General features: G+C 42.1%; 1 protein-coding gene across 1 annotated transcript; it reads left to right on the top strand.

Moving 5' to 3' along the window:
- The first annotated feature begins 39,475 nt into the window (after positions 1-39,475).
- Positions 39,476-69,654, top strand: TEKT3 (tektin 3). The gene is made up of 7 exons (XM_036269506.1): positions 39,476-40,087; positions 42,713-42,796; positions 50,229-50,299; positions 55,537-55,680; positions 57,881-58,103; positions 61,030-61,184; positions 69,341-69,654. Exons 1-7 carry the CDS (start codon positions 39,509-39,511, stop codon positions 69,555-69,557), a joined length of 1,473 nt encoding a protein of 490 aa, XP_036125399.1. The 5' UTR covers positions 39,476-39,508; the 3' UTR covers positions 69,558-69,654.
- The last annotated feature ends 2,435 nt before the right edge of the window (positions 69,655-72,089 follow it).

The following is a 72,089-nucleotide window of genomic DNA, read 5'->3' as shown; positions in this document are numbered from 1 at the left end:
TTAGGGTGGTATCGGCTGTGAATTTAATATAGTGACTCAACAATATATACTAAGTAAAGCAGCTTTAAACAGAAACACACATTAAGTAAGGTTATGTGTCAATTGGTTGATGAAAAGGCTGTGTCCAAAGGCTCACAGGGACCGAATTCTATTTCCCCATGAGCAATGGTTCAGCCTTCACTAATTCAGTGTTTTCAGTGACTTTATGGATCATAACTACCGAGATAACAAGAATACTGTACTTATGTTATCTGTTAAGATAGACTTCAGCAAAGTTAAAATGTATCCTTACATGAAGACTCTACAGCAGGATGGGAAAGTGATCCCTCAGTCAGAACTGACTCAGAGCCGCTCCCTTGCTGAGCTGCCTGTCATATAGGACATTGTATGCTCCTGGGACACTGACCAACTGGGGACAACGGTTATGATGATGATGATGAATCATTGCAGGTGGTTTGAGATGGATCAGCCAGATGATTTATAAAGTAGGCATTAAACTCACACCTTGTTCCCTCCCTTCCACGAAGAAAAGGTTCAAACTTCATAAATGATATGATATGCCAAAATGCAGCGGAAATAAATTATTAAAGGTGAAATTCTCAAAGAAATTCCATATGAGGCAAGAAAGTGAGTTTATCACTTAATAAGGAGGGCTAAGTATGTCTTAATTTACTTTTCTTTTTCTTCTTCTTCTTCTTATTATTATTTTGCAAAGATTTTCTCTTATTATTTGAAACTTGACAGCCCTGAGTTGGTTCAATTCAACTGAAATCATCATGCATCATCCAAAGATTTGGATTTGTTAATTTTTATGGTGGTTGGCTGGTGTTTGGCCTTGAGACAGACCATGGTTAATTTCCACAAAGAAATAAAGATGAACAATTATATGTTTTTACAGTTATAAGAAAAATTAGATGTAAATTCATTTCCTCTTATTTTATTGTGTATGCAGATGAAGAAAAGAAGCCCCCCCCCCCCCATTAGTGAATGAGGCAGTCTCAGGTCTAGACCCCTGACTTCCATTCATGGTCTGGTTAGCATACTCTCTCCTTAGGGTCAATGGAACACATCCTATCTTCTTGGAAAATATATCAAAAAGTGCACCATCAATCTGTCCAGCCACTTCCTGAATGTATGTGATTAGCCCCAAAGGAGATAAAAAATGTGTGCCTTGGTGTGAAACCCTCCAATCTGGGGAAAAAACCTTTCCAAGCTTATCCTACTGATTCTGGACAGGCTTCACCCCCTATAGTTCTTGGGATAAAAGAAATAGGCCCCATTCACTGCTCACTAACTGCCAGATACTATTCTACGTACTCCACGTTTTCCATGCTCCCGGAATTCTGTTGTAGAGGCACTGCCGTCAGGTCCACGGTAAAGCTGAGGAAGACACAGCACAGAGCTGCCCTGGTCTTGTAGCGCAAGGTGGGTGAGGCAGACGGAGACGCGGGCACTCTTACCACCGAGCCAGGGTTTCCTCTCAGGAGCAGGGCTCCTGTGTGGTAGATCAGATATCCCGATAATGCAGGCTGACGGATCTGCATTAAAATTTCGGCTCTGCCAGTCGGCCTTCTTCCAGCTACTTAACTTCTTGGATCTTCAGTTTACCCGGTTCTAAAATGGGGATAATAACATCTACCCACCTAATGAGCAAGTATTACTATGTCGATCTACAATGAGAAAGATGTAGTTTTAAGATGATTTAACTATGAATCAAAATGATTAAACACATCTTTCTGTGTGTGCATGAGGGAATTGGGGCTGGGGGGGGGATGGGGGTGCGTGAAGAGGGAAAGATGTCTTTTTATGGCTGGATCTATATGCTATTAACAAAATAACCCACCCGCTTTCTAGACACCAAGTCCTTAGTAAGCAAAAGTCCTCCACCCTAAAATCAACTCTTTAGAAACTGGCACTTTTTCTTGAGGAGGTATTTGCTTTCCTCCTCCTTCCAGAGACCACGGTCCATGAATTCCTCAAATAGTTTCGCTGTAAAAGCCAATATCGGGACATCTACAATCAACTCTCTGCACTATATGTCTGTGTTCACTCCCACTGGCTGGAATTTTTTATGGGAGTTCAGACAAAGGCCATTTTGTGGCTACTCCCTCTGCTCCTGCCCAGAACTGGCTCTGCTGGAATGCACTAATTGCCTCTGAACAAAAGGACGCCTTATGTCCCTCTCTGTCCCAAGGCTTTGCATTGGTTCTTTATGGTGTTGGTATTAAAACTGCCAGTGTTTCCGCTCGAGGTCTTCTCGCAGCAGCAGAACGTGGCACCTCGGTCTCCCTGCCCTCCCTGCTTGTGGGGCTGTGGTATGTGTGAGATGACAGGCTCCTCGTACCCAGCACCCTGTGCAGGAAAGCACCTTCCACTGCTCACAGGGGCCCCTGTCTGTTCGCGCATGAGTAGCTGGGGCTGACTCTGTGGATCCAGCCCGAGCCTGGACAGCCACTCAGCACCACGCAGAAGTATTCAGTCCCCCAGCTGAGTGTTGAGCTGAGAAGAAACATGGCCCCACCCGGAGAGGCTTTTAAGGAGAGGAGAAAGAAAGGGCATGGCAGGGGGGTGGACTGAACACCTACATGAAAGTCTCTTGAAACATTAAGACTAGGGGGCAGCTTTTTGAAGATGGGGGCAAGCCGGGACAGCAGAAGGGGTGAAGCCGAGGATGGCTCAGTGAAAGGCTGCCACACAGGTGCAGGGTGCGAGGAGGCCCACACCAGAGTCTTCAGATGAAACACAGGCACAGGTAGGACTCCCGGGCTTTCTTCGGGGGTGTTCCTTGGAGAGCTGCACTTGGAGGGCCAGCTGGGCGAGGCCCCCCTTTCCTGACTTCTACTGCAAGCAGCAAGGGCTGTACCGACCTCAGGAAGGATGGGACACCCACACCCAGAAAACCCCTCCTCGCTGCCGCCGAGAGCAGGCACAGTGAGAATGAGCCACATCCACCAACAGACAGAGGGTCCCCCATGCAGAGGAAGCACAGGAACCCCAGAAAAGCAAGCATCGTGAAAGGGAACCACCAAGCTTAGAGAGGGCGAAAAATCATCCTCCAAATAAATAGTGAAAACAGAAAATACTTTAAAATATATATAATCAATATCTTATGATGAGTTAATTGGGATCATAATAAAATAAGAATAGTTGATGTAAAAAAAAAAAAGAACCAGGGTAAGATAAAAAAAAAAAAAACTTCAATGTATAGAATGACTAGCTCAGTGTGGGAAAAAACAAAAAATCAATATGCCAAATGGTCAAATAAAGAACTTCTCCTTGATTTTAAAAGAACTTATAGATTGAAAATACTTTAAATTGAGTTAAAATACATAAACATAAAATCTGTCATCTTGATCATGTTCACACGCACGGCTCAGTGGCATCGAGCACATCACACTCAGCTCCAGACCTCTTCGTCTCGCAGACTGCAAATCTGTGCTCACTAAACACTAACTCTCGTTCCCCCGTCTTCCAGCCCCTGGTAATCACCGTTCTGCTTTCCGTCTGTAGGAACTGGATTCCTCCAGGTGCATCATGTAAGTGTGATCATGCAGTATTTGTCATTTTATGTCTGGCTTATTTCATCAGGTAATGTCCACAAGGTTCATCCATGCCCCAGGATGTATCAGAGTTTCCTTCTTCTCTAAGGCTGAACATATCCCATGGTATGTTGAAAAAGTGGTCAAAATCTAACTCTTAAAAGGATACAAGGCCCAGTTCTTTTGCTTGGACAAATTCTACCAAGAAATATATTAACTCTTCCAGAACTTAGAAAGATGTTTAAACCTTTCCAATTCATGTTCTGAACTTAATGAACTTAACTGGACAAGAATAGAAGCAACAGAAAGGACCTGATAAAAGGTGGCAGATTAGCCCTGGCCGGTTTGGTTCAGGGGTTAGAGCATTGGTCTGCAGTCCAGAGAGACCGGGGTTCAGTTCCCGCTAAGGGCACATACCTTGGTTGCAGTTTGTCTCCACCCCTGGTTGGTCGTGTGGGCTCTCAATGTGTCCCTTTCACGATGATGTTTCTCTCTCTCTCTCCCTCCCTCTATATGAACAAAAAATGGAAAAATGTCCTTGGGTAAGGATAAAAAAAAAAAAGGTGACAGATTAAATATAGGGGTGTGTCTTTTCTCTCTCCCCATCTTTCTACCCAAAACCACTCTAAAAAAATTATAAAAGGAGCCCTGGCTGGTTTTGCTCAGTGGCTAGAGCATCTGCCCACAGATCAAAGAGTCGCGGGTTTGATTCTGGTCAAGGGAACGCACCTTGTTTGCGGTTCGTCCCTGGCCCTGGTTGGGGTGGTGCGGGAGGCAACCGATCGCTGGGTCTCTCTCATCGATGTTTCTATTTCTCTCTCCCTCTCCTTTTCCCTCTCTCTAAAAATCAATAAAAGAAAAAAAATTATGAAAGGACAAAAAGTATAAGTTCACCAGGACTAAGAAGGCAGGACAGTGGACAAGAGATTTAAACACATTTCTGGGAGATGAAAAACATGGAAGAGAGCAAATGACTCAGTGAAGAGAAAGAAACTGCAGATGCTATTTAAGCAGGGAATACCGAAGGCAAACAAGCTAATTAATTCCATAAAACCACCGGAAGACCCTGGACTCCAGAGTATCAGGCACCACAGAAAGTTGCAGGTTTAGGTTCTGGACAGATCAAATAGCGCTGGTCTGGGCACTGCAGGCACAGTGAGGTTAAGGGGGTGTGATACAAGAATACAAATGGGTATGAAATGAAAGTCTGCATCTTCTGCTCCCATGCTGGCTCCCTTCTCTTGCTCTGCTCCCAGAGTGCCGGCAGTTGTGCACAGGGGTGAGCATTTAGGGTGTATTTCCAGAGAAAAGAGCTCCACACGCTGAAATCTGGAGGCACCCAGATGCAACTGACAAGCCTCGTTCCCGCGCTTAGAACGTCCGTCAACGTCTCGGGGCTTCACACTGAAAGATAAATAGGATGTCAGGGATCCGCAGACATGTGAGGCAAATGTCCAACACAAACATGAGGGAAAAGAAAAGAAATTATGCAGGGCCAAGAAGAAAACGTAAAATACTGTATCACTGATGCTTCTCAGGAGGTAAGCGATGACTTTGCACCCACACAAGAATACTGTTCTCTGGGGAAAATCATAAGACAATAAAGACTCTTGGAAATTAAAAATACATGTAGCAGAAAGGCTGGAAAATATAATTGAGGAAATCTTCCACTGTGTGAAATTCAAGGGGCAAAGTAATGGAAAATAGGAGGGAAACGAAACATTAGAGAATTGATTCAAGAGGGAAAAAAAATCCATCCAATATCCATTCCCAAGGAAACCGAGATGACATTATTAAGGAAACAGTATGAGAAGGTTTTCTAGAACTGAAGGACATAATCCACAAAGTAGGGACCCACCCCAAGTGTCCAGCACCAGGACAAGTAAATAAAATAAACAGCAATTGTATTACTCGTCTATTTTCATAGGGATTAAGAAATGACCCTGAAAGTTCAAAGAGAGAAGCCAGGTCACATTGGATTGGGAATCAAATCACACAACTTTGGAAGGTAAATGACAAAATGCTAAGGACAAATTATTTTCAATCTAGAATTTAATACAGAGACAAACTGCCAATCAAGTGTGAGGGAAGAATAATGCCATTTCCAAATATATAGGGAATCACACATTTTACTGTCCATGAATCTTTGCATAGGAAGCTACAAAGACTTATTCCACTAAAGTGAAAGAAGACAATCATAGATGAAAAAGGCCAATGAGCCAGAAACAGAATATTTAATAGAGAAAAAGAAGTAAGTGGAAGTGTTGGGAGGTCACCTCTGTGGAGCGGTGCTCACGCATGCTCTAGGAAGCCATGTGGGCGGGGTTGGGGATGCTGCACCCTGAGTCAGGGCACCCAGATTCCGGTCCAGGTTCTCACAATGGGCATTTCATTGACCCTCCTTGGCCTTTACTTTGATCTCCTTCTTTGTAAATAAATGTGATTGAACTGAGTCACTTTTAGTTCCCTTAGATTTCTAATAGTCTTTGCTTTGCAGAATAAGAGGAAGAAGTCAGTGAATAACTTTCTCCAGAAAAAAAAAAAGAGCAAGCCTATGTATTTTTCACTTCCTGTGGAATGAAACCTTGATACCAGAATAAGACAGAAATGAAGACAAAGCCAGTTGACATCATTTCTACTTCTAAACATCTATTATTAGTCCCTTTGTGTGAGTGACCATTGCAGTTAAATTTGGCCTACGTATGTGTGGCTGTTGTGAAAAGGAACTGAGCCAGGTGAGAATGCAGTAGTCATCATCTTTCTTGAGGGCTTGGAATGGCTGTCATGCTGGCCCGGGTTTCTTCTGGTAGCGCCAGAGGTTGAGGCATCTCTACCAAACACACTGCCCATTAAATTTAGCTGATATTTACATTCAAAAGCATGTTCTTGAATCTTAAGGTTCTTTTTAGGCAAACAAACCTCTGAGTGAAAAATAAGTGAAGCCTTTTTTGACCCAATACACTCTTTCCTAATACATGCCAGTCCCGTTGCCTGGTGTTGCCACTTGGACCCATGTAAGAACGAGTCCCACAGCTACTCAGGGCTGTCTGCTCTGAGCTCTACATCGGGGATGGCGGATGGCATTCCTCCTCTTGCTGTGCCTGATGGTTTGCCCAAGATCTGAGAGCCGAGCATCCCAGACAGTTTAAATAAAAATCAAGTTTCTTATGAAGAAACAAACAGTGTAAGAGTCAGGGAGATATAGATTCAAATTCTAGTACCATCACATAGTACCTGGGCAAACTAATTTAGCTCTCTAAATTTCAGTTTTCTTATCTGTAAAATAGGATGAACAATATAACCCCTTTGTACAGGGTTGTTGAGTTTCCATGATGATGCATGGGAAGCACAGTGTCCTACCTAGGACACAATGAGCACTCAACCCACACTTATGGCACTGTCTTAAGCAAATGCAAGTTTTTTAAGGCATTCTAGAACTTAATAGATGTGAAACAGTTTGTAATATGGATACAAAGTAATTTGGTGCATAGATAAAAATAATGAATCAGCAAATACTTCAGGAAAAAGAACTTTTGTTTTCTAGCTTCTGTTATTTGTGATAGTGTGTGGACTTCTGATATATACTCTAATGTTATTTCAGAGCACTGTATAAAAATCATATAATCATATAAATGTTTTTTTGTTTTTATTTTAAATCCTCACCCGAAGCAACTACCCCCGCCCCATTCATTTTCAGATAGAATGGGAGGGAGAGAGAAAAAAAAACAGCGTCGTGAGAGAGACACATCGATTGGCTGCCTCCTGCAGGACCCCGACCAGGGCCAGGGACAAACCGCAACCGAGGAACATGCCCTTGACTGGAATTGAACCCGCGACTCTTTGGTCCATGGGCCAACATTCTAACTGCTGAGCCAAACTGGCCAGGGCTCATATAAATGTTTTATAATACTTTTCTTATTCTCTATATATGCACACATATATTTAAAAGGTTTCATTAAGCCTTGGCTGGATAGTGGAAATGCTGATGGATATATAGCTGCTCAGCTCTGATTGGATGGGGAAAGTCTAAGTTTTATTAGTTGAAATAGGACTTCAGAAACTCATTTAGAAGCGTCGGCTCAGATGGCAGGAACACAGTGCAGGTGGGCAGCTCAGCACAGAGGCGGGCAATTCACTGAGGCTTCTCCCTGAACTGTGCTTTGTGCGGGAGGCCTGTGCAGAAACTACTGCTGGGCTTTATTTTTTTCAGTTAGAGCCCAGTTAGCCACCAGGAGCCTTTCTTGGTAGATATCTTTTCTCGGGTCCACAACATCTTCACCAACACTTGCTATTATTATTATTTTTTAAATTGTAGTCATGCTAGCAGGTGTGAAGTGGTATCTCATTGTGGTTTTCATTTGCATTTCCCTTGAAGGCTAACGGGCATCTTCTCATGTGCTCATTGGTCATTTGTTTGCTTACTTTAGAGAGCTGTCTACGTTCCTTGCCCATTTTTTTTTTTTAATCCTCATCTGAGGACATTTTTCCATTTTTTGTACAGACAGTGTGGGAGGGAGAGAGAGGAAGAGAGAGAGAGGGAAACATCGATGTGAAAGGGACACATCGAGTGGCTGCCACCCGCACGACCAACCAGGGCCGGGGACAAACTGCAACCGAGGTACATGTCCTTAGTGGGAACCGAACCCGGGTCTCTCCGGACCGCAGGTGGACGCTCTAACCGCTGAGCCAAACCGGCCAGGGCTCCTTGCCCATTTTTAAATTGGGTTGTCTTTTTGTTCTTGAGTTGTAAGACTTCTTTATATTATCTGGACAGTTATCAGATATATGATTTGCAAATATTTTCTCCCATTTTTAAATTTTTCTCACTTTCTCAATAAAGTTGTTGATGCACAGATGTTTTATATTTTGATAAAGTCCACTTTTTTCTTTTGTTGCTGTGCTTTGGGTGTCATATCTAAGACTCCATTGCCATATCCAAGATAATGATTTGTTACTATGTTTTATTCTAAGAGTTTTATGAAATGAGCTTTATATTTAGGTCATTAGGGCATTTTAATTAATTTGAATATATGGTATGAGGTGGGGATCCAGCTTCATTTTTTTCTATGTTAACACCTAGTTGTCCAGGACAATTTGTTGGAGAGACTATTCTCTTTCCATTGAATGGTCTTGACACCTTGTTGAAAATCAATTGACCATACATATAGGGGTTTATTTCTGGACTTTCATTCTATTCCATTGATCCTATCTCTGTCTTTAAGCCTATACCACACTGTTTTGATTACTGTTGCTTTGTAGTAAGTTTTGAAGTTGAGAAGTATGAATCTTTTAACTTTCTTCTCCATATTCAGGGCTTCTTGCAATTTCATATGAACTTCAGGATTGACTTTTTCATTTCCGCAAAAAAAGAAAGTCACTGAAATTTTGAAAGGGATTGTGTAGATTACTTTGGATAGTATTGTCATCTTAGCAATATTTAGTTTTCCAATTCATGAACATGGTTGCTTTTCATTTGTTTAGGTCTTGTTTAATTTCTTTCAGCAATATTTTGTAGTTCTCAGTGTACAAATCTTTCACCTCTTTGTTAACTGTATTCCTAGGTATTTTATTTTTTGTATGCTCTTGTGTGTCCACACACATTTTATTTATTTTATTTTTTAAAAAATCCTCACCTGAGGATATTTTTTTCATTTATCTTCAGGTAGAGTAAGAGGGAGGGAGAGAGAGAGAGAAAAACATTGATGTGAGAGAGACATATCAATTGGTGTCTCCCTCACGACCCTGACCAGGGCCAGGGACCAAACTACAACCGAGGTACATGCCCTTGACCGGAATTGAACCCAAGACTCTATGGTCCGTAGGCCAACATTCTAACCACTGAGCAAACCGGCAAGGGTTGTCCACACATACTTACGGACATTTAAGATTTACCAAAAATCTAAGCTGCTCCGGATACTTGAAACAGAATGCTGTCCAAATAAGTACATTATTTTAAGACACTCCAGGAAAGATGGCAACCAAGAATGTGATCTAGCTTCTTTTGCCACTGTTGTTTCTTGGTTAAGATTCTCAAGAAAGATTCTGGTCAGTGCAAATCGCTCCAAGTATCTATCCTTCATCTGATGAGACAAGTGCTAAGTTGTCAAGTGCTTCTCAAACTTGAGTGTGCATACAGCTCACCTAGATATGTAATTACACTTCTGATTCTACAGACCCGTCATAAAGGCAGGACCTCAGATTTGCATTTCTTATAAGTTCCCGGGTGATGCTGCTGCTGCTAGTCTATGGACAGCACTTTGAGCAGCAAGTCTGTGCCCATGGGTTAGGTAGAGGTGGGCCCATTCTTGATCTGATTACTGAATTACCTGTGAACAAAGCTCTCCAATCATGAAGGCAGTCATGTTACAACAACACATTTTCAGAAGCTGCACGAGGAATGTGAATGTGCCCATGTGAGACAAGCAGAGGTTTGTAACGAGGTGTGCTCGTGACATTGCTCATGATCTAAGCCATCGGTCTGTGCAGTTCTATGTGCTTTCTGCCCAACTGAAAGCAAATGGGGCGGGGCCTTTGCAACGCCATGCAGCTGGTGAAGTTTTCCTCCGGAATGTACAGCTTCTGCTTTTGGTGGCCTGTTCTGGAAAATGAAGGCCCCTCCTTGTCCTCATGGAGCTTGGTGCCTCCTGACTGCCACTTCCTTCTCCTTCCTCAACATTGAGATGGGCCTGTTACCAGTCGGTCGCATTAGCTACAACACCCACATTTTGGTAGGGTTATCCAACTTGGTGGCACACCCCAGCCAAGTTTCATCCCAGGCTCATCTTTCTGTCTCCTTATCATGTTGGAGAAGGATGTTACAACAAAAGCCACACATTTATCCTCACAGAGAAGGAGGTTGACTCCTAGTGACACTGGGTAGATGGCTGGTTCTTTTGTAGGTGCTGATAACCTTGAGCATGGGTGTGGGGAGGATACATTGGCTTTAGGATTAGGATCGTCCCTGGCATGTTCCCTCCACATCCTTTCTTTGCTTCATCCCCTTTCATTCCTGTCCAAGCTCAGGGGAGGGCCACCCTGTCACCCCTGCAACCTTTTCTTCCACCCCAGATGTAGTTAATGTTCTCCAAGGACTGCTCTTATTTTAGCTAGTATTGAATCACATGTTTGTCACCTTTCTTATCTCAAGGTTATGAACTGAAAAGAGTCCCACAATCTTTCATGTTATTTCTACCTTTGTGGAAAGGTATTGAGTAAAAAGTGTAATACTAGAAAGTGTCTTCTTCCTGAATAAGTCATTTGGGAGCCACCCCTGAGTGACAGCGCTGTGATCAGCAGTCCTGAGGCAGAAAACTGGAAAGTGGGCAGAAGTTTCTTGGAAGTTGGGGGCAGGAGTTGCCAAATCGCCACCACCTGGGCACACTAGAACCACAGTATTCAAAATTGAGGGCTCATGTAACCTTAAAAGAATTTTGCAAAATTGTGTAGTTTCTTGCACTTTTTTAAAAGTGATGAGTTAAAAAAATTATTACAAGTTTAAATAGTTGTAAGGTAGCAATTTTCCATGTAATGCAAATATTGATATTTATATCTTTTCCACTATTTTAAAAATCTATTTAGTTAATTATCATAGTGCATAATGCATCATCCATTTCGAAATAAATTGACAAGTTATTCTTAGCTGTCAGAAATTTCATATCATTTTTTGAACTCATTTCCCCGTTCCACTTCCCCGCAGAATTTTATTTTAATATAATACACATTTAGGCTTGAAAGTCTCCCATGGATCACTCAATCATATTTCTCTGCTGCAAAACTATGTATATAGTTGAGGTATTAATAATGCTACAAGTATAAAAACTTTTAACCTTTCAATGATTAGTGTACTAGTGATCTAAATAACATTCATTTTATTATTGAACTCCCAAAGCAAAATTTTATTAGAAATGTAGCTGTCCCTGAGGTGGGCGGGACATTGTCTACATATTTTACCATTGGCACATATGTCATCTCTGGCCCCAGGGTCCGTTCGGTTCACCACCTCATTTCTATAGATGTTGGTGTTGAGAAACCTTCTTCATGCTGATTAGATAAAACAGCAAATCTCTTTATCAGTGTCACTTAATTTAAAATGTGACTCCTTCTGCGTTAGATGCCCAAAATAACAAGATCATTAATTATCAAAACTTATTTGATGAATGGACAACTGTTTAGATCTCCCTTTCATTTAATAGGCAACAACCTGAAAACCACTTGATTGGCCAAGTAACTGCCCAATTATTAGCATGGTACACTTTCTGACCCAAGTGCCAGGTCTTTGAATTTTCCCTTTGTTTGGCACCCCAGGATGTTTTATACCCGAGGGCAACCCACTTCTGAAAGCAAGAAGAATCTCCAGCAGGTCGGCTGTAGAAACGCATATACTGCATATTGAAATGCAAGACTGGAACTTGATGCCCTCAAACCACTGAGGGCCTACATACTCCTTGGAAAGTGCTCCAGTATCTCCCGTCGGCAGCAGTCTCCTCTGGGCTGAGAAGTGGAGGGGTGCTGCATCTCGGACCTTGCCCCAGACCCAGCTGAGACTTCCTGTTCGCCTCATGGTCCCAATTCAGAAGCATAGGCTCCCCATGCCTCTGTCCTTTCCGTCTCTTTCTGGCTCTCTTAGAGACTCCAAAGAAAGAGTGCAACACCAGATAAATTATCTCCGTTTCCTGTGTGTGTGTCAGGCAATAGAAATCAAGTAAAAATAAATAGAAATCAAGTAATATGTTTCCATTATTATTTCTAAGCTGTGCGCTTGGACATGCATATGAACTCCAGAGCTAGAGAAGCAGGAACAGAAAGATCAGCTACAGGATTCATAATAAACCTGATCTAAAGGAGGCCTTGGGCCAATCTATCTTATGCTGAGAGAAAAGAGAAGAAAACAATTTTTTTTAAGAGTCTAGTCATTTAAAAATAGTTGTCACCTTTCAAGAAGCCCTCCGTCATTTTCTGTAAGAACTGATGAGCTCATCCAATGTTGTGGCTCATTGGCAGCCACCTATAATTAAGCTCTGTCTTGCAGTGGTTCTATTGCGAGATAATGCGATGCTTCTGTCTTCCCGCTGCCTTGCCATGGGAGGGGAGGGTGAGGAGGCTGGGGGAAAATAGCAGCCCTGTGTGGCCGTGGAGGTTCACAAACCTACTCTCTCTCATTCCACGGGGACAACAATATGCTCCACAGTGTGGAAGGGAGCTATTATTTCACCTGTGGTCTTACTTAATGTACATAACAACTTGTGGAATTGGTATCCATTTTCCCAACTTTACAAATCAGAAAACTGAGTGTCAGAGAGGTCAACGACTTGGTCATTGTCTTCGATCAGTAGGAAGCGATATCAAGACCACCGGTGCAGGTCGGCCTCCTTACTGAGCCCATGTCCTTTCCAACATGCCAGGGACCACCTTAGTCAGAGGAATGTCTCCCATTGCTCTTTTGGTGGGGACACCAGTTCCGACCATGGCCAGTACCGGGCGGGGCGTGGGAGTCTTCTACTGCAGATGGCCGTGGTCTCTCCAAATGTGGACAGACACGTGTCTGAAGCAGTGCTTCTCAGCCCTTTCCAGGGCACAACATACAGAGAAGAAAAGGATGTAGTTTGGTTATATAGAAGAAACTGTCTAAGCCTGGAGGTTAAGGGCCCAGCCTTGACCTGGCTTCCGTAGGCAGCACACTTGTAATCTAGTCACAGCATGGGTGCTGGGCGCTCCGATGCACAGTGCACAGTGCAAATCCAACGTAGTCTAAAGGAACAGCCACTGTTGCAGCTGGACCCCTGCATCCCTTCATGGGATAAGCAATAGATGATTGATTCTACTTTGAATTCATAGTGATGACACACTTGGTGTCCTGGGAGGATTGGTGACTTTGGATGATGAGGTGAAAGAAAGTGAAAGGACACTGTGTTTGTGGGGAGCTATGAGTGATGGCTTGTCTGGGGAGCAGAGAGATGGCATGAAATTGCCTACAGATCATAACATGACTGACTCACTGTGTTTTCTCCTTCTTGTGATTCGGTGACAGTCCAAAGGTTGTGGTGAGTGAGTTAAGAAATGATGCAGTGTGAACTTTATAACTCTCACTTTGGACACAGCTACTTTCAGGGAAGTAGAGAATATATAAATGTACATATATACATAGCAGCCCTGTGTGGCTGTGGAGGTTCACAAACCTACCCTCTCCTGTTCCATGGGAACAACAATACGCTCCACAGTGTGGAAGGGAGCTATTATTTCACCTGTGGTCTTACTTAATGTACATAACAACTTGTGAAATTGGTATGCATTTTTCCAACTTTACAAACCAGAAAACTGAGTGTCAGAGAGGTAAATGACTTGGTCAGTGTCTTAGATCAGTAGGAAATGATATCAAGTGCAGACGTATGTATGCGTGCATGTGTGTATATGATGTGTGTGCGTGTAGAGAGAGAGAGAATATATAAGTGTAACTATATGTGTATATATATTTATTTATATATATGTGTGTGTGTGTGTGTATTTTTGGCTCTTAGGTAAATGAGAATATACTGGAGTATCTCAAGGCATAATACATTTTCTTTTTAAAAATATTTATTTTAAATCTTGAAGGCTCTTCCTTAGGGAAGCCTCAAGGCAGTGATGGATGGATGCTGGGTCGCTAGGGTCTCATCAAGCAGAGAGACAATGGAACTGCTTAGGTGGGATGAGTTCAAAGATAGTATGCCCATCCCCCCAAGTCGACTGAAGTGCTGCTTGCAGAACAAGATTAGAAATTAAGCTCTAAAGAGAATACTCACATCAGGCCTCACAGGTGTAGGGGAGACATCAAAGGCTGTTGGGAACAGGTCTCTCAAATCACTTGAGTGACATTGGGCAAATTAATCAAACTTGTTGGCTTTAATCCTCTCATCTAATAAAGGAAGGTGGACTGGGGGAGCTATTAAGATCTTTTTGGATTTCACTTTCTATGTTTCAACTAACTTCAGTTCAGTCACCTAAAACCTCTTTTGAAAGACAATGTGTGCATCATGGGACAGCTGAGGGAGACACGGGAGAAATTTAAAGCAATTTAAATGTTTCCTGGATACTTAAAAAATTAAAATTAATTCAAGTCAGAATATAAGTAACTATTGAAACAAATCTCACTCATAAGCAAAAAGTTGGTAACTTGTTTACAATGTAGATTAAGTTTAGAAATATTTTTCTCACAAAGGAAATCAGAATACATAGTGTTGTTCTTTGCCTTTATAAATGCCCAAGATTAAAGTAAGGGCAGCTAAACAAAATGCAAGATCTGGTTATATTGCTCAAATCCAAGTAAACTCCCCCTTGGTATGGATTCCTAGGCCCCGACCTACTTACTGAATCATATCCTCTTGGGATGAGCCCCTGAAATCTGCAACTGTGAAATCCAGAAAGATCTTAAGAGCTACCCCAGTCTACCCCCCTTTATTTGATGAGAAAATTGAAGTTAAAAGTTCTCTGGACAGTTCTGCTGTGTCATGCTCTGCAGTTGGAATGTTCCCACAGAGCTAAGATGTCTGTGAGTTGTGACTCTGATGAGCTCATTATTGGCCCATGAGGAGCACTTAGGACTTACATGAGCATTCTAGAGAAGTGTGGGGTGCTGATGAGGAAGATGATGAGATTCTAGACAAGCATGAATTCCATTTGTTTGCATTTGCTTGTGTCTGTAAAATTCTGGCTTTCCATTTTTAATACAGAGGTTTGTACTGTTGATATCTTTCATCTCCACACCCTACCTGGCCTGATACCACAGAGATCCTTCAATCTCCATTTCCGAACGAAGATGTCTGCCCTAAGCTCCTACCTCTCTTTGGGCCCCAGTGAGTTGGGTGAGGTCAGGAAGCTCATTTTTAATCTGGTTACAGAGCAAGCCTAGAGCGAGCCCCAGACAACACGCTTCCGTTTCCACTCTAGACTGGTCCTTTCATCACTAGACTAAAGTGCTTTCTTGAGCAAAAGAATCCAAAGCCTCAAAAGGCTCATTATGCCCTGGCAGGTTTGGCTCAGCGGTTGGAGCATCGGCCTGTGGACCAGAGAGTCCCGGGTTCGGTTCCCTCTAGGGGCATGTACCAAAAAAAAAAAAAAAAGGCTCATTAGTCATGGTTTATACACCCCTGGTTTATAGCCTTTCCACTCTTTCCTTCTACTATCAATCTCCTCCCACCCTGAAAGCCTCTCTCTACTGTGGCCCATGAGAGAAGGGGTCGTGAAGACAGAAGGGGGTTCGGCTGCCTCTTGTGCCTCAAGCAAGAGCACTAGCCTGCCTCTCTTCAGCTGTTTAGCATCTCAAACAAGTTCCTTTCAACTCACTTAAATACTCATTTGGCTTCATGTTGCTGTTACTCAAATTATCATGGCCTCCTCGATAATTTTCAGGAATTTTTCCCTGAAGCACTTGGCAAAGGGTGACCAGGAAATTGGGTCCACTGATGAGGTGGTGCCTAGCTGGTGTTCTGGACTCTTTGAGAACAGAGATATCCAATTACTTCAAGGAGTGAGGATTATAGGAAGGAGACACGTAGAAAAAGGAAATTTCATGGGCGGGAAATGTTTAGAAACGGGAAAGTCATTCAGGATGCCATAAGGCTCCAATGACAGGCATTCCGAATCCATGAGTCTCACCTCGAGTTTTGTACTATCAAATATGATGACTCTATGACTGTATAACTCAAGATCAAATCTCCTGAGAGGATCTGCCTGGGTTGGCTTGTGTGCTAGGTCACCTCAGCCTGCTGGCCAGCCTAAAGATGGGCTGCCTGGGAGTTAGGTCCCCATCTGTGGTCCCGTCCACTGTGGCCAGGGAGTGCTGGATGCAGTGAGGATGAGGAGCACACCATGTAGCCCATGGCCACTGTCTTGGTTTGGGTTCCCTACAAGCAGACCCTGAGGATTAGTGTGAAAGTGAATTATTAGGAAATGTTCCCTGGAAAACTAATAGAGAAATGAAGATGAGGGATCTAGAAAAGAAGTCAGGAGAAGCAGGAATATGGCACTAAGCAAACTCCCCAGAAGGTCACTTTGGTTCAATGCCACAGGAGGAGCTCTGGAGACAGGGTATGTCACACCTGTCTGTGTGGGCCCGATCAGGGTCAGGGAACTGGGGTGTACACACCCTGAACTCATTAATATCTGGTTACACATTGTCCTGAAGCACAAATTCCCAGACACTGAAGCTCTTCTCATGTCGACAGAGTACATTCTGGCAGTGAAGGCAACACTTCAAGGTCTGCAGTCTGCTGTTGGGAGTAAGGCAGCCTGCGAGCCTGTGCCCGAGAAATGGCCGAAGGGTCGAGGGGATGTGAATTGGAGCAGTAACAGCACCTGTACAGCCATCTAACGGATTAGCTGGAGAGGCTTCCTTGAGCAGGGTGCGGTGGTCATGGCCGATACCATACGCTGAGTGCCTTCTCTACGTTGCCCAATGGTGACAACAACAAATCGACTTGGGAACTTAGGCTTAAGCTGTGAATGGTACAGTCAGTCAGTTGCCCAGTGCCTCTGTCCAACGTGTGGTATCTTTGGAAATGGCCAACTGAAGCCAGCATAAATCAAAGCAGACTCAAGTTAACACCAGCCAGACTCTGGCTATTTCCAGTTTATAAAGAAGAGATAAACTATTTTCAACCGTGTCAACAAAAATAAATTAACTTTCGCCCAGCCAGTATGGCTCAGTGGTTGAGCATCAACCCATGCACCAAGAGGTCACCGGTTTGATTCCCGGTCAGGGCACATGCCCAGGTTGTGGGCCCAATCCCCAGTGGGGGCATGCAGGAGGCAGCCAATTGATATTCTCATTGATGTTTCTATTTCCTCTCCCTCTCCCTTCCTCTCTCTCTAAAATCAATAAAGAAAAAAATTAATTAACTTTATTAAATCACTGAGAAATGTCATTGTTAATATCTCACAAAACGGTAGCACATCTATCTATATTCACTCCATTTCTACTTCTACAAGCTAGCGTCACTTCAGAGAGCTCCATGATCTTCCTTGGAACATGTAAACCAATCTTCAGTAGTCTCTGGCTGATGGTGCGATTTCCTCTCTGGAACTCCCGAGAGGCTGCATTCCTTGATGGCTCTGGCCATGCTGGGACCAGCATCATTGGTGCTCTGCCTCTGGCCCACCAGGGCATACTCTCTGTAAAGATGAGAGCATGGGCCCACTCAGTTTGTAAACACTGAACAGCTGGCTCTCTGGGAAAAAAAATCTATGTATACAATGACCAATACAGTGTTGCTGAACTTTAAGTTGGGAAGGGATGCCATCATTATGTAGTACTCCCACCTCAGAGAAGTAACAGATGGAGATAAACTCAACAGGATCAAAAGCAGTAAAATGTACAAAAAAATTAGAAAGTGATGACGTTTGAGTACTCGTTACCATTGTGTGAATACAATTTATTTAATTATAGTTATATAATTTAGTTTTCTTTTCTTTCTTTCTTTATTTTTATTAATTAATTAATTTATTTTTGTTACAGATGTTTCTCCTTTTCCCCCCACTGATTCCTCCTCTCCCCCCACCCTGTCCCCAGCTTTGTTGTCCATGTCCATTGTTCATGCATCCATGCATATAAGTTCTGTGGTTTATCTCTCCCCCACCACCCCCTCTTCTAGGGATTGTCAGTCTGTACCCCACTTCCATGTCTCTGGAACTACCCCATTCCTCAGACTGTTATGTTCATTATATTCCACCAATAAGTGAGATCATATGATACTTGTCTTTCTCTGTTTGGCTTATTTCACTTAGGATAATACTTTCCAGGTCCCTCCATGTCGTCTCAAAGGATAAGAGATCTTTCTTTCTTACAGCTGCATAGTACTCTATTGTGTATATGTACCACAGCTTTTTAATCCATTCATCTACTGATGGACACTTGGGCTGTTTCCAGATCTTAGCTATTGTAAATAGTGCTGCTACAAACATGGGGGTACATATATTCTTCCTGATTGGTGTTTCAGGCTTCTTAGGGTATATTCCTAGAAGTGGGATCACTAGGTCAAATGGCAGTTCAATTTTTAATTTTTTGAGGTAACACCATATTGTTTTCCACAGTGGCTGCACCAGTCTGCATTCCCACCAGCAGTGTACTAGAGTCCCCTTTTCTCCACACCCTCGCCAACACTTGTTGTTTGGTGATTTGTTGATGGCGGCTATAATTTGGTTTTTAATAGTGACTGGGTTTAACAACCAGCTGGCTGAATTTCTGCAGGTATAACAATGGGCTCTGGTAAGCCACTATAAAGCAGTTCCAGCACACCACTGCCAGTCACCCGTCATGATGCATGAGTTTGCATGCTGAGGGGTGAAAATGTTCAATGATTGAAAGAGGGATCTGAGTCCAGTACATTAGAGACGTTGACTCTCTGACTCTGACAAGTTCTATCTCATGAATAAAATTCTAACATTCTCCCAGTGTTAGCTGAGCCTGGAAGCCATTTTTCTTAACTAATAAAGGTCCTATTGGCTTATCTGGATGAAATACAGTATATCTGATAGAAACCAGCCTACTCGGATTCATCAGTCTTTCTCTGCTTGTACCATTCACATTTCCTTGATAATATATAGTCTGCAGAATCTTAGCAAGACTATCACAGAATGGGTTCAGATCCTAAAATTTCAGATCTTTTAAGTAGCCTTGATATATTCCCCTGTTTTTTTATGTATAGTATAAAGTATAATCCATAACTTGGTACTATCCATAACCCAACATTTACCACTTTATGATTCTTAACAACATGAAACCAATTTCCCCCCTATAAGTATCCCGTTTGTGTCTTTGTTTGTTTCTTCCTTACAGTGTCAGGATCTTTCTACAGCACGTAATATGAGTCATTTTTGTTTTTGGTGATGATTAATTGACGATGTTGGACTGTCAATAATACCAGGAACGTCTAAATGAAACTTTATGATTGGATTCCAGAGGAGCCTCTGATCATAAAAGAAAAGCTTTTAGATCATAAAGACCAATTATCTAGCCATCTCAGCTGCTGGGATGGTTGTTGATTAATTACACTATAATGCTCTTCACCTGATAGCTCCAATCTAGATTTTTTTTCTTTTAAAGAGAAAGAGAAAGAGAAAGAGTCTCCCTGCCAACCCCTGTAGACATATGGGTCATTCTATTTAGATGGGCTAAGTACTCTTAACATTTCCAGAACCCTCACAAGTGAGCATTCAAACTTCAATCTATTTTCTGGGAAGAACTTCAACAAAACATCTGGCTAAATCTCTTCCTTACAGTCCAGTCCAGAATCATTATCTCATTTTATGCAGAGACCCAACTGACCTGGAATGATTTGAGGATTTACCCAACATCACATCACTAGTAAGTACTAGGAAGGGAAGCCAGTTCCTCTTCCTCCAAGCGCTCATTTATTCATTCATTCATTTACTCAACAAACGTGCTAGGAGTACACTGTAGACCCAGCTTGAAAGTAGGTGGTAAGATAAAAAGGAGAATGTACAGGTAGCATACAGAGCTGTTGATGTGAGGGAAAAATTATGGGTTTGGGGTCAGACAGATCCACATTGGACTCCAGCTCTGTAACCTCCTGGGTGATGTAACCTTGGTTAACTTACTCAACCTGTAAGTACCTGTAAAAGGGGAGTCATTTTACCAACCTTGGGAGGTTATCGTGAGAGTTACAGATGATGTGTATGAAGCTGGCACAGAGCAAGTACTTTAAAACTGGTTCCTTTTACTAAGCCTAGAAGAACATTGTCCCTGTTCTCATAGGGCTCACAGTCTAGTGGTGGAGACACATATTAAATTCTATGACAATGAAATCATGGCTCTGATGGAAACAAACAAAGGAGCGCACCATGGAAGCCCATCAGGAGGCCACTAGCAAAAATGTAACCTGGAGCATGTCTTTTAGCTTCTAGAATCACAGCTCCTCAACTGTTCAACAAGGGAGCTAGAAGACTATAGCTAAACTTGACCGAGTCCATGTACTTTGGCTCTCTGGACGTTCTCCCAACAAGGTGTGCCCTGCAATTTCGTGCTATAAAAGTCTACTCGAGTAAAAGAGCTGACAGTGATACACACCCCAGTAAACAGCTTAGTAACATAGCAAAACAACAGTGACAGCTTTCACATCACTGTTGTAAATGATAAAATCCCCAGTGGATACATCACACACTCAATGAGGTTTCTGTACATTTGGTCTATTTGGATCTCATGCCCAGTTATCTATTGACATTGCTGTTTCCCTAAGTTCTGTTTCTTAATACACCATTCAAGGAAAATAATTTCATTGATATTGATGGTACAAATGGGAATAAAATGCTTCAAATCTGTTTCTAAGTAATTTCCAAGAATAACAATAAAGAATACATTTCAAGAACTTATATTACTCCAAAATTTAGATGGCAAACCTTTCTATTACCTCCCTCACCTTTGGCAGTACAATTGTTTCCAATTTCCTTGTGTAAATAGCCATAAAAATAAAATGATTAGGAGAATTTAGAAGAAACAAGCAGTTGAGAGACAGTTGGTTATAAAAGCAACATTTTCTTTTTTCATTCCTAATCATCCCTATTCACACCACCATTTACCTCGTTCACCTTTCTCTCTCCTTTTCCCTTCTTCCTTTCGTTTTCCATGAGCCACCCTTTAACACACCATGCTCCCCAACCCCCCACATCCCTAGACAGGCTACTTAGAAGGGGAACCATCATCAAATCACAACTGAATTAGAATTGTTCAATAAATACACAAATAACCATTTATTTTTATATGGGTTTGGAGAATATCTGCAATTAGCTAGACATGGATATAAATTTTTCTTTCTCCCACTGACACATATTTTTAGGACATATTTTATTCTAAACCAAGTTTTCCAAACTGTGGGCACGTTAACAAGTGTTCTGAGTTTTAGAAACTGTGGTTGAGCCCGGCCGGTGTGGCTCAGTGGTTGAGCATCATCCCCTGCACCAAGAGGTCGCTGGTGTGGTTCCCAGTCAGGGCACATGCCCAGGTTGTGTGCCCGATCCCCAGGAGGTTTGTGCAGGAGGCGGCTGATCGATGTTTCTCCCCCACATGGATGTTTCTACCTCTCTCTCCCTTCCCCTTTCTCTAAAAAAATCAATAAAAAATATATTTTTTTAAAAAAGAAACTGGAGTTGAATCCTGTGGGAAACACAAACTGGCACACTAAAGACTCTAGAAATTCTTGTGTTAAAAAAAATTACATTGGGGACTTCCGGTCAAGATGGCACACAGGTAAATGCAGTCTCACTTTCTTCCACAACCACACAGAAATTACAACTAAACTACAGAACAAACATCCTTCAGAACTGCCTGAAATCAAGCTGAATGGAAGTCTTATAACCATGAAATTAAAGAAGAAGCCACATCAAGACTGGTAGGAGGGGCGGAGGTGGACAGGCTGGTCCCACACCCACCAGCCCATCTGCTGGTGGATAAAAATCAGGAGGACCCCTCGGCTGGGAAGGTCCTTCCTGAGGACTTTGGGGTCCCCATCCCACACCAGGCCCCCAGCTCAGGTTCCAGTGCCAGGAAGAGAATCCCCATAACTTCTGGCTGTAAAACTAGAGGGAACTGAGGCTGAGGGAGGCTGAGGCTGCTAGAGCCCCAGGCTGCTTCTCTCAACGGAACAACGCATGGACGTACTCAGACTCGCTCCTTCTGGGCTCCAGCATTGGGGAGGCAGCTTGGAAGGCACCAGAGACATACAAGGAAGAAATGAGTTGTTTGGCATCAGGGCAAGGGCTGGAGGGGCAGCTTTCTCCCAGACAGACGTGCTGGTGGAGGCTGCTGTTCTTTGCTGAGCCCTTCCCTGGGGACGGCAGATGGCCGCCATGTCTGGGACTCCAGCATCCTGGCTCACACTGTATTCCTCACCCTGGTAATTCCCTGAGGCCCTGTACTGCCCAACTTTCAGGCCCACCCAAGCTGTTTCCAATGGCTTTACCATAGGATTGGCCGGTTTGGGCTCCTGCTTCAGATTTCTCTCAAACAAGCAGTGTCTGGTCTCAGTGAGCCCCATACCTCTCACAAAGTGGTCCCAGGCCTGGCACTAGAAGCAGCCAGCCTTGGTTCATAACTTGGCTTTTCCTGGGCACCTCCAAGCCCAGTGCAAGCAGCAGCCATTGGAAGATCACTATGTACCTTATGCCTGGTGGCCCCTGGTAGAACACAGGCAATGGCTGACCTTGCCCCAGAGCCTGCACACCCAGTCGACAGCTTCAGATCACACCGAAACACCACCACCCAACCACCTCCACAAGTGACAAACTCAAGGAATGGACTCAGTGGATACCAGAGCTTTGCTGAAGTAAGTCCTGCTCTCTGTGGTGGCCCCTGCACAGCTGATCATCCAAGGTAGTCAGAGGTCGGTGGTCAGTAGGCACAGCCAGTCCTTGCAACTGATCAGCCTGAGTAAATCCCTGCCATTGATGTGCTAACAGCAATCAAGACTCAATTACAACAGAACGGTGTAAAGTCCACAGGAAGAGTTCACCTTGAGGGCCTAGCTGGGGTGATCAGGGAGGCTGTGCCACTGGTCCCTACAGGACACCTACTATAACAGGCCACCTTAGGAAGCCTAGGAGACATAGCAACTCTACCTAATACATAGAAACAAACACAGGGAAGAAACCAAAATGAGGAGACAAAGAAACATGTGCCAAATGAACAAAACTCCAGGAGAAGCACTAAATGAAAAGGAGATGTGCAATCTAACAGATGTGGAGTTCAAAACCCTGCTTATAAGGATACTCAATAAACTTAGGAGGATTTCAAAGAACTACGTGAGAATGTCAAGAAACTTAATGAGGACCTCAAGAGCATGTTAAAGAACCAGTCAGAAATGAAAGATGCACTAACTGAAACAAAGAATAATTTACAGGGAATCAATAGTAGAGAAGGTGAAGCAAAGAAGCAAATCATATATTTGGAATATAAGAAATCAAAAAACACCCAATCAAAACAGCAAAAAGAAAAAAGAATCCAAAAAAATGAGGATAGTGTGAGGAACTCTGGGACATCTTCAAGCATGCCAACATTCGCATCATGGGGATGCCAGAAGGAGAGGAGAGAAAGCTAGAAATCAAAAACCTATTTGAAAAAATAATGACAGAAAACTTCTCTAACTTGGTGAAGGAAACAATCAAACAAGTCCAGGGAGCACAGACAGTCCCACACAAGGTGCACCCAAAGAGGTCCACACCAAAGACACATCATCATCAAAATGCAAAAGGTTAAAGACAAAGAGAGAATCTTAAAAGCAGCAAGAGAAAAGCAGTTATTTATTTACAATGGAGCTCCCATAAGACTGTCAGCTGATTTCTCAAAAGAAACTTTGCAGGCCAGAAGGGAGTGGTGAGAAATATTCAAAGTGATGAAAAGCAAGGACCTACAACCAAGATTACTCTATCCTGCAAAGCTATCATTTAGAATCGAGGGACATATAAAGAACTTCCCAAAAAGCTAAAGGAGTTCATTACCACCAAATCAGTATTATATAAAATGTTGAAGGGTCTTCTTGAAGAAAAATAAGATAAAAAATATGAACGATAAAATGGCAATAAATACATATCTATCAACAATTGAATCTACAAACCAAATGAACAAACAGAACAGAAACAGACTCATAGATACAGAGAACCTTTTGTTGGTTGCCAGATGGGAGGGGGGTTAGAAAATGGGTGAAAAGATGAAGGGATTAAGAAGTACAAATTGGTTGTTAGACTGAAGAACCTCAAAGGGAAATGGGGAGGTGGGGCAGGAAGAGAGAAATCAAAGCACTTATATACATATTTGCATAACCAATAGACAAAGACAATAGTGTGGGGAAGACAGGAGGGGAGCGGGAATGGGGAGGAAGGTGAGGGGAGAGACATCTGTAATACATTCAACAATAAAGATACATCTAAAAAGAAAAAAAGCACATTGGACTTTGTGCCAGAATTTGCAAATTTATTTGATTATAAAACTATTATTGATTGACTGATGGAATAGCCTCTTTAATGGCCCAGGGAACACTCAGGGCGGCATCTGTTTCATGCAGTAAGATTTGTTTTTTTCCTGCTGAAGAGCTGAGGAAAGGACCCCTCTGACTCACTGGGCTGCTCCTCTGTGATGGAAGCAGGCTGCGGCCAGGCTACCCAGGCACTTTCTCAGACACATCCACATTTGACATTCATTCTGCTCATTGTCTCTGGCTCTGCCATGCAGTCTATTAGAAGCCTGTAGACCTTGGAAGGATGTCATAAAGTGGCTATAAGCCACAGGCAGCCACGCAAGCCTGTATTCTGTGGTTCCACTAGACTTTGTGCTGAAAACAAACACCTTCTTCAAGGATGCCAGTTCCAGGACCTTGAAGGGGTGGTGTTGAAATCCTTTGGACCAGCCATTATACCCAGCTCTATGGGCCACTCATGCTCTCTACTAGAGGGTGTCTACATTATTTAGACTGCCTTACCGAAGGTGTTATTCCAAGAAAGTTGACTTTAAAAGCTCCCAGCAGGGGACCTTTGTCCCAGTGCCAGACTTATTTGCTGTGATCAAGCTCAAACAAAGTAACTCAGCCAGCTGTCAGCATGGGCTGGCGCACAGTGGGCAGAAGTGCCTTTCTCACAGGAGTGTTGGCGAGTCAAAGGAGTTCACGGATGTAAGGGTAGCGCCTGGCACGGCGTCATCAATCCAAGCTGCTTCTTCGTAGTCGGTAGTGTGTTTCTGATATATGACTTATTTCACTTTTATTTGCTTATAGCATAGCGGTGACAAGCATGGCAGTTAAAGCCAGACAGACCTGGCTTCCAAACCTGGCTTTTCCTCTCCTGTCTGTGTGGCCTTGGGCATGCTACCTAACCTCTCTCCAAACCTCTTTCACCTCATCTAGAAAAAATAACAGTCTATCCCATATTGCGATCTGCAGCAATCAACTAGGTTTTGTATGTAAAGCTGTGGCATCATATATGGTGTATGGTACAGGGTGAGGGTTCATTAAATATCGACTATGATTTGTATTATTGTGGTGCAACAGTGGTGTATGTGTGAGTGGGTGCATGCGTGTGCATAGATACAAGTTTACAGTCTATGGAGTGATGCTAAAACATTAGTAAATAAATGTAGCATAGAATAGATTATATGATATATGTGATACAAACTAACACGGAAGGAGAAATTAGTTTTGACAAACAAAATCAATAATGCTTTGGAGGGTAGCATTTTCCCTTGATGTGAAAGAATGAGTAGCATTTATACAGGCAAAGATGGGAGGAAGAGAGCTCCATATTGAGGGAAGAGTCTGAGCAAATCACCGATGCAGAAAAGTTACAGGACATTCTTGGGGCCCACTCGGAGGCTGGGAGGCTGGATCAGAGACTGTGTGTTCACCCATGTTTGAGATCATAAAGTGAGGGGGAGGGCTGAAAAGCCAGACTGAGACATGGAGGGCCTTGGATGCCAATCTAAAGGGTTTAGACTTTGTTTTCTAAATTCCGGGGAACCAGAAAAGGTTTTTGAGCAGGGTAACAATGAGTTAAATATATCTGTGAACCCTTTGCTTTCCAGTGGGTGCAGATACCCTGTCTCTTCAGCAGCAGTTTGGGGGGTCTTCTGGTGCCGTGGCTCTCATGTATGTTTTTGCTGCAGCACCTGGCGGAGGGCCACGCATGTAACATGTACATAAATAAATGTATATTGAGCTACTGTCAGAACCTTTGTGTTTTATAAACATTTGAGCAGCCATGTAAATGCTGGGGTTGGCGGGGGAGTTCCTCTCACCTTTCACACCACAGTTTAGAATCAGAAACAATCTGACTTTCAATCCTTTGGTAAAACTGTGAGCTCAGTTGGAGGGAGTGGTGTGTGTGTTTGTGTGTGTGTGTGTGTGTGTGTGTGTCGTAGAAGTTGTTAGAAGCATGGATACATCCTTTCCAGTGCCAGTAACCAGACTAACTGCTGAATATTCAGTGGTGAGCAAGAGACCTGACAATTATATTATGGAAGGGAACTCAGATGTTAATTAAATAGTCATACAAATTAATAAGTAACTGGAAAATGTGATAAATGTCAAGAAAGAAAGGAGCTGGGGAATATGGCAGGGTGACCTAACTGAGCAGAGGGCCTGCTCCTAGGGCAGTGACATTTGAGGGGGAAAGTGGTCCAGGAAGAGGAAAAAACATATGCCAAGGCCCTAAGGTAGGAAACAACATGGAGCATTGAAAACCTGAACAAAGGCCAGTGTGTCTAGCACACAGTGAGTGAGGAAGAGAGAGGTATGGTCTGAGGTCAGCGGCAATAGGAAGGATACAACCATCCAGGATGCTGGCCATATTCAAGAGTGTGGGTTTTATGATAAATGCAATGGGAAGCTGAGACATTACCTTACATTTTATTTATTTATTTATTTATTTTATTATTTATTAATTTGTTTTTGTTACAGATGTTTCTCCTGTTTTCCTCATTAACACCCCCTGCCCCGTCCCCAGCTTTGTTGTCTATGCCATTGGTCATACGTACATGCATATAAATTCTGTGTTTTATCTCTTCCCCCACCAATCCCCCCTCCTCTGAGGCGTGTCAGTCTGTACCCTGTCTCTATGTCTCTGTGTCAATTTTGTTCATCAGTTTGTTTAGTTCATTATAGTCCACAAATCCTTTGAGATGGCATGGAAGGACCTGGAGAGTACTATGCTAAGCGAAACAAACCAAGCAGAGAAAGACAAATATCACATGATCTCACTTACCTTACATTTTAAAAAGATCACTTTGGCTGCTATAGTGGAGCAAGATTAGAAACTAGAACCCTAATTAGAGGGTTATTCCCATAATTCAGGCAGGCAGTGTGGTGGCTTCTACTGGGAAAATGATACTGGAGACCGAGAGAAATGGACAGATTTATACTAATTTTTTTTTTTTTTTTTTTTTAGATAGAGTTGGCAGGAGTTGGCGATGGGTTGAAAATGTGAATGAGGGAACAAGGGGCACTAATGAGGACTCCAAAGTTTCTGTTTGAGCTGCTGGTTGGTTTTTTTCTGGGAAAGCATAACCCTGGCGGAAGGACAGGCTCAACACTGTGCTCTTCACAGCAGAACATTCATAGGAAGACTGAGACACACACCCTACCGTCAGGGAAGGCACCACGAAGCTGGAGAGCCAAGCCTACACCCAAGAATGGAACCCAAACTTGAGTGGTGGGAAGTCCCATAGAGAGTGAGAGCAGGTTTGGTGATGTAGGGCAAGGGGCATGGAAATGTAGCAGAAAAGGAAGCTAGAGAGTAAAGATGCCTCACACATTGCGCTCCTTAGGCAACATTATAAAACAGGCAAAGTCGGCTTTGCTGCTTCTTCATTTCCATATCTTGATGACCTCCTATCACTGTTCATCACTCATTCATTCTTTCATTTAATAAATGTTGATTGAGCACCTCTTTGGCGGCAGTTTACTAAGCCATATATCGCGGATACAGAGATGAACAGAAACATCCCAGAATTAACGAAGCTGCTGAGTAAAGTGTGAGGTTGAATAGCCAAATGCAAAGAGGCTTTATTCTTTTATAAACAAAGACAAATGAGCATTTTAGGAGGCCTCTATTATAAAAGAAAGCTGAAGGGTGAGGCCAGTTTTTAACTCTGGCAAAGACTTGATAATCATGGAACAACTTTTTGCAGAGAGTATCTAAATTATTTTTTAAAGTCATTCAGTTCTTTCTGTGGAGTTGACTAATTTACCCTAAAATTTTATCAGAATATTTTACTTTAATTTTTAAAGCTTTTTTTAAAATATAGTTTTTCTTTATTGATGTTAGAAAGAGAGAGGAAGGGAGAGGAAGAGAGAGATAGAAACATCGATGAGAGAGAACATTGATTGGCCACTTCCTGCATGCCCCCCACTGGGGATTTGGCTAACAACATGGGCATGTGTCCTGACCAGGAATGGAACTGGAGACCACTTGGTGCATGGGTTGACACTCAACCACTGAGCCACACCGGTCGGGCTATCGGGACATTTTAGCGGGAACCGAACCCGGGTCTCTCTGTACCGCAGGCCGACGCTCTAACCACTGAGCCAAACCGGCCAGGGCTATCGGGACATTTTAAAATGTCACTGACTCAGTATATCACCGAAAAGACTAAATTCTGTTATAATTTTACATGTTTATTTTTAAATCACAAATTGAATAAATTTGATATTAAATTAGCAGTGATACTGGGCATTTTGATGTGTGTAAAAGCACAAAAACTCTGCGTCATCTTCAAGGAGTTTGCAGGAAATTAAATCTATTTTATTTTTGTTAATCCTTACTCAAGGATATTTTTTCCCTTGATTTTTAGAGAGAGTGGAGGGGAGGCAGGGATAGAGGAAGAAGGGGGAGAGAGAGAGAAAAGAGAGAGAGAAACATTGATTCAAGAGAGACACTTCAATTGGTTGCCTCCCTCATGTGCCCTGACCATGGCTGAGATCAAAACTGTGACCATTCAGTGCGTGGGTTGACAATCTAACCCCTGAACCATACCAGCGAGGGCTATTTTTTTGTTAATTTATTCCATTTTAGAACTGTTGCAGACCTTTTGGCTGGCAGTATTTACTGTATCTACAACTTACAGGCATCTGCAAGGCCCATCTAGAATTCTAAAAATTAATACAAAAGGCAATACTCTATGTATGAGAAAAAAAAATTTTTTTAAAGTTAACCCAGGGTAAAATAATCTTTTGGCCAGAAATAGAAAGAGTTGCTGGCAAAGAACATAGAAAAACAAAAGGACAAGGTTGGCAGTGCCCTGGTGCAGGGTCTGAGACTGGTCCAGTGCTGTGGCCAGGCAGCTGATCATTGGATGTTGTCTCCATGGTCAGCAGTGTCATGTTGCTTAATGCAAACCCTTTGCAGCGACATTCCAGCTTCTCTGCTTCAGGTTTCTCAGAGTTCATTTAGCCGGAGTGAGCCTCTAATAAACCTGGAAAACACACAGAACTGAGTTTCTGGTCGACAAAACTGAGGCCCACAACCTGTAGTTACTTCACCAGGGTCTGTTAGGGGATGGCCAGACTGCCTCATTCCGGCAGCAAGTCCCCAGAATCATCCTTCTGTGGACTGTCACGCAGGAGTTCCCAACACACCAAGAGTGATTAGCTGAAGGCTTTATTTTCTTCACCATTCGTAGTAGCTCCAGGAGTACCACTGTTCACTCACTCAGACTGCTGCCTGGAAGTCTGTCTTAAAGTTGGACAGATCTGAGTTTTAGTACGAACTCTGCCACTTAGTGTTTAGGTGACCTTGCCTAAGTCAGTGAGCTTCTCCAAACTCGGATTTCTTCCGGCAACATGTAAACTCCTACAAGGTTGTAAGGAGATAGCATGGATGAACAGAGATGGAAGACATGTGGCCCAGCGCCTGCCTAGTTGAAATAGTAAGGACTCATGTTTACAGAAACATTTGCTCAAGAAAGAGGGAAAGTCTGAAATCCTTTCCTTAGAGCGGGGAAGGAGGGAAAATCACTAGATAATCCCATCATGAGAGATGTGCCAGGCACAAGACTCCAGTAAATGTGGGTTCTTGTCAGCATCCTGCGCTTTCGAATGGGCCACCAAGTTTTGCGCAGCTGGAAGAGTTTCGAATCAGGTATCAGAGAAGAGGCGGGGGAGAAGTCACCGTGCCATCTCTGGGGTTGTCCTTCACCTCTTTCACCTCCAGGAACTGCCTGGTCTTCCCGGGAGCCGTGGTTACTAAGCGCGATAGCGTCCGTGGTAACCTGTCCTTCAGTTTCCGTAGCCCGCCTCTCCACCCACCGGCCAATCAGCTCCCGGCGAGCCGACAGGGGCGAATGCTGACTGGTCCGCGGGCGCGTACGTCACGGCAAGGCGGTGCCAGGGCCGGACCGGGCGTGCGGGCAGTAGGTGGTGGATCCGCACCCTCCTCCTCACCGCCCCTTCGCGCCCCTCTCCAGGCACCTCTGACAGGTGAGTGGTCTCGCTGGCTCCTCACTCGGACGACCCCTCCAGAGGCCCCTTCCCCAATCAGAGTTCCAACGTCTGACCTCAGAATTCGGGGTGAAGTCCTGGAAACCATGGAACTCCTACCCCCACCTTTCACTTCTCTACACCCCCCAAATAAAACCACACACCCACAGGCACCCATCCAGGCTCCCACCCCATGCCTTCGTAGTTTACGTTTCTGAGGCTTTTGAAGGACTGAGAAGTAAATGCCGAAACCGAAAAAGGGGCATCCGAACACCCGACCCTCTGCTAACTCCTAAAATGTTGTACACCTGTTAGTAGAGCTGTGCTTTCCCACTGTGGCGTGTGTGTGTCCCCAAACACTGCTCCTCGTCCTTCCTGCTTCACTAGCTGGGTCTTCCAAGTGCAGCCAAGAGGTCAGCAGGACAGTCAGCAGGCGGTTCCCGCCGAGTTCCTGAGATTCTCGCCTGGGCAGGTGCTCCCTCACCGCCCCTGGCCACTTCTGTTGAGATCTGGCTGGGAAGCTCTCATTTGTATTTCAGCAGTTTAGACAACCCCTTTATGCTTTCTCCCTAGATGCTTACCGTGTTTTAGATAAAGACACATTTTCTAAATGGGTAAAATTACTTGTTTGGTCATTGTGGGGAAAAACGAGGAGCAAATATTTTTACAAATAGGCAAAGTGTTTTGAAGTATCTGATACAATATTTCTACTTTTTCTTGACCTAAAGTGAAACAGAGTGTTCCAGCATCCATGGCCCCATACCTTGTTTAAAACCACCACCACCACAGCACTGCAGGATGAGGCCTCCTATATACCCTTGGGAATCCTGCTCCCCTCTCTTCTTCCCCACTGTACATGAGTACTAGAATTTAGTGTTTACTTATACTCTGCATATTTTATACTATTACTACTTATGAATTCATCCCAAACCCAATATATAGTGTTATTTTTAAAATTTACATGGTTATATCATGCAATACATGCTCTAAGTCATTAATTTTAACTGTGAAAATTTTTGAATTTATGAGATGTATGAATTTATCACAAATTATGCATGCATACTCCTGTTGATGGACTCTTCAAGATGTTTCCTTTTAAAACTTATTAGAAACACATTCCTGCACATTCTAATTGTATATATACATTTCTCTAGGTAGATATCAAAATGTTGAACTGATGAATTATAGGGAATGTGCTGTTTCGACTTTACTGGGTACTGCCATGTAGCTCTCCAATGCATAGCATCAATGAAGAGAGTTTCTTATAAACTTTTTTTTTTAAGGAGGAGATTATTCAACTTTTTCTGCATTATTATTTAATATAAGCATAAAGATAAATTACTTAAACACTGAAGTCTGATAAAATGTCTTAATTTGATTCTGGTACTTATTAATATATTGCGGCAGTGTTTTATTTTTGCTCCAGTTTAAAACTGTGAGTATTAAATGAATATGACCAAAAGGACGGGGATTGTATGTGATCATTTCAAGCCTATGCTTCTCACTTATCTGAGGTAGGAACAAGTCATGGAAACTCTCTGCACATGGTATATTTTCTGCAGAAAATGACCTATAGATTTTTATATCTTAAAATATTTATGATCTTAAAGTCTTGCCTAAATTTGCTAATAAAATATGTTTATCCAATTTGAGGCTACCTTTCAGATTGTAAATGAAGTTTTCTAGTACTTGAAATCTCTGTGTGATTGATTATATTTTTTATCATGTAATATTTATGAAACTATTATAGCATTTTTCCAGAATGTAAATGATTATTGATCCCATATGAAATAAACACAGCCAAACATTGTATTTGACTTAGCAGTATGTCTCATTTCTTTAAAAAAAAATTTTTTTTTAGTGATTTTTTTTGGAGAGAGAGGAAGGGAGAGAGAAAGATGCGAAACATCAATGAGACAGAACATTGATTGGCTGCCTCCTGCATGCCCCCAAATGGGGATCGGCCCACAACCTGGGCATGTGCCCTGACTGGGAATTGAACCAGCGACCTCTTGTTGCATGGGTCAATGCTCAACCAGTGAGCCACACTGGCTGGGCACATGTCTTATTTCTTAAAATGCTTTTTTCATGACAAAAAGTATAATAAAAAACAATTGCATGATTTAAGGGATAGATTTTTCCACAGCTATTTTCATTTATTTTCCCAAATAATTTGTTCCGTTTACTTGCAAATACGAGATATTTATAATAACAGGTAATGATCTTAGTATGTGTCATACATACCCCCTTAAGGAAGTGACCAAGTTAGAATTTAGAGAATACAGTCAATTTGCAAAAACCACAATAGAGTGAAGCCAAGAAAGTCGAAGCGCAAACTGGTGAGGGGCGACTGTATATAAATAAAGACTCCTACTTCGTGGAAATTTATTTATCACTGTAGAGTCTGGAACTGATTAACCTCAATAAACGAGGACCAACTGTAATTTAAACACTGAAAAAGGGCAAAGCATCAAAGTACACTATATGCTTTTAAAAATTGAGGCATTATTTCTTCCTTACAAGTTCAGTAGAATTCATCAGTGAACCCATCTGGGTCTGAAGCTTTCTTTGAAGAAAGATTTTAAACTATAGATTCAATTTCTTACTTAGTATAAAGCTACTCAGGTTATCTGTTTCTTCTTTAGTTCATGTTGGTTACTTAGGTCTTGAAAGAAATTTGTCTTTCATCTATGCTGTCAAATTTCTTGGCATAACATTGTTAGTAATATGCTTCATTATCTTTCTAATGTTTGCAGGGTCTGTAGTAATATTCCCTATTTTATTCCTGATATTAGTAGTTTGTCCTCTCTTTCTTCTTCTTTTTTATCTTGATCAACCTAGCAAGAGGTTTATCAATTTTAGGATTTTATTGCTTTTTCCCCCTATTTGTCCATTTTCTACTTTATTGATTTTTCTCTCTTTATTATTTCCTTCCTTCTACTTTAGATTTACTTTTTTTTTTCCTAGCTACTAAAAATGAAAGAGTAGCTGATTGATTTTAGCTCATTCTTATTTTCTAATATAAGCATTTAAAGCTTTGAACTTGCCTCTCAATACTATTTTAGTTGCATTTCACAACTTTGATAAGCTGTGTTTTTATTCTCATTCAGTTGGAAATATTTTCCAGTTCCCCATGTGATTGCTTCATTGACCCAGAAGATATTTAGAAGTATGTTGTTTAATTTCCTGCTATTTGAGGATTTTCCAAATATCTTTCCATTGCTGATTTCTAATTTAATTCTGATATGATCAGAGAAACTCCTCTGCATGGTTTCAATATTTTAAGTTTATTTTGACTTGTTTCATGGTTCAGAATATAGTCTACCTTGGTCACTGTTCTTTGTGCTGTGAAAAATATTTAATTTGATGATTTAGGTGGGGTGTTCTATAGGTGTGTATTAGGTCCAGTTCATTGTAGTGTTCAAAAATCTTATCTGTTAACTACTTTTCTATTTGTTCTATCAATCACTGACAGATGAGTGTTGAAATATCCACCTATGACTGGATTTCTCTGTTTTTATTTTAGTTATGCTGATTATACTTCATGTGTTTAAAATTCTCATAATGGTTCATAAACACTTAAGATCATTTTGTTGTATCTCCCTGATCAATCCTTTTGACCTATTTCTCTATCTTTGATAATATTTCTTATCCTAAAATCTACTTGGTTTGATAGTAATATAGTCACTTTACTATTCTTTTTATTACTGTACACATAGCATATCTTTTCCCATACTTTTGTTTTTAACTTATGTGTGTTTTGTACTTAAAATTTTATTTTCCACTACACAGCATGTAGTTAATATTGCTTTTTAAAAGTCAGTTTGAAAATTTGTGCCTTTTAATTTTATTGTTTAACCATTTATTGTAGATGTCATTATCAATATGATTGAGCTCATGTCTGTCATCTTGCTGTGTGTTTTCTTTTTGTCTCCTTTCTCTTGGATTAATTATATGTCTTTGGTAAGTCTTCCATTTTTTCCCTCTCCACTATTGGCTTATTAGCTTTAACTCTGTTTTATTTTTTTCTTAGAGATTGCTTGAGGTCAGTGGTTCAAAAACTTTTTGGTCTTACAATCTCTTTATACTCAACCAACTTCATGTCAAGGACTTCAACAGCTTTAGTTTAAATGGATTACATCTCTTGATATTTATTATATCAGAAATTTTAAAATTAAAAATATTAATTTTTTATTTTATTTTATTTATTTGTTTATTTATTTTTTCTATCCTCACCCGAGGACATTTTTTCATTTTTTGTTCAGATAGAGTGGGAGAGGGAGAGAGAGAGAGAGAGAAACATCGACGTGAAAGGGACACATCGAGTGGCTGCCACCCGCACGACCCAACCAGGGCCGGGGACAAACTGCAACTGAGGTACGTGCCCTTAGCGGGAACCGAACCTGGGTCTCTCTGGACCGCAGGCCAATGCTCTAACCGCTGAGCCAAGCCGGCCAGAGCAAAAATATTAATTTATTAAAAATTAACCATAAAAACATTGTTTGGTAATATAAATAACATGTTTTATTTTAAAAATCTGTTCTCTGAAACAAACAAAAATAATAGTGAGAAGAGGGACATTGTTTTAATTTTTAGCTGTTTTTTAATTTCTATCTTAGTGGATGAGTTCTACACCCAGTTTGTTGTGATATATATGTCACTTCTGGAAAACTCTATTGTAAATTTCTAAGAGAATGAGAGTGAAACAGGCAAAGTATTTACTATGAAAAGAGTTTTCACCTTGTCACCCCTGAGAAGGTTTCAGACAAGCCCATGAATTCCCACATCACATCTTGAAAACTGCTGTTCTAAAGTTTACAATATTCCTTTAAACTTATTGCAGTATATGTTTAAATTACATTTTTCCATTTATTTATAAACTAAGACCCTTACAATAGTACATTACACTTTGGCCCTACCATCATTTGTGTTATTGTTACCATATAATTTACTTCTATTTTTTAAACTCCACCATAAATTTTTATTATTTTTACTTTAAACAACCATCTTTTAAAGCAATTTGAAAGTTTAAAAACATTTATATTAGAACACATTCTTACCATTTCTGACACTTCATTTTTTGGTTTAGATCCAAGTTTCCATCTGGTATTATTTCCTTTTACCTGAAGAATTTCCTTTAACAATTCTTTTAGAAAAGTTTGGCTGCTGATGACTTCTCTTGGCTTTTGTTTTTATGAAAAAAAAAAAAAGTTATTTCACCTTCACCTTTGAAGGATCTTTTCACCAGATACCGAATTCTATCTTCCAGCATTTAAATATGTTGTTTGCCTCCTGGCTTGCATAGTTTCTGATAAGAATTCTGCACTAATTTTTATGTTTCTTTCTAGCTATGATGTCTCTTTAATTCTGAAGTAAAGCTTTTCTCTTTATTGTGGATTTTTAGCAATTTGACTCTGATGAGTTTTGAGGTGATGGTAGTGGCAATGTGTGTGTGTGTGCGTGCGCATATGGGTGTGTATTTATCCTCTTGAGTGGTGTGGAGCGTCTTAGACCTATGGATTTATAGCTTTCATTAAATTTGGCAAATATAGAGCCATTATTTGTTCAAAAGTTTTGTTTTCCTCCCTTCTCTTTTAGACACTCCAAGTACATGATGTTAGATCATATGATACTGTATCATAGATTACTGAGGCTCTTTTATTTATTTATTTTTTTAGTTAAAAACGTTTGCTTTAGCTTGGTTAGTTTGGAGATCACTAAACTTTACTTCTCTTGTGTCTAATATGCTGTTAATCTCATTTAGTGAAATTATGCAAGTATATATTGTTAAGTATATATTGTATATTTTATCCATAAATTCCATTTGGCTCTTTTTTTTTTTTTTTAAATCTTCCACGTCTCTATTATGTCCTTGTTCTCCTTTAAATGCTTGTACATAGTTTGCTGGTTGCCATTACATTATTGCTATTTGTAGGCTTGTTTCTCCTGACTGAGTTTTCTCCTGATTAAGGAGAAATGTCTGCTTCTTGGCAGTCTTGAAGTTTTCGATCAGATGCCGGACATTGTTAGATTATATATTTGAGTGTCTTGAAGTTGTCAGGCAGTTTAATTATGTGTGGAATAGTTTGAACACTTTGAGGTCTCTTTTTAAGCTCTGCTAGAGTGAATTTTCAATACCTGCATTCTAGAAATAGTTGAGACCCCTCTTGGGGTTCTCCATGGAATGTGCCAGGTGATTAGCAAGAACTCTCCACTCTGGTGCAAGTTCAAAATGTCTCTCCACTGTCTGTGAGCTCTAGAAACTCTTTCGCTGACAATCCTGCCATTGTTCCTTGCTAAGGTCTGTGGAAGGCCCCTTGATGTATGAGCAGCCTATCACTCAGCAAAGACTCCAGCAGACCCCTACGTAGATTTATGGAGCTCTTTTTCTGCGTGGCTTGCTTTATTCCAGAATCCTGCTTCACAGCTTCCAGCTGTTCAGTGCCCCAAATTCTGAACTCAACTCACAAATGCTGCCAGGCTCTGTTCCGTTTTCATCTGCTTTTTTCATCAGAGGGCTCGCCTTATTTATACTGTTTGTCCAGTATCTGAAAACAATTTCATATATTTTTTCTAGTATTTTAGATGAAAGAGACTAGGTTTAGTTTTCCTTTCTCTATCCTGGTTGGAGGCAGAGTCTACGTTGAGTTTTTGACTATTCCTTAGGCCATGCCACTCTCAATATTTTGGATCAGTAGTGACCACAAATAGAAGACATTGCTGTGCTGTTGTCTTTTATTCAGTCTTGCTGAGTGGCGTGCAAGATGGCTGGCTGAATCCAGAACCTCAGGGTGGCTGCGGAATATGTCTCCGTGAGAAACTTACTGCCATGTACAAAGACCTCTACATCTGCGAACTTTAAACAACTGAGCTGTATGCATCAGATTCCAGATTCTAAATTATACCCCCCCCCCTAGTTAAAATAAATTTCATGGATACCTTTGTACAGGGACTTATTTTCTCAATTCATGTCTTCTGTGGCTTATAACCTCTGCATCTTCACACATCACCCTGTGGAGAGATGGCCATGGTTCAATATTTGACACATAGGTCCTTAAGATTTCAACATAATAGGTGTTGGGTAAACACGTGGTAATTCTACCCTTGGAGATCCTTGGTTGAAGAATCAAATGAAACATTAGCTTTTAGATCCATTATTGTCAAGAATTAAGAACAGCCATGTGAAACTTTCTGCTGAAAGAAGACTGACTGGATTTGACTTGGGGAAGAGGTTGGAACTAAGAGTAGCCTAAGGTTTACTGTGAGGAGGACCCTAAGGTCTCAAGTTATTTTGAATTTGCTGTTTAAACTTAAACTTAAGTGAAGAATTGCAAGTAGGCCCAGCCAGTGTGACTCAGTGGACTGAGTATCATCTAATGGATTAAGAAGTCCCGGTTCGATTCCAGGTCAGGGCACATGGGTTGTGGGCTCAATTCCTGGTGGAGGTCATGCAGGATGATGTATCTCTCTCACATCAATGTTTCTATCTCTCTCTCCTTCTAAAGAATCAATAAAAGCATATTTTAAAATAAACAAATAAATAAAAAAGAACTGTAAGAGGTTAATAAGGTTTCTGTTTTACCATCATACTCTGAGCGTGGCCAGTATAGGTGCTTGGGGGCTAAGGGAAGGAAGAATTGAGGAAAAAGCAGACACTTAAGATCAGGTGGACACCTCACTGGCAATGGGCAGCTATTTCATCACATGTGCTCTGAGTGGATTTTTATTTGACAAAAATTTTACAAATAGATGATTTTGTGGTTTGGATATCAAAGGCTTCAAGACATAGCTATTTAAATAACTAAAAGATTTTTTTATTCTGAGCAGGCTATGGAATTAGATCTGATTTGATTTTTCCCTTTCAGTAAATGGGTCCATAGAGATTAACCCCCAAACAGAATATTTAGATGCTGACTATATGTCATAGTCTATGGCAAACTTGGCTTTCTGGAGTAATAGACTAAAATTTTAAGACAATAAAATAACTGGTAAAAAAGACAAAGTAGATCTGTATTTCCACCTGGAGAAGTCCAAAATACATATTTTTTAAAATGCATGTTCTAGAATAATACAATTATTAAGATAATTTATTTTTTGTATTAAAAATTTCTGCATATGCATAAATGGTATATGTATGTATGTTTAAAAATAACACATATGTTGTTATATAAATAAGAAAAATCTGGAGAGGTACAACTATTAATGATTTACAGTGTCTACTTCTGAGTTCAGTTTTTGGGGAGAGAATGGATATTTATCTTTCATTTTATATATTCCTCTGTATTAGTCATTTTAGAAGCTGACATTTATTGAGCGTTGACTATGTGTCCGGAACTGTGCTAAGCATTCCCCGTACTTAGCATTGCCTTACTCAAGCTCACACCCCAGCGGCTGCCCTAGACTGTCGGTGTTGGAATTGCGTCCAGGTGCCAAGTTGCCAGGAAGGGGATCTGGTTACTTGCCTTGAGCTATGTTTGCCTACCAGCCACACCACTGTAACCCAAATTGTGTGTTTATTTAGGATAACTTGGTTGGGGGGATGCTGCCAAGCAACCCCTTGCTGCTCCTACTGCTCATAACAATCCAAAGAAGTGAGTACTATTATTCCCAATTTATAGATGAGGAAACTGAGGCACAGAGAAGTTAAGTAATTTGCACAATGTCACATCGCTAGTAAACAGCAGAGCCAAGATTTGAACTCCTATCTGTTAAAATGCATAGTTCAGGCTCTTAATTTGAATTTGCTGTAAGACAATATCACTTGTAATTTAAAAAGTAGTTAAAAATTCAAATAACCACTCTAAAAGTATGATTTATAATACATTCGGAGATATAGAAATGAAAAAACTTTGAATGTATCATCACTGGTAAAACAAGTATGTACTAGGGAGCACTGCTACTAATACTAAGTCAGATGTAGCCTTTTATTTGTAAGTTTTCACCAAAGATTGAATTGTGTGATGGTCTAGTTTTATCTTTTTTTCTCCCTTTTAAACAGGAGAGATCAACAAGTAGTATTTGAGCATCATGGAGTTTTTAGGTTCTACTTTAACGGCAACTAATGTCCACCCAAGAGCAACACCAACCAACTTCCTACCAGCCATCAGTACCATGGCATCAAGCTATAGGGACCACTTCCCCCACTACAATTTGACCCATAGCTTGAGCCTTCCTTGGAGACCAAGCACATACTACAAAGTGGCCTCCAACTTGCCGAGCTTGGGCCCCTACTGCACCAGATCTCAGAGGGTGTCGGAGAGCACCATGCTCCCCTTTGTTTCCAACAGAACCACTCTCTTCACACGGTACACTCCTGATGATTGGTATAGGTCCAATTTAACCAACTATCAAGAATCCAACACGTCCCGACATAATTCAGAGAGACTGAGGGTAGATACATCTCGCCTGATTCAAGACAAATATCAACAAACAAGAAAAACTCAGGCAGACGCCACCCAAAATTTGGGAGAACGAGTCAATGACATAGGATTTTGGAAATCTGAAATCATTCATGAGTTAGATGCAATGATTGGAGAGACAAATGAACTGACTGATCTTAAGAAAAAATTGGAGAGAGCTTTGATGGAGTCAGAAGCCCCTCTTCAGGTAAATATAAGACCTTATGATAAATGGCACTGTGCTGCTATGGTTATACTCCACTGGTTGGATTTCTGAGGTTCTTTATCAGTTGAGTTATATTTTATTTCACCTGTATAAATCAACCTCCATCAATAAATTTGCAACTGGTGTCAGCAATGGTCAAACAACTGCCATTTTTACACATTATATAGAACGACCATTTAAGCAGAAAGAATTCTGAATGCAAAGCAAAGGAGGTTAATTAAAGAGACACCTTAGGACACACAATGTATTTAAGATGAAATTTCATCTTGCCCACTGCCGTACCTGGATTAACATAAACAATATTTGTAAAAAGAGCACAAAAACCAACTATTTGTTTAGTCTGTGTCATGAAATACTTCCTGTGCGTATGCTATGATTCAATTTCAGGGCACATTGAAATGACCAAATGACACCTTCGTAGGAGATGGAATGAGTTTGGTTGAGTAGAGAAATGGGACTGAGGTTAAGCCCATTGCGGTCATGGAGGCCACACTGCAGTTGGTTGCTGGCCTCTGACCAGACTGCTGAGTGGGCACAAATTGCCTCCAATTTTCTGAATGTGTGAGGGCCCTCTAACCTCGTTCTATCCACCACCTTGAAAGAAGATGTTCTCTCTCTCTCTCTCTCTGTCTCTCTCTCTGTGTGTGTGTGTATGAGCAGAGCTCATACCATTTTCTTCATGTTTGTGTGACTTACTTGCCAAGTGATATGCATTTGCTATAGGCATTTATTATTACAACTGTAGCAGCAGAGTACAGAATCAAGGAGCTGACGTCTAGTGGGTTGAGGAGTTTGTTGGAGACCCCTGCACACTGTTAGTTCTTTTCATGCCCCCTCCCTACTAAAAATGAGCATGCAGAAACACATGCAACCACCAGGTATTTTAAGAGAGGTTGATAGACACTAATGATGCCATTTTAATGAATTTTTAAACAATAATTTTCTTTATTGATTTTAGAGAGAGAAAAAGGGAAAAGGAGAGAGAGATAGAAATATCAATGAGAGAAACTATCAATTGGCAGCCTCCTGCATGTCTCCCACTGGGGATTGAACCCACAACCTGGGCATGTGCCCAGACCAGGAATTGAACTGGCACCCTCCTGATGCATGGGTCAACGCTCAACCACTGAGCCACGCTGGCTGGACTAATGATGCCATTTTAAATGAACTCATCATAAATTGTTTTGTAGGATTAGAAGCACTTCGAATTTTCTCTGTGCTCCAGTCATTTTGAGGATTTCTGGTCTATTCTACACCCCACCCCATCCATCCCCCACTTACTTTAAATTATCCTGAAAAGTGCTCCTTTAGGTGGTGATTGCTTTCAGTGAGATGGTTCTAATTTGAATTTTTTAATGTAACTTTTGTCCATATGTTCTTGTGTGTTTAAACATTTACTATCAACATAGTATCAGAAGGTCTTGATTAGTCACATAAACAGTCTTAAAAAAGAAAATACAGATGATCAACTCATATGTAAAAATATTAGAAATTAACCAAAATGCAAATTAAATCAATGAAGTAACCATCTTTGGCCTATCAAATTAACAACAACAACAAAAAGATACATATAGGATTGACAAAAGTGCAGAAAATGAACACATTCATATATTGCTGATAGGACTGTGGAGAAGTAGGAACTTCCTGGGAAATGATTTAGTAACACACGTTAAAATCATCAGAGGGCCTGTCGACCCATTAATCATCTTCTAGTAAATGTAATTGTACAATTAAAAAATTAAATATTCACTCGAAGATTTTGTTTGATGATATTATATCTGGATTATAATATGCATACTATTATATCTTAAATTTTTAAAAAATTTAGCACTATATACTCATCCCAAATCATGAAATAGTCTTTGAAAAAGTATTTTTAACAATTACATGTTCTTTCATACTTAACTGATTGTTAGCAATCTAAGCTGTTTTCCATTGGTGTCATTGATATACTGTGTCTCAAAGAATATTTCATGAACAGGGCCTATTATTTAATGTCAACCCTAAAAAGTATAATATAAAATTATAAGAACATTATAATCTCTGTTTTGTTAAAAACAGTGATAGGAGTATGGCTAAATCATCTTCCATTTTTCCAGATTATTTTTCTTTAATGGATAAAGCAATTTTATTTTTATAATTGGTACTTTAAAAATAATCACTAGAATTTTGTGACACAATTATTTTAGTGTCTTTCAAGATAATCATTTGTTTTTTTTTCTTACTCTTATCAGTAGAAAATATTTGAAAGTAATAGCTTGAAGACTCGGGTTATTGAAATATTTCTGTACAAGAAATTAATGTCACATAATTTTCTCAGATGCTAATTTGCAGAGATTAAGTAGATGCCATCTGCTTCATTTTGTCGTCTGTCCAAATTAGAAACATTTTTTAAACAACTTTGAAGAGCTAACTCTAACTTCTAACTAGAAGTAGGGATTTACTTAGTTGTAATGGTTGGTTTCACACTTTATTTTCAACAAAATGTCTTAAAAAGTTGGCGTTGGGAGTATTTGTTGACTTGTTTTAGAAATAGGTTATTAGACATTCTGGTCACTGATTTTAGTTAGTTTATACCAATGGTTTTCATTATTTGTATATCTGTAGGTAGCTCGAGAATGTCTGTTTCATCGAGAGAAGAGAATGGGCATTGACCTAGTTCACGATGAGGTAGAAAAAGAACTGCTGACGGTAAATATGGGGAAATGCTTCAACCAGAAACTTAGTTGCCAATGTGTTAATGTATAGAAACAAAAATTATGTTACACAAAGCCACTCATAATTAAGAAGTTATAGTATCAAGTATTTTTAACATTTAGAAAAGCTACTTTTTTTGGTTATAAAAGTAATAGACGTTTATTTAGAAAATTTGAAAGACACAGAAAAGGATAAAAATAAAAATCACCTGAATCTCACTTGCACAGAAATTACTATTAATTTAGGGGTATTTAAGTATTTTTTATTAATCATACTTAGATAGATACCACCCAACTTAAAAACACACAGACATGTCTTCAGGATTAGAATTATACACTATATATAAATTTGAGTAGTGCTGGGGTATTTTGTTATTGTTGTTTGCTGGATCAGTGCTCAGTGTTGATTATTCTTAAACACACATGTGCGAAGGCAGCACTGTTTTTAAAACTACATTATTTTTAGCAGTTTTAGGCTCACAGCAAAGTTAAAAGGAAGGCACACGCATAATATCCTTCGTTTTCAATACCCCTCCAACAGAATGGTACATTTGTTACAATTGATAAATCTCTATTAATACATCACAATCATCACCAGCATACATAGTTTACCTTGGAGTTCACTCTTGTTGTGAATTCTATGGGTTTGGACAAAGGTACAATGACATGTACCCACCATTATGGAATCCTACAGAGTACAGTCGGCCCTCGTTTATCACGGTTAATCAGTTCCAGACTCTACCGCCATCAATGAATTTCCGCGATGGAGGATTCTTATTTACACTACTAGTACAGAATTTGAAAAAAAACGCGCTAGAGTGAAGCCGGGAAAGTCTAAGCGCGAAGTGGCGAGGGACGCCTGTATTTTCACTACCCTAACAATCCTCTGTACTCTGCCTATTCACTCCCTGCAACCCCAACAGTGATCTATTCATTTAAAAATGCCCTGGCCTGTTTGGCTCAGCAGTTAGAGCATTGGCCCATGGACCAAAGACTCTCAGGTTCGATTCTGGTCAAGGGCACATACCTCGGTTGTGGTTTGATCCCCAGCCCCTGTTGGGGTCGTGTGGGAGGCATCCCATCAGTGTGTCTCTCTCACATTGATGTTTCTCTCTCTCCCTCCCTCCTTCCCTTCCACTCTATCTGAAAATCAATGGAAAAATATCCTCAGGTGAGGATTACATTAATTAATTAATTAATTAATCAATTAATTTTTTAAAAGTATACTGGTGGTTATTTCCATCATTTTATATGCTTTAAGACATGATTTTAATGATTACATAGTGATCCACTATCATTCTCAAAAAAAACAATCCTCTCTTTTTGCATAGTTAGGTTGTTTCCCTGTCTTCTTCTTTTTTTTTTTTTTTTTTGCTATTTTAATAACATTGTAGTGTACAGAAATATTGATGACTGTATGTATTTTTATTATTTCCTCAGAATACATTTCAAATACTATAATTGATATGTCAAAGGGTATAGGCAGTTAGAAAGCTTTTAATATATAGCCACATTGCCATCCAGGATCTTTTAGTTATATCTGCTCTCCTATCTGATTCTCTCTCTATGTGCTCTCTGCCACTTTCACCAATTAAATATGATTTAGTTCCAAGTTTTCTGACCATCACTTCCGAGACTCGCCACAAGATCTCGGCCATTCCAGCCATTCCTTAAGATTTCAGTCAAGTGCCTAGGGCCCTTCCTAATCTCTCTCTCTCTCTCTCTATCTATCTATCTATCTATCTCTCTCTCTCTCCCTCCCTCCAGCTGTATCTGCTATGAGGCATTAGTTCTGCATCCCGATGTACCTGTCAAACAATTTACACTGGTAACTCTTTTTTGGTTCACATTCATGAAGCCTAAAAGTGAACTTTCCTTCTGTCCTGACGCTTTCTCCTTTCTCTTGGCCCCCAGGGCTCCCTGGTTGCCACGGCATGTCTTGCTGCCCTCGTCTTTTCCACCTCGGTACTTATTTTCCAGCCCCCATACATTGTTCCCTGATTTGTTTCTCAGCTCTCTCTTTTGCGTTTCATTCTCCCTACCATTGTTCTAAGTCATTCTCTCCTCCTTCATTGCTGGTGAATGTAAAATCCCCAAATACCTTGTTGTCACTGATCCTGAGATGTTCTCTCTGTAGTCAACTATGAGCCACTCCTAACGGTTCAGCTCCATCCGTTTGCCCACAAACACACTGTGGCATTCCCAAGACATTTTATTGGCAACTTGGCTACTTTACTGTTTCTGTTATTCTAGCTCTCAAACCTGTACCCAATGAAGGCTCTTAATATATCAGCAGTCAGGTTCCACTTGTAGAGATTCTGATTCAAATCTGGAGTGGGGACTAGGCATTGATTTTTAAGAATGTTCCCCAAATAATTTTTATTCACAGACAGAGTTAAGAACCACTTCGTTATAACTACAAAATATTGATAGAAATTAATGGTTATCTAAATAAATTATCATATGATGTTCATATATTGGAAGACTTAAATAGTGTTAAGATGACAGTAGTTCCCCAAATGATCTATAGATTCAGCACAATTCCTTTCAAAATCCCCAGCTGACTTCTTTGTAGATATTGACAAGCACATCCTAAAATTCACATGGAACTTGAAATGATGCAGAATAGTCAGAATAATATTGAAAAAGAAGAAAGTTGGAGGACTTACACTTCTTGATTTCAAAACTTACAAAGCTACAATACCTGATACAGTGTAGTCCTGGCATAGGATAGACATGTATATCAACGAAATAGCATTTGAGGATCCAGGAATAAATCCTCACCTTTATGATGAATTACTCTTCAATCAGGGTACCAAGACTACTTAATGGGAGAGGGCTCTTTTCTTCAACAAACAAGGCTTGGATAATTGGATATCTACATGCAAAGGACTGAAGTTGGACCCCTACCTCACACCATATTTTAAAAGTTGAGTCAAAATGGATGAAAGACTTAAATATAAGAGCTAAAACTGTAAATCTAAGAAGAAAACACGGGCATAAATAGTTGTGACATTGGAATAGGCAATAGTTTCTTAAATCTGACACCAAAAGAAAGAAATAGATAAACTGGACATCATCAAATGAAAAATGTTGATGATTCAAAGCATATCATCAACAAAGTGAAAAGACAGAGATGGGGAAAAAAAATCTTTGCAAACCATGTATCTGATAAGGAAGATGTATCAGAAAATATAAGGAACTCTTACAACTAAAAAAAAAAAAAGAAAAGAAAGAAAGAACAAATAACCCAGTTCAAAAGTGGGTAAAGGACTGAATAGAGAGTTCTTTAAAGAGTGTATAAAGCCCTGGCCGGTTTGGCTCAGCGGTTAGAGCGTCGGCCTGCGGTCCAGAGAGACCCGCGTTCGGTTCCCGCTAAGGGCACATACCTCGGTTGCAGTTTGTCCCCGGCCCTGGTCGGTCGTGCGGGTGGCAGCCACTCGATGTGTTCCTTTCACGTCGATGTCTCTCTCTGTTCCTCTCTCTCCCTCCCACTCTACCTGGACAAAAAATGGAAAAATGTCTTTGGGTGAGGATAAAAAAAAAAAAAAAAAAGAGTGTATAAAAATAGTTATTAAGCCCTGGTTGGTTTGGCTCAATGGTTAGAGCGTCAGCCCATGGACCAAAGAGTTGCAGGTTCGATTCCGGTCAAGGGCATGTGCCTCGGTTGTGGTTCAGTCCTTGGTCCTGGTCAGGGTTGAGCAGGAGGCAACCAATCAGTGTGTCTCTCTCACATTGATGTCTCTCTCTCTCTCTCTCTCCCTCCCTCGCACTCTATCTGAAGATAAATGGAAAAATGTCCTCTGGTGAGGATTAAAAAAAAATAGTTATTAAGCATAAGAAAAAATGCTCAGCAACTTTAGTCATCAGGGAAATTCAAATAAAACCATAATAAAATACAACTTCACACCCACTAGCATGACTATACTAAAAAATATAGATAATAACAAGTGTTGGTGAGAATGTGGAGAAATTAGAACCCTCACTCCTCATTCATAGCTGGTGGGAATATAAAATGGTGTAGCTGCTTTGGGAAATGGTTAAACCAAGTTAGAAAATGATTCAGTAATTCTACTCCTTTGTATTTACCCAAGAGGAAAGAAAGTACGTGTCCACACAAAAACCTGTGCATGAGTGTTCAGAGCGGCATCATTCATAACAGTGATGTAGAAACAACCCAAATGCCCAACAACTGATGCATGATACATACCATGTGGTCTCTCCACACAATAGAATGTTACTCAGCCACAAAAAGGAATAAAGCAGTGCCACATTCTACCACATGAATGACCCCTGAGCACGATGCTAAGTGGAGGAAGCCTGTCACAGAGGACCATACAACGTAGAGTCCCACTTACATGAAATGTCCAGACTGGGAAATCCATCGAGATTGAATGTAGATTAGTGGTTGCTCCGGAGAAGGAAGGAGGCTTTGGGGATTGGAAATTGGGGATAACAGCTAAGGGGTATGTTGTTTCTTTGGTGGGTCATGAAAATGTTTTAACATTGGTTCTGGTGTTAGTTATGCAGCTCTGTGAATATACTAAAACCACGGAATTGTACAGCAAAGCACATGAATTCTGTTGTGTATGAACAATATCAATAAAACTATATTTAAAAAAAAAAAAACAAGAACCACTGCTTTAGAGGTAAATAGTCTAGGTCAGTAGCACACACTGCTTTACCTCGGAATAACTGGTCTGCATTAGAGTAATGGTTTATCAGCTGAGGGGGTGTCTTAGTCATGGCCAATTAATTCAAGTAGAGAGTGTATCTTGTAGCCTACCGAAGGCAATGATATTAGCATATCTCTTATTTTTACCAAAATGGGTCTCAATTTTTAAATTAACTAAATGGATATTATTTTTTTTAAAAAGGAATTAGCTTTCAAAGGCCTACTTTTTTTTTTGTATGTGCCCCTAGCGGAAACCGAACCCAGGACTCTCTGGTCTGCAGGTCAATGCTCAACCACTGAGCCAAACTGGCCGGGGCAAAAGGCTTACTTTTGAAAAATGTGGGTAGAATGAAATATTTTCTCATGAGTTCTATTGACTATTACAATCAGTGGTATTTCCCAAATTCTTACAGATTGGGTTCTCTTGGGGAATTGATCGGGATACTATATTAATGGTACTTCCAGATCAAACTAACTTCTTGGACTTTGAGGCCAAATAAGCCTTTGAGTACAGATTCATGAATAAATTAACACTGAGGACAGTCTCAAAGGTCTTTGGTTTTAGGCATTTAGACCATTCTGCCTCTAACCACCTGACATTCACCATATGACGACATCTAAATTTAAATATAAAAATTATTGTCAAAGTATTTTTTATAACAGGAGTCTTACTAATTTTTTTTTTTTTCCACTGAAAGTCCTAGGAATGCCCACTATGTGCATTGTGTACACAGAGAATAAAAGCTCACTAGGATTTGGGGTTTTAAGTGGCGTTTTTAAAGAATTACTCCATGCATCTTTTGCCAACACCCACCTCAGCGAAATAGCTACACACACACACACACACACACACACACACACACACACACACACTCCAAGCCAGAAAGATGAAGACTGACAACACGGAAAACTAAGACTGACTCACAGCCTACTGTGAGAATGTAAGAAATCGCTACCTGGAAGGCAGGGGAACCTTGCTAACATGTGTTGGGAATTTAGTTTTTTATTTACTTCATTAATTTAGAATAGCAAAGCATCAGAAAGTCATCACTGAAATGACTCTAGGTACATTCAATATTTTTATGTTAAAAATTAGACAATGAAATATAAGATTATAGTTGAGTCATAGTTAATATTGGACTAAAGGACTTTACAATTCAATTAACAAAGGCAGAAAGCCAAAGGGGCTGTTTAATTATTTGATAGTTTAATCTCATAGAAATCATAAATGTCTGTATGTTAAAAATACCACGCACAAAATATAAAGACAAGGATCAAACAGTAAAATATCAACCATATATGTAATATATATGACATATGTGATGGGAAAAGATGGACTTTTATTATTTTAAATATGTTTTTATTGATTTTTTAGAGAGAGAGAGAAACAAGCACAAGAGAAGAAAGCCAGACTGTGAACAAATACACAGTCGTAACATTAACCCACAAATCTAAGTAAGGGTGCTTTTTTGGGGGAGGGTCTTATCACATTGGCACAGATTGAGAGGAATCATAGGGCTACTAGGAGTGTGAGGTGAGGGGGTGCACACTCATTTGTTGTAAATGGGCACAACTGTTCTGAAGGGCAGTTTGGCTGTACTTGTCAAAATCTTAAAGAGCGCATATCCTTTGGTCATGTCTAAATATTTTTTTTGAAGTTGTTCATCATAACATTGTTTAATGCCATGAGGAAATGTTCAAGATTAAAATTAAAAAGCAAACCACAAAATAGTATTATAATAGGATCACTTTTCACTTGAAAAACTAATAACAATTTTGTGCACTTTTTAAAAGTCTTCTTGGTACTATTTTGAGTTCCTAAATTTTCTAATATGAATATGAATTTCAGCAGAAAGTAAATGTTTACTTAAAAAACTCTGATACATCACATATTATATACAGTGTATACATCATAGCGGCTGTCAGATCTGCACGGCTCACACAGGTGTGTGTGCGAGTCTGGGGGCTGGCTGCAGGGCTCAGGCAGGACAGACGGGAGGGAAGACTGCCTCAGTTTGGACCAAAGAGCTGGGTGTTTTGGAGGTTACATGCATTGCCCAAGAGAAGTCCCTTTTTATTTAAAAATCCTCACCAGAGGATAATTTTTCCATTTCTGTTCAGTCATAGTGGGAGGGAGGGAGAGAGACACAGAGAAAGAGAGAGACATTAATGTAAGAGAGACACATCAACTGGTTGCCTCCTGCACGACCCGGACCAGGGCTGGGGACCAAACTGCAACTTAGGTACGTGCCCTTAACCAGAATCAAACCCGCGACTCTTTGGTCCCTGGGCCAACACTCCAGCCACTGAGCCAAACCGGCCAGGGCTGAAGTCGCTTTTTGACTGCCCTTTTTCCCTCGCTGATTTACTTTGTCTTGGAAGAAGAATTAATATTCAGCCTTGTACATCACCAGAATTTTATTTGTTTGTTTGTTTAGAACCAGAGATTTTAAAAAGCCTAAAATTTTACCCCTATCCCCAATTATTCCACAAAATAATTCCCCTGTAGCCCTATAAAGAAGGAATTTCAGTCTGACATTGAGATAGCAATTTTATGGGAGCATATATGTCAATAAGTGGATAAGTGGTTTGCTCTTTTTACGTCATAGTTTTTACCAGTTATTTTATAATTTAGTTATTTTATAATAAATAACTTTATTATCCTTCACTGATATTTTGTTCCATTGTTGATTTTGAATGCTATACTCAATAACAAAAACATTAATATGTGTTTTTTTTTTCAATTGAGTAGGAAGTTGATACTATTCTGTGTTGTCAAGAAAGGATGAAGCTCCACTTGGATAAGGCCATTGCCCAACTTGCGTAAGAGCTTGACCTCCCTGCACACTGTGAAACCCATTAGAACTACATGTGTGCCTCCATTCAGATTTCTCTTAGCTTCTTCTGTAAGAATTTCTTATATATGGATACACAAACACACATACAGGCACACACGTGGGGTTTTTTTTTTTTATTATTAATTTATTTTTCTTACAGATATTTCTCCTTTTTCCCCCATTGACACCCACCTCCTGATCCCCCCCACCCCATCCCCAGAATTGTTGTCTATGTCCATGGTTACACATACATGCAAAAAAAGTTCTGTGGTTTATCTCTTCCCTCTCCCCCAAGCCCCTCTTCTGAGGTTTGTCAGTCTGTATCCTACTTCTATGTCTCGGTCTATTTTGGTCATGAGTTTGTTTTGTTCATTATATTCCACAAATATGTGAGATCATGTGATATTTGTCTTTCTCTTATTGGCTTGTTTCACTTAAGATGATACTCTCCAGGTCCCTCCATGTCATCTCAAAGCATAAGAGATCTTTCTTTCTTACAGCTGCATAATATTCCATTGCGTATATGTACCACAGCTTTTTTATTCACTCATCTATTGATGGAAACTTGGGCTCTCTCCAAATCTTAGCTATTGTAAATAGTACTGCTATGAACATGGGGGTACATATATTCTTTCTGATTGATGTTTCGGGCTTCTTAGGGTATATTCCTAGAGGTGGCACCACTAGGTCAAATGGCAATTCAATTTTAACTTTTTGAGGTAACACAATGTTTTTCATAGTGACTGCACCAGTCTGCATTCCCACCAGCAGTGCACTAGAGTCCCCTTTTCTCCACATCCTCACCAGCACTTGTTGTTTGATGATTAGTTGTTGGCAGCCATTCTGACAGGTGTGAGGTGATACCTCATAGTTGTTTTAATTTGCATCTCTCTGATTATTAGTGACATTGAGCATTTCTTCATATGTCTCTTGGCCATTTGTATGTCCTGTTTGGAGAGGTGTCTATTTAGGTCCTCTGCTCATTTTTTGATTGGGTTATTTGTCTTCCTTTTGTTGAGTTGTATGAACACTCTATATATTTTGGAAATTAACCCCTTATCTGATGTATCATTGGCAATGATGTTCTCTCATATAGTGGGTTACCTTTCCATTTTAATGGTTGTTTCTTTTGCTGTGCAGAAGCTTTTTAATTTGGTGTAGTCCCATGTGCTCATTTTTCCTTTATTTCTCTTGCCTTAGGTGTTGTATTAATAAAAATTCTGCTGCATATGATGTCTGAAATGTTGTTGCCTACATTTTCTTCTAGGATTTTTATGGATTCACACATCACATTTAAGTCTTTTAACCATTTTGAGTTTATTCTTGTGTATGGTGTAAGTTGGTGGTCTAGCTTCATTGTTTTGCATGTAGCTGTCCAGTTTTCCCAACACCATTTATTGAAGAGGCTGTCTTTACTCCATTGTATGCTCTTGCCACCCTTGTCAAAAATTAGTTGAGCATAATGACTTGGGTCAATTTCTGGGTTCTCTGCTCTGTTACACTGGTCTATATGCCTGTTCTTGTACCAGTACCAGGCTGTTTTGATTACAGTGACTTTTAGTATAACCTGATATCTGGTATTGTGATTTCTCCTACTTTGTTCTTCTTTTTCAAGATTGTTGTGCCTATTCGGGGTCTTTTTCGATTTCATATAAACTTTTGGAGTATTTGTTCTGGTTCTGTGAAATATGTCATTGGTGTTTTGATGGGGATTGCATTGAACCTATAGATTGCTTTGGATCCTGTTTACCATTGCAGCAAAAGAAATTTAAGATACCTAGGAATAAACTTAACCAAAGTAAAGGACCTCTTCGCAGAAAACTACAGGTCATTAAAAAAAGAAATAGAGGAAGATATTAAAAAGTGAAAGCATATACCTTGTTCATAGATTGGAAGAATTAGCATCATTAAAATTTCCATACTATCCAAAGCAATCCATAGATTCAACGCACATTTTTATTTAGAGGTTAAAATGAGTACTTGGAGTACTCGCTTTTAATTTTTATTTAAAAAATAATTCGAGATTTCATAGAAAGGATTTCTGCCCTAACTTGGAGTATGGCTAAGATTTCTTTGAACTCAAAGACTTTTATTCTTTGATAAGAGATTTACTTGTGTATGTTCATCCCAAGAGTTGGAAGAGTCATGAATTGTGGTTCACTTTTATGTTTATTTTCTATACCTCCTTAAGGACTGAGCCTTCCCCGATCTCCCGTTAGATCCTGGTTCATCCACCTTCCTGCTCTGGTCACACCATCGCAATATCTATTACATCCATTGCATCGTTTGTCCACCCACTTATTCTCTACCAGAAAACACATTCCTCTTTTCTCAGTAACAGTAGATAGCAGGGGATTTGAGAAGGGGGTCTAATAGTCCAAAGATGGTCTTGAGTAGTGATAATAGCTGTCAACATAGAAAAAGTATTGGCTGAGGCTACTGCCTAACATGAATAGAAAAATCAATGTTCATTTGGTTATAGCCACCGGAAGAAGTTGTGATGAGATCACACAAAGGAAGCAATGACTCTGCTTATAGTGATGTTATCAAGGATTATGTGTGATATACCCAGAGCAATGAGCCTCATAAAGGTGTTGTTACTTCGTACTAAGTTTGCCTACCCTGCCCATAAAGACCGAGGCTGTAAAAGTGGGTGAGGTTTAGATGCTTGAGATATCTTGAACTCTTATTAGAAAAACTCTGATTCAGAAACTGGTATCAGATTAATTAAGGGTGACTCGCTGCTCCTGGTATGTTTAACTGTACAATTTACTTAAGCTATAAATACTGGGCAGTAAATTTCTGGTTTCTGTTCCCTAGGAATTTCACAAACACAAAGAATTGCTTCTGTTGTTTTCTTCTGGTCCAGTTCTGAATCCCCAGTTTTCTTTATGATCTAAAACCTTCTGTGTCCCTTGCTCTTCTTGGCCCAGATTGTTCCGCCCTGGACAGCCACATTTTCAGATCGGTCTCTGCTGCACACTGTCTCAGTCCTGGCCTAGCACTGTGCAGAGTTCTGTCTCCGCATGTGCACTTGTTCAGGGCTCTTAAAGAGCGGGGCAAAATGCCTATCTCATTTCCCGGGATGGCTTTCCTCAGACTTTGTGGGGGCCTGAATTCCTGACACGGTCCCTGGGCTTGGTCCAGCCAAGGTGATGGGCAGCGGGTTTTTCTACTCTGCTTGTCTTGGAAAGTACGATGAAGAACCTAGTTTGGATCTTGGCTGAAAATGGCAACTCATTAGGCACCAATGTGGCAGCCAAGACTTTTCCCATCTTGGGCTATAAAATTGGTTGATGAGGGGCTGGCTTCAGGACTCCCCTTAGGAGATTCTGAGATCAGGTCAGAGGGGGTCAGTGAAGGAAAACTAAGCAGCATCCACGTCCCAAACAACAAATGAGAAAGGCTTTCTAATCCTGAGTGTCAACCAACAACCTGAGGTCAGAGGCTGAACACAGAGGAGCAAGGGAAGGGGCTTTGCTACCCTTCACCCTGTGCACATGGATACTGTTTCAGATTTCACAAAATGCAGGTGGCTGGCATGCTGCTACCCTCAATTCCACTTTCCAAATAAAATTTAAAAAGAGACCTGAAAGGTCGGGTGACTGACCCAAAGGCACCGGCTCAGTTAAAGGGGTGCTGCAGCTAGAACTAGTCCATTAAACTCCGTGCAATTTCTGGGCTCTGGGAATACAGAAATAATTAAGACCATCTGGTTCTACTTTTTCAATACTATCTATATGCTGATGCCTCCCAAATTTTTATTACTGGCCTAGAACTTTCTCCCAAATGCCAATACCCTCCTTGGTACCTCCACTTGGATGTCTCGTGGACACTGAAGCTCAGGATGTCCTCTCCCGAGCCGCTGAGCCCACAGCCCAGCCCACCCTAGTTGATGGAATTTGCTATTTCAATCACTGAGCTTCAGCTCTTTTTTCTAACCAATGTCAAAGATTCTCTTGGTTCCATCTTTAAAACATATTCAGAATCTGAGCATTTCTCACCTCCGTCACTGCTACCCCTTGGTCCAAGCCACCATCATCTCTCACTTGTCTGCCAACGGGACTCCCTGCCCCTGCAGGCTGTTCTCAATCCAGCACCAGAATGACCCTCTAAATTGTAAGTCAGTGATCTCTCCCTTCATCGGGAGGAAAACCTGATGCCTTGCGGTGTCCGCTGAGGCTCTGCAGGGCCTGGCGCTCCCGGCCAGCCTTTGCTCAAAGCCGCACCTCCAGGAGTCCTACCCCCAAGGACCTTGTTTAAAATCATCATTCACACTCCCGCCCCCCTTTTTCTGCTTTGGGTTTTGCATTGTCCGGCTAACAAGCCACAGGATTTGCTTATTCTTATGCTTTAGTAGTATTCCCTGGCCCCTCCCAGCAGGATGCAAGCTCCCTGGGGCGAGATGCTTGTTCTATTGCACTCCCCCTGCAGCACGGTCGGGATGCAGAGGGCACCCGACTATTATTAGTTGGATGAACTACTCCATGAGTGAAAACTGGCTCACTTGTCACCAATGCCCACCCTGGGGCCTGTCTCTTTGGCAGTGAGCTGCCAGGCCTCATTTCTGCTTGGCGGGGCAGGAAACACCATGCCTCCCAGAGCTCACCAAGGTCCCCTCCTTCCCAGGAGGGCAGCGGCTGAAGCACAGGAGCCTGGGAGCCCACCCGGTTCTGATTTGTTCCAAGCATTCTGACTCCTGCCCGGGATGTTCGGCTTGACCCTGGGTTTCTGTCTCCCAGAGGACTACTCAGGCCTAGCGTGAGCACACACTGAGGTCGCCTGCAGAGAGAGGCTGGGCCACAGGTGCCTCGCCACTTCCCAGCAGAGGATGGAGGAGAAAGGGGTCGGGATGTAGAATTCGAGAAGGAAGATGGAAAGGGGAGCACAGCTGCGAACAGACTCCTCTAAACCAGTGTCCTGTCTGCAACAATTATTTTAGGAAGATGGGCTCCAGTCCTGGGGCTCCAGAGACTTGACTTCTGTTTATCCGCACCTCTTCTCTCAAAGCCCTGTGGGAGGGCATTATGGGCAGGGTTCTAGTTAATCACATGTGTGGACATCTCCAGGGAAGGCTCCTTTTCATTGAAAAGTTGGACATTGTGTGAACAGGAGGGACCTGGAGAGCAGTACTGGGTGGGTCTCAACACAGCAGGGCAGTTGCTCTTCCTCTCGTGACATGGTCACCCGCAGTTGAAGCCCCATCCCCTCCCTCTGTTGCAGAGCTAACAGAGCCGCCCAGCACGAGCTGGAGAAGGACCTGCATGATAAGCAGGCGGCATACCAGATCGACGACAAGTGTCACCATCTGCGGAACACGTCGGACGGCATCAGCTACTTTCGTGGTGTGGAGAGGGTCGACGCGACGTAAGTCAGGCACATGCTGCTCCTGTGCTCTCGATGTTATTTCATCGGTTCTCCCTTCTTTCCAAATGAGATAGCTCACAGGTGGAAACAGGAAACCCAGGGGCACGTGGGAAGGGAACAGACACTGGACCAGCCTCCGCCGGCAGGCGTGGCACTTCCCTCCTGAATTCCTTTGGGAAGGAATGTTTGTCACCTGGGAAGAGAACACCTGCTAGATGCAGAAAACCCTGAACACACGGATGAGGTTAAAGGAAAGTGCGGCCTGTGTCTGATGCCCGGGAGTCAGTGGGTGCGTGCTGAAAACAGCTTACTGTTTTTCTCACCACTGGTGGTTAGACGTGTCTGTCCGTGGTTGCTGTGCCAGGGCCCGGCACGCAAGCCTGGGTTCACGGTCTTCCCAAGCATTCCCTTTCCAAACCATCAACTCGACAGAGCTGAAATTCACCTGCAATAAGTGCGCTCAGTGTAAGTGTAATTTTCATAAATTTTGATACATTTCTATGCCTATGTGACTATGACCACAGTTAAGATAGTATTTGAATCACCCAGAAAGTTTTCTTGTGCTCTATCCCACACTCATGCCCCCTCCCCCTTGCACAGTAAACCCCAGATGTATTCTCTCCTTAGGGCTTGTCACCCCCAAAGCAGGTGTGACTCAGATTCAGACGCTATGTCCTAAGTGGCCCCCAGCAATGCCCCTTCTCTGGCTTGAGGTGAGCCAGGAGTATCTTCCCTCTCCTCCCAGGGACAGGGTAGGCTGGGATGAAACCACACACTCTGACCACAGAGCCCTCCATGCAGGGCCCCTTCTATTTGCAACATGAACTCTTAGCCACCTCTCAGAGAATGACAGGCTGTGGACTGGATAGGGTGTGATTTGGGGTCATTGAGGCCTGAGCTAAAACCTCTAGTCAACAGTAGGAGCCTTATACCAACAAGTAAAGAAATGTCCCCCATGAGTCTACCACCCAGAGATGCCCGGTGTTAACAATTAATCATTAGTCCTTCAAATTCCTGTCCATGCAGGAGATACAGATTTTGTTTTTAAATAATGGTATTTCATGCATGCTGTTTGAATAGCATGTCTGATTTTTTACTTTGTGATATATCTAAAACGTTGCTTGTGGAAACATTCTTCTGCAACGTGAGTTTGCACACTCTATGGGATACTTTTTTAAATGTACTATAATTTACTCAGTTTTACCTTTGAGCATCAGGCTGTTTCCAGTTTTTCAGGGATTGACATAAATATTGCTGAAAATGAGTATCTTCACATGTACATCTTTGGGAGCATTATTTCCTTGGGGTAAAAAAAATAAAAAGTGTTTGCTTCATTAGCACACATTAATGTTGGAACACTAGATGGTTAGCGTGGCCCCTGGGCAGGACTGATGTGGAAATTCATGAAGTGTTCGGTATTTTTAGCTCTGGGGATGCCAAGTACAGCAGAGTGACTATAATTAGTACTGTATGTATATTGGACAGTCTCTAAGAGAATAAATCTTAAAAGTTCTCATCACAAGAAGAAAATATGTAATTATGTGTGGTGATGGATGTTAACTGTATTTATTGAGCTGATCATTTTGAGATATATAGATATATATTCAATATATTTTATGCCTAAAACTAATACAATGTTATATGTCAATTATACTTCAACAAAAACATTTCTAGAAGTGACCTGTCTGGGCTATACACATTCGAAAGGATCTTGAGGTACACTGACTTTACCCTCCATCACGGCTGTACCAAGCCAACATTCCTACACACAGCATATGAGAACTTTTCTCTAGATATGCTCACCCGCAAATCATTATTCTCTTCCCTCTTTGCTTTTATGATAAAAGGGTTATTAGTATGTTGGTGTTTCCACAGCTGCTTTGATTGTTCTTGAGGTTGAATATTTTTATACACTTATTAAGCTGATGTGATGCATTTCTAATGAACCTACATACCCTTGCCCTTCCTCAATCCTTTTGTTCCTCTCCAAATTGACAGAAGAGTTAGTTTATGCTTTGGATTTATAGGAAACTGGTTAGCAGTAGAATAAGAAGCAATTAAGGAAAATTTAAAATAAGCTTTGCTGTGATGTTTATGTTGTGTGCACTAAAACCAGGACCAGTGATGTGGTCTTTGAACAGGAGGAATGATGGCCAGTCCCTCACTGTCATCAATGTCTGCTTCTACTTCCCTTTCACAGGGTCTCGGTGCCCGAGTCCTGGGCCAAATTCACAGATGACAATATTCTTCGCTCTCAGAGTGAACGAACAGCCTCAGCCAAACTAAGAGATGACATTCAGAACCTCCTGGTCGTGACCGCCAATGAGATGTGGAATCAGTTCAACAAGGTGAACTTGGCCTTCACGAACCGCATCGCCGAGACTGCAGATGCTAAAAACAAGATTCAGGTTCACTTAGCAAAGGTAAGTCAAGCACCCGGGCTACCCTTAGCTGACCTGGCTGGATGGAGCAGGGGCTCTGGGACCACAGGTCTCTTGCTGCTCCCAAGACACAACATGAGGCACCCGACCTCCTGGCCGCACAGACGAAGAGAAGTTAAAAACAGTACAAAAGGCACTATTTGTTTTAGTAAGGTAGCCAGGTGTCAGATTGAAATTAGAATCCACTGGTTTGGGGAACACAAAGAATGCACTATGTAATAAAAGCTTCGTAGTATTTTTAACAGAAACAAAAATATTATCGAGGCTTAATGAATCACTTTATGTAACTAGGAAGTGAATTTATTATTAGAACATATGGTGGGAATGTTTTCTGTTAAATTATTTTAGGCACTTTTTTTTTTTTTCTGGAGTACAAAACCGAATACTGGAAACTATTAGGTATTTCAAAGTGTTTCTGATATTGAACTTTTGCGTGTTCTAAGTATAAGGGTTTTATAATGATCCTAAAGTGAAGGATTCCATCAGAATTCATGTTTCAAGATCAACGAGGGCTCTTTCACTTAGTATCAGTCTTGGAGCTCTTGTCACTTCAGATCCAGCTGCATCTGCTCATCATTTCTGTTTCTAAGAACCTACAAGTCGGTCATGCCACTCTAAGGGGACGTCTCCCAGTTGAGGGCACTGTGTTTTCTCAGGATGCAGCCATCTGTCCCTCTCGCGACGCCTCCTCTGGGCGCACACTTACTGTCAGACAGGGTGCTGCCTACTATGAAAGGCAGGACGAAGGATAAAATGTAGTTCTTGTTCCCAGGAAACTTACATTTATAGAGAAAAGATACATACATATGAAAAGCTTATGAGTAATTAATAGCAATAGAAAAGTTACACATTTTGGTCACCAAATAACAAATACAGGAAGTGTTTTGGGATCTGGAGGAGGAAGTGAACTTGACAGGTGAGCAACGTCTTGAACAAAGCCTGCAGAGGCAGCCAATCAGAGGTGAAGTTCAGGTGGTGAAGGGACCCTTTCGGCTGGTATGATGGTGGGTGTTCTGGAAAGGTAGGTTGGAGCCAGACTGGGGAGGATGTTAATGGAAAGGTATCCGTGTAAAGACCTTTCAGAAGACTGACGTGACGGAGTCCCTTCGCTTCCCCGGATTTTATTTACAACTGTATCGGTTTGCTAGGGCTGCCGAACATGTTCAGACTGAGGGGCTTACACAGCAGGAATGGTTGCGTCACTGCTGGAGGCTGGAAGTCGGAGATGAAGGTGTGGGCAGGGCTGATTCTTCTGGCCTCTCCCCTTGGTGTGTAGGTGGCCTCCTCTCCCCGTGTCCTCACATGGTCTTCCCTCTGCGGTGTCCGTGTCTTTGCCCCTTCTAAGGACACCCGTCATATTGGATTAGAATTCAGCCTACTAACCTCATTTTAACTTAGTTACATCTGAGGCACTAGGAGTTAGGACATAAACATATGAATTTGAGGGGGTAGAGAAGAAGGTAGAATTCAGCTTATCAAAGCTACATTCAAGGATATATGTGTATACCTTGGGGTATACATATGTGAATGACACATTGACCTTGCTATCTTGTGTCTTACCGTGAGGCAAGACATATACACAGAAAAAGGTGAGTTCCATCAGAAAGGTGCAGAATGAACCCCTTGGCGCTACAGCTAAAATGTTCATTTAGCAGAAAAAGCAGTTGTTTCCCATGGTGAGAGACAAGAAGCTCCAGAGTGTGGCCTTGGTGACAGAAACCGGTGTAATGAGGGTTGAAAGCAGATTGTTGGAGTGTGGGAGGGGTCAAAGTTCACGTGACAGATTCAAGAGTTCCTGGCTTACCCAAGCGCTGAATCTGGATGATTCCTGATTTCAGAGGAGGAGAAAGGGTGTAACAGACAGTGGTCTAGGGACAGAACCTTGCGCTGGAAGTGAGGAGTTCGGGCAGCACTTGGCTAGAGAAACTCGAGGGATTCAAGGAGGGGAGACATGGAAAGGCCTCTGCGTGGGCTGGAGAGCAGGCTCAGGAGGGCAGTTAGAGCCAGAGGCGGTGCAGAGGCGTGTGAGGTCAGGTGAGGGGAGCGCAGGGAGCCAGTAAGACCATCCTGAGTAGCCAGCTGTGAGCTTGAGCAGAGACCACCGGCTGAAGCAACCAGGTGGGACTGGATGAGAGAGTGGTGTAAAGACATACAGTTTTAAAGGAATTGGGTGATGCTTGGATGTGTCTCCAGGCCGAAGGAAAAGGGCAGAAGGAGGGAGAGTGATGGGGGAAGGGGGTGGGGAAATGGGAGTGCAGAAGTCAAGGAGGAGAAGGAAGGGGTTCAGAGCATGGAGGAGGGGCTCACTTCACAGAGGAAACCAGGTTCATGCAATTTGGGGGACCACGTTTTAGAAAAAAGGGTATAAAATGAGGACTAACAAAATTGCCAGTGCCCCTCCCTTGCCAGCGAGGCTCCCGGAAGCTTGACCTTGATTTGCTTCGAGGCAAACCCTCCAGCGCAGGCAAGCATCTCCGCGAGGTCAGCTGGAAGGAGCGAGCCGGAGCCCTGGACAAGCTGACTCCAGGGGGAAGCAGGGCCAGTCCAGCCCCGCGGCCTCACTTTACAGTTCCACACAGAGGTCTGTGGATCAGCACTTAACAGTGGGTGATCTGGGGGGAAAAAAGAAAAGAAAAAAGCTCTGATTTGTAGCATTTGTCAATCTGATGTAAATTCCCACCCTGGCTGATGTCCCTGGACTAAGGGCTGCGAAGATGCATGCAGTCAGCTCTCCAGGGCAGACAGAGGCTGCAGCAGCACCCTGTGGGTTCCCGGGTAGGGCAGGAAGGAGCGGGGTCTCTCAGTGAACCAACCTCCACCCCGGGTGGACGGCCCTGCGGACAGGCAGGAGGAAGAACAAGCACGGGGTGCACCGCGCCACATCGGGCATTTGCTTCTCTTCCCACAGACACTGCAGGAGATTTTCCAGACTGAAATGACCATCGAGTCCATCAAGAAGGCCATCAGGGACAAGTGTGCCTTCCTGAAGGTGGCTCAGACCAGACTGGATGAGCGGACGAGGAGACCGAACATAGAGCTGTGCAGAGACATGGCCCAGTTACGGTGAGTGGGGAGGCCACGCCCCTGGCAGGAGGGGACAGTCCACCAGCCTGCCTGGCTCCGCGTTCTTTTTGAAGGTGCTTTCTGCCAACATGCTGGTGATAAGAAAGAGCACAGTGATGCTCATTGGGTCGGGGCCTTCTTTAAAATCACTGAAAGTGGGAGCTAGTGTTGAACGGGCATGGGGTTTAGTTTGCGATGATAAAATGCTCCAAAGTGAATGATGGCGTAGGTGAACAGCACTGTGAACGCACTTAATGCCCCTGGGCTATCCCTTAAACCAACTGGGACAGTGAATTTCATTATGTGCGTTTTAGCATCATTTTTAAAGAAAGGAAATGGCATCAGCATTACACGCAAAAAAGTGATAAACCCCAGGCCTCATTCAGTGAGGCCAACGTGGGTTTGGGGTTCCTCCACTCTTCCCTGGAGTCCTCCGGAGTTTCCAGAACACCCTGCTCATCCGCAGCAGAGCCAGTGGGGTTGCTGTGTCCTCAGTGCCAGACTTGTGAGAAAAGGGATTTGCATTACGACTTTACGCACCCTCTCTGTCTATCCGCTCTCATCTGTTTGCTCTTGTTGGCTTCCTTTGGTGGTTAATACCTCTGCTCTTGTCATTAAGAGCATCCTCATGATCCCCTAAAACGCCTAATAGCTGTTAGGGTCATTTCAGTGTGTTCTGTTCTCAGAAGTTGAGAACAGCTGGTCATCAAGCAGGTCCCCTGCACACACATGGCAGGAGGCATCTGACACCAGTTTCTCAACCACACGCTGCCTGTACTTTATTACTGTTTTAACCCCGAAGATTCCATTTCGGATGGGCTTGTCAGTAATTGGCCAGGGCCCCTCACCCATCCCCCCACTCTGGCTTCATTTCTAATTTCCCAGAACCTGCTGCTTTCTGCCTTTTCTGTCTGGATCTCAGTATTGCTATATTTAGGTCAGAAATGCCTCTTGGCAGAGGCCGAGCAGCTGCAGGAACAAAGGGCAGCACGGGAAATCTACCGCTGTTTCTGGGCAGAGATGCCACCGGTCTGGTCTCCCTGGCCCCAGGATGGAATTCTCTATCACCGTGCATGCTTTATCCAGGGCTAAAACGACTTTGAGCTTCACCAAAGAAACACGTGTGGATTTTCTGGAGGGAAAGGAAAGGGTGGTGTTTGTGCGTGCAACGATGATGAACGCAGTAAGGAAGACAGTGATGGAGGCGATAACAGCAGCTGCTACCGTTTCGTGATCTCATTCTGTGCTGGCTACTGCCCTGAGCACGCTACACTACCTCATTCATTGTCTGCATTTGATGAATGAGGAAACTGAGGCAGAAGTGGGCCGCGTGGCACCTGAATCCACACCAACTGTTTGCATCTGCTTCCCCATGTTTCACATGGAGGTGTTTTCACCATTCCCTGTCATGTGTCTGACCTTGTCTGACCTCAATGCCCATATGGGATGAGTCAGCAAAGCAGGCACTGTATCCACATCTCTCTCACAGAGGACGACTGAGGGCCCCAGGGAGAGTGTTGCTGCAAAACACTCCCCACGCTGTCTGTGTTGGATGCTGAGGAGCGTGCTTCAGAATGTAAGCAGACAGGCTAACCACGTGTCTCCCAGGGCAGCCGTCATCTTAGGCCACAGCCACAGAGGTCAGCCAGCTACATATCTCTCAAAGCGAGTTCCATAGAATCCCTGCTCATACAGATTCCATTATACAGGACAAGCTGCCCTGCCAGGTGGGGCCTGGGATGGCCAGTCGGCAGGACCGGTAGGCTTCAGAAGAGCCTGCCAGAGGGAACACACTCATTTGGCCAGTTACCAGTGGATCACAAATTGTGGCTTTCTGAAATCTGATTAGGAGAAACTGAACTGAAGTTTCCTGCTCTAAACGATTTTCCTGAGGCCTCCCAAGTAGCGATAGGGGTTCCGACTGCCATCAGACAAGCCGAGGGCTGCTCTCGGAAAGGCTTTTGAGTAGTGGTCTAATCCGACTTGGAGTTATCAAACAATGAGGCATTCACAGCAGCTTCTGAGCAGCTGAATGGCTTGTACTTTCTTCTCCTTCACAGCTAAACAGAAGTCGCTTTTCCTTGACTTCCTGTCGACTTTGTAGTATGTCTATTTCCTCTGCTTCTTCATTGACTTTAGGACAAAACCTACTTTTGTTTCTGTAAAGATTTCTTGTTAAAATAGCATTGCCAAAAATATGGTCCCAGTAACAACAGCGGAATTTAGGATTATTATTGGGGGAGGGGGTTATTTTTCCTCTTCTACTGATCATTCTCTGAAAGCAGCCCTTTGGCCGGCTAGATTAAGAAAAAAATAAGCCCATAAACTCCAGGGAGTGAGGACTGAGAAAAATTGCTGTTTTCATTTCGAGACATTTATTTTCATTTAAATTTTTCTAAATGGGTTCTTTCAAAAGTAATTCTAAACATCCGTGGCATCTTTGGTGGCAGGCCAGCCCAGGCTCTGCTGCACCTAAATAATCCTGATACATTTTTCTAAACTATGGTAGCTTTATTTGTATTTGAACGCAAAATGTTTTTCAGTTCTGTAATTCCCCCAAAAGGAGTGGTTTCAGATCAGCTCCCATGATCTGCCAGAACGCGGAAACCCACAGTGAAGTGTGGCCTTGAGGGACGAAGAAACATGGACTTCTGGGTGCAGCAGGCGGGCGGGCGGGCCTCCCTCTGTGCTCACAGCGGTGGAAACCAGGGCGTTCACTGCCTGGTTCTATGTGTCTTGAATTCCTTAAAAAAAAAAACAACATTGAGATATATCTATATCTATATCTATATCTATATATATATATATATATATATATATCTCCTCACCTGAGGACATTTTTCCATTTTTTGTTCAGATAGAGTGGGGGAGGGGGCATCGATGTGAAAGAGACACACTGAGTGGCTGCCACCCGCTCAACCCAACCCCGGGCAGGGACAAACTGCAACCAAGGTGCGCACCCTTAGTGGGAACCGAACCTGGGTCTCTCTGGACCACAGGCCGACGCTCTAACTGCTGAGCCAAACTGGCCAGGGTGAACATTGATATTTTAATGTGTATGTTTTTCAAAACTTTCTTCAGATAAATCTTCAACGAGACTGCTATTTGGCTTCGAGGAGTCCAGACTCGTGTGTCTCCCTGCCTCTTTCCCTCCCTGTGGGCTCCGTTCCCTGGAAGCCGGTGCAAGGGGCTCAGGCGGGGGCAATGACAGGCCGGCCCAGCGAGGCTGTGCACAGCCCAGGCCCAGCTCCCACTACCGCCAAGCCAGCAGCCTCCCTGAAGGTCTGTTTCTTTCCTAGTGATGTTGTATACCCGGGGAGCATCAGAAAAGACTCATTTTTAATCCAACTTCATCTAAACAACAGCAAAATATGCTTTATAGCAGCTCTCAGATGGTGTTTACCACCCCAGACCGAAAGAAACTTGGCGCTGCGGTTTCCATTCCTCCCCCACCGATGGATGTGAGAAAACCGGCACAGGTTCCAGGAGGAAAGACGCATGGCGTGGGCGTTTCTCGGGGCGCTGGCGGGGTGGGGTGGGGCGCTGGCGGGGTGGGGTGGGGCGCTTGGCAGGCTGTCTGAAATGGGCTGGAAGCTGAATCCCCAGGCCCCGTCCAGGCTCCTCCTCGCAGTCTCCATCGCCTGGGGTCTGGTTCTCCTTGAAAGACCCTGTGGACTCGGCTCCCTGGGTAGCGCTCCTCCCACAGCGGCCTCCTAACCTCGTTGGTCGTCATCCGTCAGGCAGGTTTGCACCCTGTCGGCAGCAGGGGCTGCTGGGTTCAGCCTCGAGCACGGTGGGTCAGCGCAGGGCGCTGGTGCTTCAGGGAGCTGCTTACCTGCAGGGCAAACAGTGACCAGGCAGCCACAGGCACCCTGCGGGCCACGGGAGGGCTGGTGCTCCTGGAACCCCAGCACTGGACTTTGGGCCGCTGCCTAGTGCCAGGGTTCAGGGAGGGTCGCGAGGAGGAAGTGTCCGTTCCTCTGGGCTTTGGGGATGGCATGCATTAGCAGATGGTGTTGGGCTAAGGAGATGGGAGGTCAGAGGCAGCAAGCACACCCAGGCACACACCATGTCACGATGGACATGCCTGCCATGCAGAGGGGGAAGGACCTGGGGGACAGAAATAACAGATTTGATGACTAAAGGATGGGACTATGAGGAAGAGGGTGGGGTTGTGAGGATCAGAGGGTTTGGTTTTCAGCATCCTCAGGATGATGTCACCATAGCCTGAGATGGGACACAGCTGGCATGGGGTGCTGGTGGCCCACCTGCTCCCTACTCTACTTAGGCCCGGGTCAGCATAGCGGAGAGAAAGGTGTGCCTAGACAAGGGCGTGGCGGAGCCACTCGGGGAGTCTGGGGGCCAGTCATCATGTGGTTGTCACGCTGTCCAAGGGAATGGGATGCTCCCCAGTTGTCACTCGGCCAAGTCACTTCCGACATGTCTCCAAAAGTCAGAGAGTTCAGATTCCTCAAAATGGTGTTTCCTTTTTGAAAAATATTGACTTTGTTCTGCCTGTAAGAGTGGTATCAGTTCATGACTGAAAAGTCAGAAAATGAAATAAGAGATCAAAACCATCTTCCTTTCTTTGTGCCATTGAGGGATAACCAAAGTTAGCAATTTGCTGTATTTGCCACCAAGCACGTGAACAAAATTGTGATCTTTCTGCATATAGGATTTAAAATCTTGACTCTTTCAACTGACATGGTAAGCGGGCCTCTTTCTCTATTGCAAGTACAGTGTTTTGGGGTTTTTTTAGGTAGTGCTTGCATAGTATTTCATCATCTGGCTATGGCATTCATTATCGTTACCCAATAACATTTTTCCTCTCATGTTGTCATAATCTACTCTAAATACAAGATAACACTATGAATTATTCCTTTATACTTTTATGGTAAACTTTTCACCTCGCTTACATTTTTTTTCTAAAAGTTTTTGTTTGTTTGTTTAATTTCACAAGTAAGATAGGAATACATTCTGATTTTAAAGGAAACTCAAATAGTACAGACCTGCAAAATGAGGCCCCTTCTGCCCTCTCCACCCGCTCACCCCCAACCTCAGGAGCAGCGCTGGTTTGAGCATCTCCTTAAGTATGATTACAATGTGTCCTGTAGGAAAGGGGAGCAGGCAGGGTTGTGAATAGAACAATTGGTGCCATTCTAATAACAATAACAGTCTGTGAGAACCCACTTGGGCCCTGGCACTGTTCTGGCCCTGTGGCAGGGTTGCCAGATTTTGCAAATTAGAACAGGACAGCCAGTTAAATCTGAATTTCAGATAAATAATAAATAATTTTTCAGTATGTATAGCCCAAATATTGCAGGCAATAAACTGAAAATACTTATGCTAAGTAAAAATACTTACATTGGATATTATTCAGCCTTAAAAAGGAAGGAAATTCAGACACCTGCTACCACATGGATTGACCTTGAGAACCTTATGCTGAGTGAAGTAAGTTGGTCACAAAAGGACAGATAATGCATAAGTCCACTGGTATGGGGTCCCTAGAGTGATCGGATGCACAGAGAGGGAGAGCAGAAAGGTGACTGTCAGGGGCTGGGGGGGGGGGGGAGTTCCTGTTGAATGGGGACAGGGTTTCCATTTTGTGAAAACAGTTCTGTGAATAGATGGTGGTGATGGTTGTACAATGTGAATGCAAGTAATGCCACTGGATTTGACACGTAAAAATGCTCAACAGGGCAAATTTTTTGTTATTTGTATTTTACCACAATTAAAAAACATACTTAACTAAAAAAAGTACACATGTATCTGAAATTCAAATGTAACCAGGCATCCTGTTTATTATCTGGCAACCCTACACTTTGGGGGTTATAGATAGCAATGACATGGCCTTAGCAAAAGGGGTTCAGTGTGTTGAGGCCAACATCCTGGGTTTCTGCTTCTGTCCTTTTCTCAAAGGGAACTTGGAGAGCAGGGCAGGAAATGAGATCTAGTTCATGACGGCTCCTGGGGCTCCTTATTTCCTCCCTAGCTTCCTGGATAACCATGTGCAGCCTGTGAAGGCAGGCGGCCGTGGTCCTGAGAGGGCAGTTCGCCAGGCCTCTGCGTCTGGTTTCTCGTCTGTACAGTGAGGGAACTAGGCTCGATGACCTTTCTCATTGGTTTTCCAGCTGCAAAGTTCTGTGAAGCTATAAAATGGCCTTGGTATCATGATTTTAATAGGGTCTGAATGTTTTTCTGTGATCAAGAAATCTCTTTCTGTCTCTAAGGGTATCCACATAGATGTGTCCCTTTGTTTATTGTCACTGAACTCTTTATATTGCTGTATATTTCGATTAATGTCATGTGCCACCAGTCTGCTGACAGATGAACCCCAAAATGAAGAAAAACCGTAACTTGGAATAACTGTTTAAAATTTGGTGAACTTGGAGTTGTGCTTTTGACTGACCAGAGTCAAGCAGGGGAGCAGCGTGGTGAATAAAAGCAGCAGATGGGTAGTTCCAGGCAAAGCTCTGAGGACAGTTACCTAAGGTCCTGGTACCTCGGTTTCCTCATCTGTAAAATGGGAATAATCACAGTATCTACTGCAGAGTGTTGTTATTAGGATTAAATTGTCTGATCATGTAAAGGACTTAGGATAGGATAGTTGCTACATATTAGCATATATTATATACTATGTTATACATATAATAAAGTAGTTAATAAATGAGTTATTATTGTCTTTTTGTAATCTGTTTCCTATTTTTAATCCCGAGTGACCACATGGTCATCTCCCTTGGGTATTGTTGGCCAGTTCAGCAGGTAAAGGAGCCCTTGCTTAATTGCTCTTCAGGAAGAGAAATGCTTTCTGAACACCAGAGAAGAAATCAGAAAGAAAAAAAGAGAAATTTGGCTTAGTAAAAACTGAACTCTTACATATAACAAAGCATAATAAATAACATTAAAAGGCAAAAAAGAAATTAAGGGAAATATTTGGCACAAGCATAACAGACAAAAAAAATCGATATTCTTGGTACTGAAAGAGCTCTTTGCAAATGAATAAGATAAACAGAAATATCTCAGTAGAAAAGGGAGCACAAGACAGAGGCAGTTCACAGAAGAAATGCAAGACGACCAACAGACATTTAGGAAAGGTTCACTAATAAAGAAATAAAGCCCTGGCCAGTTTGGCTCAGTGGTTGGAGTGTCGGCCTGCGGTACAGAGAGACCCGGGTTCGGTTCCCGCTAAGGGCACGTACCTAGGTTGCAGTTTGTCCCCGGCCCTGGTTGGTTGTGCGGGTGGCAGCCACTTGATGTGTCCCTTCACATCAATGTTTCTCTCTCTCTTCCTCTCTCTCCCTCCCGCTCTATCTGAACAACAAAAAAATAAAAAAATAAAAAAATAGAAATTAAAACAATATCAATTCACATAATTGAGGAAATACTAGATTTTCCATGAAGTAAATTTGTTTTTCCTTTTAGTTTGAATGAAAAATGTATCATTTTTAAATCATCATAACATAATTAGATCTCTAATTCATTTCACAGTTTATGTAGCTGATTTTACATGGAATCATTTTCATATTCTATTAAGTTTCCGACGGTTACAAGTATTACAAGTATATTTACTCAGGGACACTGGAGCATTACCTCGGGAGATTGTTGAGGGGAGAGGGGGCATTGTAATTTGAGAAGTGCTCCATTGACTAATCCCTCTCTCTACCCCACTCAAATTGGGTATCCCCCTATTCCTAACTACAAAAATAATTTTAATGATAAAATAAATGTAAGAAAGTCCAGCTAATTTTTAATTATTTTTCATTTTTACTAATTAAAAAAAATAAAATATTAAAAAAGTCCTTCTTTTAAAAAATGTTATTGTGTAATGTGTGTGTGTGTGTGTGTGTGTGTGTGTAAAAGTGTGTTTGTGTCCCCAAAATATGCTTAGTTTGCCCTTTGGGTTCTGGGTATAGTTATTGGGAGTGGTCCTGGCCAGATACTAGGACCACACACAAATATTGCTTCCTTGGCAATCTTGCAAATGAAGTAGTTCTGATGTTGGTGTGACCTGTACCTCTGGGGACTCCATCTGAGCCCAGCACAGTGGCCACACCTCTACTAGGAATTCACTAACCATGCACGTCCTTGATTCAGCTACTAACCGTTACTGGAAACGTGGCTTCTGCTGACCTACGGGCGCTTCTTCTCTCACACAGCCTTGTCAACGAGGTGTACGAGGTGGACGACACCATCCAGACTCTGCAGCGGCGCCTGAGGGAGGCCGAGGACACCCTGCAGGCCCTGGTCCACACCAAAGCCACCCTGGAGCACGACCTGGCTGTCAAAGCCAACTCTCTGTACATCGACCAGGAGAAGTGCATGGGGATGCGCAAGAGCTTCCCCAACACCCTCCGGCTGGTGGGCTTCTGCTAGGGACCCGGAGCGGTTTCCTTACTCCTCAGGAAAGAGAAACAGAGCCCTGTCGCAGCCCTGAGTGCTGCTGCGTTCACTTATTAAAGGATCGTATTGAAAGACGTGTACCAGTCTCCGGTCTTGGAAAGCCTTTGGTTTGCATCCAAACTTTAATTTTCTATTTACTAGGCTTCTGGGCCTAGGGAAGAATATAAAGAAATAGAATCAATCTAATAGGAAAGGTAAAAACCCTATTTGCATTATTCATTGTATTCTTGGCATACCATGAATGAGCTAGGAAGGAGAAATGTTTTTTCCCTGGGAGGCAGAAGCAGGGATCACAGGCGGCGGATTTTGAGCTAGGCCTCAGAGGAAGCATGGAGAAAAGGAGCAAAGGCATCTGGGTATGTGGTAGTTGGAGCAAAAACAAAGGTGGGGAAATAGAGTGTATGTGGAGCAATAGGAAGTAGAGCTGTGGACGGTTCATAACGCGGGTACATAGGAAGAAGTGCAGCGGGGAGATGCTTGGAGAAGTGGGGGCCTTCGGCTCCAGGCTAAGGAGCTGGGGGAACTGATGGGTGTCTCTGAGCAGGGAATGGCCCTGTGGAAGCAATGACTGAGCAATGAACGTCTGCACTGCACAGACAGCAGTGCGAATGAAGCCAGCAGACATGCAAGCACGTTGTAAGGAATCTCAGCCGTGGACGCTCTTCCCCTGTGGAGGGAGTGCCGAGGGGTCCGGCGTCACACAGGGCCTTGATCCGGGATGTGCTGGAAACGGGGCATTGCGTAAATTCCGCAAAGTTCTGCAGTATCTCGGTGTTTAATGACGTTTTCTTTCTTTAAAAAAAATTTTTTTTTTCTTTATTGATTTTAGAGAGAGAAGAAGTGAGAGGGAGAGAGAGAGAGAAACATCGATGAGAGAGAACATCGATTGGCCCCTCCTGCATGCCCCCCACTGGGGATCGGGCCCATAACCTGGGCATGTGCCCTGACCGGGAATTGAACCAGCAACCTCTTGGTGCATGAGTCGATGCTCAACCACTGAACCACACCAGCCGGACAATAATGTTTTCTCTTTTACAAACAAAAAACATTTGCATGACACAGATTTTGGAAAACAGAGAAAATATACTCACACAAAACTCCTGAAAAGCACTCATTATCACAACACCCCAAAAATAATCACTGATGTTTTCAACATTGTATTGTGTGTGCCTTCAGTCTTTTTTCTATGACTATGTATGTATATGATAGTTATTTACATACATAGGTAATCTTAATGTTTGTGTTTCTTTACAAATATGTATAATATTTAATGTTTATATATAAATACATAATTAATAACACGTTTGGGACCACACTGCTGATTTGTAATCTCCTTTTCCCTATTCAAATATTATAAATGGGTTCCCACTGCATCCACTCTTAATACACAACATGATTATTTTAAAACCTTTCCTTTTTATCTCTAAAAACAGTAAGTATCACTTATTTCAGGGAAAATTTCAGAAAATACAAACAAGCCAAAGAAGGAAATAAAAACTTTCCAGATTTCTAAACTAACCAGATACTTTGCTATGCACAGATGTTACTTTGCGTTCCATACATACTTCCCCTCAGAAACGGACTCCTCGGTCAGCAACTAGCATCACGCAGCGCTCAGCCAGCCCGTCCGCAGCACCGTGCTCCCTCCACACAGCTGAGCTCTCTGCCCTGGTTAGTGTGCGCTCTTTCCCTGTATTTAAACATCTTGTCACAACCCCATTTGAATGGCTTTTTAATATTTCATTGCACTTAGGTTCCAACTTCCCATGCCTGGATATTTATATCGTGCCTTACTTTATGATAAACAACGTAGCCATGCTTAGTTCTCCGTAGCTAAATATCTGCAAACCTCTTGAATATTTCTTGTCAGGTACGTTCACAGACATGGAATCAGTGGGCCAGAAGTTGCACACAGTTAAAAAGGCTTCTACAATGTGTTGTCAAATGCCCCCCAGAAAGGGTGTGACTCTGCCAGCCCGCCAGCGTCCTGTGGGAGGGCCCGTATCTGCGTTTCTCATCACCCTGGGCACATTTCTTCACCATTTAACAGTGTAAAGATGGGTTCAGTGCCTCAGCAGGCCGTTCTTAGAGAGCTGGTGTTGTAGAGCATTGTTCACGAGGCTCTCGAATCTTTTCCGCCCACTTGTCCTGCCGTCTGCCTGTCCCCCCAGGGATCTATCTTTCCTTCCTGCACTTTGAGTTCCCTGGATCTCAGTCACAGGACACTTTCATCGTAGGTGCTAAACATATTCTTCACATGCCACATGCCTTTTTCACTTGTTCATGGTTTTTAACATAGAGGATAAAATGCATAAATGTTTCCTTTATGATTTATTTATGCCTCTGGGATTACACTGGAAAAGCTCTTCCTCTTCCCTTATTTACTTATAATTTCTTCTGATTCTTTTCATGATTTCTTAACTTCCATTAACCACCCGAAATGCAATCTGATATGATGTAGACAGATGAAGATGAGATCACCGGTGGGAAAGCATTTCTTCCGTT

Source organism: Molossus molossus, unplaced genomic scaffold (assembly GCF_014108415.1).
Source record: "Molossus molossus isolate mMolMol1 unplaced genomic scaffold, mMolMol1.p scaffold_m16_p_19, whole genome shotgun sequence".
NCBI lineage: Eukaryota > Metazoa > Chordata > Mammalia > Chiroptera > Molossidae > Molossus > Molossus molossus.
Note: the sequence above shows the minus strand (reverse complement) of the source record. Positions and strands in the feature narration are given on the sequence as shown.

What these genes read in the sequence shown, in the direction of transcription:
- TEKT3 (XM_036269506.1), top strand. Translation starts at nt 39,509, where the DNA reads ATGGAGTTTTTAGGTTCTACTTTAACGGCAACTAATGTCCACCCAAGA. An exon ending in AGTCAGAAGCCCCTCTTCAG is followed by an intron (nt 40,088 to 42,712) that starts GTAAATATAAGA and finishes GTATATCTGTAG; the next exon opens with GTAGCTCGAGAATGTCTGTT. An exon ending in TTCAGGTTCACTTAGCAAAG is followed by an intron (nt 58,104 to 61,029) that starts GTAAGTCAAGCA and finishes CTCTTCCCACAG; the next exon opens with ACACTGCAGGAGATTTTCCA.